The 71,799-nt window shown below is 49.4% G+C and overlaps 3 protein-coding genes and 1 long non-coding RNA gene across 6 annotated transcripts in view; 1 reads left to right on the top strand and 3 right to left on the bottom strand.

Annotated features, from left to right (window-relative positions):
* The window catches only part of LOC142915870 (uncharacterized), a 9,926-nt gene extending 3,973 nt beyond the window's left edge, over nt 1–5,953 (bottom strand). Inside the window, exon 1 of the mRNA XM_076061505.1 lies at nt 4,662–5,953. Coding sequence (XP_075917620.1) covers nt 4,662–5,732 — 1,071 coding nt within the window. The 5' untranslated portion in view covers nt 5,733–5,953. The remainder of the gene's footprint in view (nt 1–4,661) is intronic.
* A 2,988-nt stretch (nt 5,954–8,941) lies between these two features.
* Nucleotides 8,942–12,619, bottom strand: LOC142915843 (uncharacterized). Its single transcript, XM_076061481.1, has 2 exons — nt 12,481–12,619; nt 8,942–11,706 (listed from the first exon to the last, which is right to left on the bottom strand). The coding sequence occupies exons 1-2, from the start codon at nt 12,546–12,548 to the stop codon at nt 10,623–10,625; spliced, it is 1,152 nt and encodes a 383-aa protein (XP_075917596.1). The 5' UTR covers nt 12,549–12,619; the 3' UTR covers nt 8,942–10,622.
* Nucleotides 12,620–14,975: 2,356 nt separating this feature from the next.
* On the bottom strand, nt 14,976–20,523 carry LOC142915842 (uncharacterized). The gene is made up of 3 exons (XR_012936129.1): nt 20,444–20,523; nt 17,645–17,709; nt 14,976–15,997 (listed from the first exon to the last, which is right to left on the bottom strand). It is a non-coding gene; the product is annotated as an uncharacterized LOC142915842 (long non-coding RNA).
* A 19,636-nt stretch (nt 20,524–40,159) lies between these two features.
* On the top strand, nt 40,160–58,018 carry LOC142915869 (uncharacterized). 3 transcript variants are annotated; one of them, XM_076061502.1, is made up of 7 exons: nt 40,160–40,387; nt 41,230–41,254; nt 42,525–42,569; nt 48,307–48,489; nt 52,702–53,136; nt 53,555–53,619; nt 55,236–58,018. In XM_076061502.1, exons 3-7 carry the CDS (start codon nt 42,539–42,541, stop codon nt 55,842–55,844), a joined length of 1,323 nt encoding a protein of 440 aa, XP_075917617.1. In that variant the 5' UTR covers nt 40,160–40,387; nt 41,230–41,254; nt 42,525–42,538; the 3' UTR covers nt 55,845–58,018. The 3 variants fall into 3 exon arrangements, with proteins under 3 accessions (XP_075917617.1, XP_075917619.1, XP_075917618.1); XM_076061504.1 differs by lacking the exons at nt 40,160–40,387; nt 41,230–41,254; nt 42,525–42,569 and having other exon boundaries at nt 48,402–48,489; nt 52,697–53,136; XM_076061503.1 differs by lacking the exons at nt 40,160–40,387; nt 41,230–41,254; nt 42,525–42,569 and having other exon boundaries at nt 48,409–48,489; nt 52,646–53,136.
* Nucleotides 58,019–71,799: the final 13,781 nt, after the last annotated feature.

The raw sequence follows: 71,799 nt of genomic DNA, 5'->3' as shown, positions 1-71,799 counted from the left end.
ACACTGCTAGTGAGACACTGGGTAGTGAGACACTGGGTAGTGAGACACTGGGTAGTAAGACACTGGGGAGTGAGACACTGCTAGTGAGACACTGGGTGGTGAGACACTGGGTAGTGAGACACTGCTAGTGAGACACTGGGTGGTGAGACACTGGGTAGTGAGACACTGGGTAGTGAGACACTGGGGAGTGAGACACTGGGTAGGAGTCTAGGCCATAGAGAAGACTGCTTCTACTGCTGTATCTGGTGTAGGCCGACCAGTTCTCAAAGACAAAGCGTGTGCACTGAGCGACTTCCGAGACACGTCGAGTAGAAGGCTTCTTATTTATTAAGAGCACACGGGGCGATACACTTCGTAACACAGCTGCACATAGACGATCCTAACACACAGCCCATCTCCGGCATACGCTGCGCCAGCTGTCCGACTAGCGTAGCGGCGGCGGCAACGGAGAGGGTGTTGCAGAACAGCCACGTGGTCGGAGACGAAGGGATCACGACGAGCAGAGACGCAGCCAGGACCCAAGACCCGCTAACAGCCCCGAACCTCTGGTTTCGGTCTCCCTTATATATGCCGGGCGTGGCCAAGCTCCACCTCTGGCCACGCCCCTTTCCAAGCTCCACCACTGGCCACGCCCCTTTCCAGAACCTTCGGGCTGGTTCATCCCCCGCTCCTCCTGATGTCGAGGGGAAATGGGCGAGGACTGTGGCTCATGCAGCTGCAATTGGCTGCTTTGGGTACGCGGTCCAGACCTATCCCCATAGACCCTGGCTCACAAAGTAGGTGTTCAGGCTGGCTGAAAAAAAAGCGACAGGCTGACTCTCATCGTCTGCAGCATCCCACGTCAGAGAATGAGGCTTACCGCAGCCTTCGCTCGGAGGTTCGGAGAGCCGTGAGGCGCTGTAAGGACGGTCGGTTGTCGCGGGTTGCTAAGGAGATGGAGTCTGCCTCAATGGCCCATGATCACAAATCGCTCTTTAATTCCATAAAGAAGTAACCTGCAGCACCACACTTATTACTATGATTAGGGGAAAGAACGGTGATCCAATCTCCGACCCCCAGGAACGGGTTTGCAGATTTGCTGAGCATTTCTGTGAGGTCCTGGAGGAGGGGAAATCCCTCAGCCTGGAAAACATCGTGGCACAAAGTGGAGATGACCCTGCTGAGGCTGCGGTGCCTCAAAGGTGTCGAAGAAGTCACCCCCTGTGAGTGGCTGGCTGAGGTACCATCTGTTGAGGAAGTACTTAAGGCGATCCAGAGCCTAAGACCAGGAAAGGCAGCGGGCAGAGATGATCTCCCAAGCGAAATGCTGAGCGAGGGTGGCGTTTGTTGAAAAGTTTTGTCCACACAGTACACGTCTTTTGGCGTTGCTGAAACCGTTCGTTGCCCGTCCCGCGCTCATGTTGCTGCTGTGATAGGTTATTGTCTTTTATAAATTTGAATGGCGATCCTTTATTTATTTATATATGCATCTACGTAGTTGGTTTACGTCATGTTATTAGAAATGGCAGTACGGGGATTCAACCGCTAGGTGGCAACCGCAGCATTGCTTTGATGATCCGGAGTAAGAGAGAGACGCCTATTAGCATTGGACACGGAGTAGACGACAGAGGTAGCTCAAATGACAGAGGACAATTATTTACTTATTCAGTTTCTCAACGGGGATAGCTACCCCCCCCTCCAAACCATCAACAAAAGCAGTGGCCATTTATCCCCGCGGCTGAATCATTTTGGTGGCGCATGCCAGCTTTACCACGTTCGCCGCTTGTTGCAGAAATTCACCGTTCAAATCCGGCACTCACCCTGCTCACGGCTGCCGTTGCATTAACCGTAAACATACGCGCCTTCCACTTGACAGTCGGATGTTAAAGACCTCGCAACGTCTGTCGCAAGATCACGCCATTGTGTGCTGCTGTCACGGTCCCGATTTGCCAAATAAAAAAAAATGACCCGCAGATTGTAATAGACAGCACTCGTGGAAGACCCCTATGGCTGAAGTATGGCAGGGGCCTCCTGAAAGAGTCATGATACTCATTGAGGTTGTCCTTGATAAACAAGCGAACACCTGGAATTACACGCAATTTGGATGACTCTCAGCGGCGAATAATATCTGAACCGGTCCTAGGTCCACACTACTTCACAACCCACACTGATCAGCATGGTGAAGTATGGTCAAACAACCTAAATGACCCAACATGGTGTAATCAGACCATTATTCAGCAGTATTTTCACGAAAGGGCTGGTGGGAAAGCATGGTCCAACAATTCCCATGACCAATACTGTTGGGGAATCCTTCATCCAGCGGCGGATTGACAAAGTGCCGCATAAATCTTTACTGGCGTGCTGCATCAGCAACCGTGATAAGCAGTGCATATGAAGAAAGAAACACCTTGATTAAAAAAAAATCTTTAACTGAATTTTTTGCCCAGCTGTCCTTTGTTGACGACGTTTAATGGCGCTGATGCATGTATAATCCATTAACAAGCAAGCAGTGTTGGTGGATAACACAGGCATTGAGATGCCATGCTGTGCAGCCGCCCACCCACCTCCAAGGCAACTGAATGCTGTGTGAAGTGTAGCAGACAGTACAGTTCAGCAGTTTTCAAATAATAAAATCGAGGACATTTGTCAATCCACTGCTAGACAGATGGATGCGTCTGTGCCATTTTGGTCACGATGGTTGTATGACCATACTTCGAGGTGGCGAGATGTTAACTACCTCGCCTGGTATATAGGAGGTCGTGGGTTAGATCCCGACCCTTACACGTGTATATTTGGAGTTTGAATTTCTCTCTCATCGTGGTCGCATGGATTTTTCTCCGGGGCCTCCGGTTTTTCCCTCTCCACATTTAGAATCAACGTGCGTTTATAGAGTATTTGGCTGCTATAAATTTCCCCATGATGAGCCACTTCGTTGAGCTATCATTTGTGATAGCCAGATCGTTTATAAAAAAGAGCTATATAGCTCTGGGCCTTACCTGGTGAAATATATATTTTTAATTTAGTTTATATGGTGGAAGCCAGGGACTAGTTCAGATATAGCTCCTCACTGTGATGTTAGCCGTGGCTGGGAGTTGAACTCGGGTTCAATCGTATGGTGTGCTGACCACTATGTATTTTATAGCTTTATTTTGGTGATTTCTAAAACAGATGGTTAAGCCATGTTTCTTGCGGAAGTGCGGAGTTGGCCTGATAACTTGAATCTAACTTGTCTTCTGGTTGTTATTGTTTGTCTTGCATCACACTGGGATTTTTGCACACAGCGTTGTAATACGGTGTTTTTTTCTGTAAGATTTGCTGGTTTATCCAGGATGTTTCTGTTGCGCGTCGTTGTCGCTTTAAGATGTTTCTCTGTTCATACTTTGTTGCGGTTGCACCCGACTCAAGAGCCGCATGGCTCACAGGGCTACACCTAATGAATGAAACTTGAAAACTTGAAACTGCCCTACATGACATCATAACAACAGTCTGGACCACTGGACGGGTTCCGCAGGATTGGAAGGATGCCCTGGCGGTCCCCCTCTTTAAAAAGGGGGACCGCACAGACTGTAACAACTACAGGGGCATCTCACTCCTTAGTGTGCTGGTAAAGGTCCTGGCAAGGATTATTTAACATCGCCTTGCCAGGCATGCTGAGGAGAGGCTTACGGAGCCCCAATGCGGTTTCAGGAAAGAGCGGTCCTGCACAGATGCCATGTGATCTGTCCGTCTGCTACAGCAGAGGTGTAGGGAATTCCAACAAGACCTACACATCTCTGCTTTATTTACCTGGTCAAGGCCTATGATACCATCAGTAGGCCTGGGATCTGGGTTGTTCTTCGTGCTTTCGGAGTCCCTGACCTGCTGCTCACGATCATGAACGACCTTCATGATGGTGAGCAGGCCTGGGTAAAACTACGTGGCCGGGAGTCGCAGCCATTCCCTGTACACCTTGGGGTGCGACAGGAATGTCCTCTGGCTCCCACATTATTTAACATCTATTTTGACCACGTAGTTTGTGAAGCCTTTTCATCTGGTACAGATACAATGGGAGGCTGATTGATGCCCGGGTGCAGTCAAGGGATGGCTCCCTATTTCTCAAACATGTTATTGGTGGTGGTGTTGGCGGTGGTGGTGTTGGCGGTGGTGGTGTTGGCGGTGTTGGTGGTGGTGGCGACGTTAGTGGTGTTAGTGGTGGCGACGGTAGTGGTGTTGGTGGTGGCGGTGGCGACGGTAGTGGTGTTGGTGGTGTTAGTGGTGGCGACGGTAGTGGTGTTGGTGGTGGCAATGGCGACGGTAGTGGTGTTGGCGGTGGTGACGGTAGTGGTGTTAGTGGTGGCGACGGTAGTGGTGTTGGTGGTGGCGGTGGTGACGGTAGTGGTGTTAGTGGTTAGTGATGGCGATGGTAGTGGTGTTAGTGGTGGCGACGGTAGTGGTGTTAGTGGTGGCGACGGTAGTGGTGTTGGTGGTGTTAGTGGTGGCGACGGTAGTGGTGTTTGCGGTGGTGACGGTAGTGGTGTTATTGGTGGCGACGGTAGTGGTGTTGGTGGTGGCGACGGTAGAGGTGTTGGCGGTGTTAGTGGTGGCAACGGTAGTGGTATTGGTGGTGGCAACGGTAGTGGTGTTGGCGGTGTTAGTGGTGGCGACGGTAGTGGTGTTGGTGTTGGCGGTGTGTAACCCCTCACCCAGCCTCCCTGCTCCATGAGCCACGGCTTGCGTGTGATCAACAGCACAGCGGCCACCGCGTCTGTCAAGGGCCACGACTTCTCCAAGTCGCCCAGACGACCGGAGGCCCTCAAGCTCTTCACGAGCAGCGCGCAAAACACCACCATGGACAGGACGCCTTCCCAGTTCATGGGCCCGCCGGCGAGAACCTTCCAGGCCATGGTCACGACCAGCCGGAGCGGCTCCGCCTCCCTCGCCAGCTCCTCCGTGCGGCTCGCCAAGTCCGGGATGGAGGCTTCAAGCTGAGCGAGCAAGATGTCCCCTTGGGTGTCGAGCACCTCCTGCAGCTGCTCCACACGCTGCCGGACGAGCCGCTGGGAAGCCTGGAGCTCCGACTGCACCTCCTGCGCCTGCCGCCGCAGTTGCTGCACCTGCCGCCACAGTTCCTGCCAGTTCTTGAACTGCCGCAGCTGCTCAAACTGCTCGTGCTGCGTCAGCTGCAGCTGCTTGAACCGATGCATTAGCTGTAAGTCCTGGAGCCGATACTGCTCCTGCACCTCCTGGAGCTGCTGCTCCTGCACCCCCTGGCGCTGCTGCCGCTCCTGCTGGAGCCGCCGCACGAGCTTCTGTTGCTGCTGCACCTGCTCAAGCTGCTCCTGCACCTCCTGCACATGCTGGAGCTGCTGCTGCCGGAGATTCTCCGCCCGCTGCTGCTGTTGCTGCTGCGCCAGCTGGAGTTGTCGCTGCACCTTCAGGAGCTGCTCCTGCAACTGCTGAAGCTGCTGCTGGTGGTGCTGGTGCAGTCCCTGCTGCACAGGCTGCTGGTGCTGCTGCTGCAGTCCCTGCTGCACAGGCTGCTGGTGCTGTCCCTGCTGCACAGGCTGCTGGTGCTGCTGCTTGTGGAGCTGCCGCCGCTGCTCCGCCTGTTCTGTCAGGTGAGCCACGTAGCCGGAGATTAGATCGGAGGTTACGATGGTCAGCAGCTGCATCGCTTCATCCTCCTCCTCCTCCTCGCCGCCGCAGCAGCCGACCCTCGCCTGTATCCCACCCGCAGAATGCGACGCGGCATGGGCAGAGGCCGCAGGCTGCATGGCGGTGTAGGCCTCAGTGGCGGGCGTTGACGTCGTTGTTGCTGATTCCGCTGCTGCGGGGTCGTTGATGTCGCGAGGCAACTGAGGAGGTGGAGGAGGGGGACGAGGTGGAGGTAGAGGAGGTAGAGGAGGCAGAGGAGGTGGCGACTTCGCGCCTCGCTGGGAGCTGTTTGGCTTCTCCCTCCATTCAGATTTGGTTCTCGGTGATGGCGTAGGATCGATCCGTGGATCTATTCGGTATCGAGGGAAATCGATTCCTCCACGTTCGAATCGACTTCGATTGCAAGCCGTCGGTCGATTTTGACCTCGATTCACGATCCGCACGCGAGGGGGCGGGGCCACGTGGGTGGACGTACAATGCAAAATCAGTTCTGAGAAAGAGTTCATAGTTCATTTATTTGGTATAGCCCTGTGAGCCATTCGGCTCTTGAATCGGGTGCAACCGCAACAAACAAAAAACATGAACAAGAAAACATCTTAAAGTGATTTTGTGACTGTGCAAACAGAAAATACAGGAAAAAAATATCAAAATATTCAAGCAGCAATAGCACCGTACACCAACGCTGTGTGCAAAAATCTCAGTGGGATGCAAGTCAAACAACAACAACAACCACAAGACAACTAAGATTAAGGCCATCAGTCTAACTCCGTACTACAATAAACAAAAACATGGCCAAAACAAAAAAACTTTTCGAAATCACCAAAATAAAAGCCATAAATGCAATGTAACAGTGATCATAGGGACTGTGACCGAATTTTTAACAATAAACTACATAAATAAATTATAACACCAAAATCTAGGGCCATAATTTAGGCCACTGAATAGCAGTGGCAGCTAGAGTTGTACAACTCCTCTAGAGCAGTTTTGAGTGAAGATCTCATAGGTAGTGATTTAAGTTGCAGTTTATTGGCAATAGCATTCCAGACCCTGGGGGCATCAATAGCAAAAGCTCTTCCTCCAGTTTTTGTACGGCAATAGGGAATGTGAAGCTGGTAAATGAGCGAAGACCTGAGGTCAAATTTGTTCTTTGAAACAGAGGAGATCCAGTAGGTAGTCTGCGGAATTTTTTGTAAGTACATCGTGAATAAATAAGATCTGGTGCACAAGCCGTCGAACATTAAGAGATGTTAAGTTTGACCCAATGTAGAGATCACAGTGGTGAGTCCTATATGGGCAATTCAATGCAAATCTTAAGGCCGAGTGATAGATGGAATCAAGCTTCTTCAGTACAGTACTTGGGGCTGATTTATACACGATGTCACAGTAGTCAAGTAGAGGCAGTATGGTAGCTTTTATCAATTCCAAACGGAACATTGATAGAGACCCATAGACTGCTCATAGAGACCCATAGACTACTCATAGAGACCCTTAGAGTACTCATAGAGACCCATAGACTACTCATAGAGACCCATAGACTACTGATAGAGACCCATAGAGTCACCGCACAGAGACCCATAGACTACTGATAGAAACCCATAGAGTACTGATAGAGATCCATAGACTACTGATAGAGACCCATAGAGTACTGATAGAGACCCATAGAGTACTGATAGAGACCCATAGAGTCACTACACAGAGACCCATAGACTACTGATAGAGACCCATAGACTACTGATAGAATCAGAATCAGAAAGGGTTTTATTCGCCATGAAAGTTCACACCGACACGGAATTTACTTTGGCAGGATGGTGCATACATTCAACATATAGGAATCTAAAATCTTCAATAAGTTTTAAACAAGTCTTACTATAAGGGTTAAAAGTCTAACTAACACACAAGGGGCTGAAGTATATGCAATTGAATAAATATCGAATATAAAATAGCTTTAAGATATAATTTAAAAATAAAAAATACAAATAGGTTAACATAGTTAATATCGGCAAGGTGTCATTATGTAGATAAAATGTTAATATCAGTGTTAGCCCTTGGCCTTGTTTAACAGGCCAGCAGCAGATGGGAAGAAACTGTTTTTATGGCGTGAGGTTTTGGTCCTGATGGACCGAAGCCTTCTGCCGGAGGGGAGTAGCTGAAACAGAGTGTCCAGGGTGGGAGGAATCGGCCACAAATCTTCCTCGCTCGCCTCATGGTCCTTGTCGTGTGCAGGTCGTCGAGGGTTGGTAGATTGCAGGCAATTATCTTCTCAGCAGTGTGGATGATACGCTGCAGTCTGCTCTTGTTCTTGGCAGTGGCAGCAGCGTACCAGACGGTTATGGAGGATGTGAGGATGGATTCAATGATCGCTGTATAGAATTGCACCAGCATTGTCTTTGGCAGGTTGAATTTCTTCAGCTGCCGTAGAAAGTACATCCTCTGTGCAGTGTGCTTAACAGCGGATGTCAAACAAGCCACTGTGTCACTCACAACGCACATTGCATGTTGGTGTCACGGTCAAAATTGTGGCAATTCCAGTAACACTATCCAGAAACTCCACAGGGAGATGACGCGTCAATGATCGCCCCCTACCGACAGACTCATGTCTCGTGCAGGCTGGTGCAGGGCCACCTTGTGCCACACAGGGGCAGCTGCCACTAGGGGGCCCCCTTCCATTGTTTGAGATGAGGTTCGATACGAAACACCGAGTTGGTGAGGCAATTAGGCAAGCGACTTATGAGTGCAAATGTGTTGTTTATAACGTAGTGAATGCTTGGGAGCTTAATTGTCTCTCGCTCCTGCTCACAGATTTACCCAGCCCACAGCTCCACAGATACCAGCCGCTCTTCCTGGGCAGGTTCGGTTACGTACGGTGCGAAATAAGTTCCAGATACACACACAGAGACTCACACATACCCATAGATTATCATGGTTGGCTAGGTATGGTGCGAAATAAGTTATACACACACATAGACCCATATATTAACACGGTTGGCTAGGTATGGTGCGAAAGAAGTTATACACACACAGAGACCCATGGATTAACACGGTTGGCTACGTACGGTGCGAAAGTTACAGATAAACAAGTTTGAGTCGCGGGCCGTGGAAGTTGACCGGGCGCGTGTTGCTACTGACAGTCGTTGAATACGGTTGGATAGACGCTGATAGAGAGACACACACACAGACAAGAGAGGCGGACAGACACAGACAAGAGGAACACAGAAACGACAGAGAGACACAGGCAGAAAGAAACACAGAGGCAAACAGATGACACAGACGGACAGAGAGATGTTGAATCGAACACACTGAACTCGCTCCATTGAAAGAGATTCCTCGATCTTTGCAATGCCCGGAAGTCATTCTTATTTTTATTGATTTAATTGCGTGTGGTGTGTACGTGCAGGCAATGTGGGATATCGATGTACACAGATATGAACAAGATCAGCAGACAAGACGTCTTTAATTTAATCGGTCTCTCCACGAAACAAAGGAATGTTGAACACAAAATATAAATCCCACGGCCTTCGTGCGAGTCCATAATTACTGCAGCATTGCTTCAGTGCAAGCCAACTGTGGACCGGTTTTGGTGGACAATGTCTCAACAGCAGTGGGGCTTGCTTCAAGCCATGGTTGTGAACATCCAGATGTTAATCAGCAAGGAGCACTTCTAGTCCGAGCTCGACAAAATCTACGTCAACACGTAAGACAAAATTATAATTCGTGTTGTAAAGAATGTATCTCCTCTACGTGTAACTTTAAGGTGGTATGCCTTGTAACTGATGAATGATCCGAGTGTGCTTTCTATGTCAAAGACAATGAGTTGCTCCAGATGCTTCCTGAAACACAAAAATAGCCTTTGACCTGTATCACAAGAACAACGGGTCTCACCTGAGTTATCTATACAGGTTACTTCCAAACACACACACACACTTTGTCCTAACATCACTTATTCAATGTTTGACCCTTATAAAAAATAAAGTGATGCATGTACACACAATATCAGACAAGTGTTCATTCTAAATTATTGACAGGAATTTTAACAAAATGTAATTACTGCAGTGAAATATACTGCATCAGATAACATCTGATTAAGAAACTATTTTAAAAAAATATGCAGCGTCTGCTTAACAGTGGATGTAAAACATACTATTGTAGTGTCATTCAAAACGAGTAGGCCATTCATGCTGGCTAATTCTAAACATTAGCGACAAATTACAAAACTGAGATGAAACATCAATCATCGCCCCCTACTGACAGCCTCTTGTTCACATAATCTTTGGTTCTTTCAGTAAAGTCACGTAGGTAGAAAAAATAATAGATCACGACGTTTCGATCGTAACACAAGCGGTCGTCCTCAGGCGGAAAAAATAATAAATGCAGGCCGGTGCAGGGCCACTACCCTGTGCCACACAGGGGCAGCTGCTACTTGGGGATGCTCTTCGAGTGTTTCAGACGAGATCCGAAACTCCGAGTTGCCGAGGCGATTAAGCAAGCACCGAATGAATGCAATTATTATAACATAGTGAATGCTTGGGGGCTTCTTGGCTCTCGCTCCTGGTCAGAGATCTCCCCAACCCACGGGCCCACAAAGACTGGCCGCTCGCTCTTACTCTGCAGGTTGAACCTAGGAATTGAGTGTTCAACTTCACATTCTTTTCATTAAAGGCCTGTGACAAAGGTGCATCTATTGTAGCGACCGTCTCAAGCTTACACATCTACCGGGTCTCCATTTGACTTTGTATTGTCTAGGAGCAAGTCCACCCACGCCTCCACTTCCATGAATTGCTGGGAGTTGCCTCGCTCTGCCTCAGTCAGAATTCACCTCTGGCTTCACGTTGCCTCCATCAATGTGAAGGTCCGATTTTGGAGTTGAATCATCTTCACATTTCACCATCACCTCTTCCCTCTTCACCATCACCTCTTCATATTTCACCTTGATACCTTTAAAAGTGTCCAAGCTGGGATTTTCTTCCGGTTCGTGTTTCATGAGGGATGGGCTTATTGTAGCACTTTGACTTTCACAAGCTGATTTCAGACTCCACTCCTTGCAGATCTTCTGATGCTTCTGTGTTCTCTGGTGTACTTGAAGATTTTATGAATGTGCAAACGCCTTCCTGCAGAGTGCACCTGAAGGGTTTCTCTCCTGTGTGTATTCTCTGGTGTACTTTAAGATGTAGTGACTGTGAAAACGCCTTCCCGCACAGAGTGCACTTGAAGGGTTTCTCTCCCGTGTGTGTTCTCTCGTGTACTTGAAGATGTGGTGACCGTGCAAACATCCCGCACAAAATGCACCTGAAGGGTTTCTCTCCTGTGTGTGTTCTCTGGTGTTTTTTAAGAACAGTTGAATGTGAAAATGCCTTCCCACACACAGTGCACTTGAAGGGTTTCTCTCCCGTGTGTGTACTCTGGTGTCTTTGCAGACTTGATGAATGTGCAAACGCCTTCCCACACACAGTGCACCTGAAGGGTTTCTCTCCCGTGTGTGTTCTCTCGTGTACTTGAAGATTTGATGACCGTGCAAACATCATCCCGCACAAAATGCACCTGAAGGGTTTCTCTCCTGTGTGTGTTCTCTGGTATTTTTTAAGAACAGTTGACTGTGAAAATGCCTTCCCACACACAGTGCACTTGAATGGTTTCTCTCCTGTGTGTGTTCTCTGGTGTTTTTTAAGAACAGTTGACTGTGAAAATGCCTTCCCACACACAGTGCACTTGAAGGGTTTCTCTCCCGTGTGTGTTCTCTGGTGTCTTTGCAGACTTGATGAATGTGCAAACGCCTTCCCGCACATCGTGCACCTGAAGGGTTTCACTCCCGTGTGTGTTCTCTGGTGTTCTTTAAGATGTGGGGACTGTGCAAATGCCATCCCACACACACTGCACTTGAACGGTTTCTCTCCCGTGTGTGTTCTCTGGTGTGTTTGCAGATTTGATGACTGTGAAAATGCCTTCCCACACACAGTGCACTTGAAGGGTTTCTCTCCTGTGCGAGTTCTCTGGTGCTGTGTCAAATTTCCAGTCCGATCCGTGCTGTATGCACGCTGGTCGCATTGTTGACTTGTCATACCGAGCTGTGCTGACTGCATTTGCTCCATCAGACCAATTCTGCGGAGGAAGCGTCAGAAGAAGCGTCAGCTGCAGACAGAAAAAAATTAACATACACACAATCTACACGTCAGTATCGAGGCACAGAGGAATGCATATATAGTCACATGTGACTTACACGTCTATATTCATATATTCATGATGTAGTAAAAACGTTTCCCAAATTCATCACAGGGCTGTGATGGCACACAATGAGAGGGAAACTGGTTATAAACATGCCTGGAAGCCCTCGTATCTTCAAAATGAATGTTAACCCAAAACTCCGAGCACACAATTTCGGCTGTCTGGCTACAAAAGGAATATTTATGAGAGCTAAATTCAGCTGACATAGCAAAGGGTGTTGAAAACAATACTATTTGTGTTAGGCAGAAATGCATAAATCAACGTTCAATCGCAACTTAGAGGTGTGAATCCAGGCTCAGATGTCCTTGAATGCGGGGGATGAACAGTTCCGACTTCAGCTGAATGTGTGTGCTGTGTTAACTTCCTGTTTCCATTCATATAAAGAGTTCCAGAGGAAAACAAAACTAAACTATTGTTATAATATAACCTCCGTGTTCAACAAAGTTAATAGACGTTACTGCAAACACAAACTGTACACTGTCACTGGGTAAACAGGCGGTGGCGTGTCTAGAATCACGCCTGGCCACCTTCATCTGCTTGGCATGAATGCTTCCTCACTCCACCAAGTAATTAATCGAGGATTAACGAACACAGCCGAGGCTAACTGGAGTTTGCGTGTCTCTCTCCGTGGTGAGATGTTAACTACCTCACCTGGTATACAGGAAGTCGTGGGTTCGATCCCGACCCTGACGCCTGCTGTATATTTGGAGTTTGCGCATCTCTCCGCTGAGTATCTTTGACCGATAGACATTGACACACGTATTCTTGTTGATTTCGGTAAAGTTACGTAGATAGAAAATAACAATAACAGATAATGCAATTACATTAAATAAAGACCACTTGTGTTGCGATCAAAACGTGAGTTGTTTTGCTTTATTTACAATTTATTTTTCATTTATTTTCATTGTCATTTTTATATTACTTTCTATCTACGTGACTTTACGGAAAGAACCAAGAATATTAATTCCTGCAGTCACCAAAGTTTTAAGTCAAAACATTCACACACGTTGACAAAGCTTCACCTTGTGTTGTTGTGGGCAGGTCGCTTCTGATAACAAGAGCGGTATAGCAGCTCAAGCGGGCTTGGCCTGGTGAAAAAAATAAAAACTGCGTGAATATTTACAATAAAACAAAGTTACAAAGTGGCGAGCCGGGTGAAGACAAATTAAACTTAAGCGAGATAATTAAAGTGAACGCAATCAGGCGAGGGCAGGAGGCATGGCCCCGCATGGCTAGGCCCCGCGTTGTAAAGTTCCAACCTGGACATCGATTCCCATGCTCGCTGCTACTCAACTGACATCCCTACGAGAGAGCGAGGCTCTACCTTGGTAAACAACAACAACAACAACCACCACCACAACCACCACCACCACAATCGCAATGAGAATTTCTCACCTCGGATTTCAGTGCAGGAAGCGATAGCTTCCGGTTACCTCGTGACGTCACGCGGGTAAGCAGGTAACGTGACATCACATCCGGGGTACGAGACACGCTCCTCCCACAATGAGCTGCTCCGTAAATAAATAACTTATAGAATGCATAAATTATGCTACTGTTACCCGTCCCATATGTCGTGGGGTGCTGAACCCGTCGAAAAAAACTCGCGACGGCTTTGACGAATACATTATGTTAATGAGCCGCCAGTCCTGGGCGTAGCTTTGCCCAAATAAGGATTGGCACTGGAAGGAAATCGACAGTGACCCAAGCGGAGGTGACGTCATGTTCAATAGCGCGGTGGACGGGGGAGGGGTGAATACCTTGGTGACATGACGTCACTAGCGAGGGACATCTCCCCCTGGCGTTTCACGCCGATGAGGTGCTGCTGAGTAGTGACGTTACAGAGCGGGATTGGAAATTAAGTTGATTTAGATTCATTTTCCATTGCTCCCTCCCTTGAACTCAGCAACAACGTGGACATTGCATCCCACTGGGATTTTTAGCACACAGCGTTGGTGTACGGTGCTTTTTTCAGGAACATTTTGCTGTTTTTTTCATGGATTTTCTGTTTGCAGAGTCACACAAAGTAGTCACTTTAAGATGTGTTTCTTGTTCGTGTTTGTTGTGGTTGCACTTGATTCAAGAGCCGAATGGCTCACAGGGGTATACCAAAATATATAAACTGAAATTATTGTGTACACTCTGTGTGTGTGTACACTGTGTGTGTGTGCACTGTGTGTACACTGTGTGCGTGTACACTGTATACACTGTGTGTGTACACTGTATGTGTGTACACTGTGGGGGGCACAGTCATCTCAGTCGACCAATGGGCATCTTTTCATCAATTTATTATTTTCCAATTTTCTTGTTTTAGTTATTTTCTATTTACGTGACTTTACCGAAAGAACCAAGAATGTGGTAGCACATTCTCTATTTATTGCAGACGATCAAGGTTAAAATCCGACAGGCACACCTGGCTACCCCAGTAACATTCACCACAATATGCGCAGTCTGCTAAACGGCAGATGTAAAACATAACGTGTCATTCACAACGCACAGGTCATTGCATGCTGGTGTCACGGTCAAAATTGGGTTAATTCCAAACATTATCCAGAAACTCCACAACGGAGACACGCACCCCCTGTACCAACGACGGAGGCGCAGGGACAGACGCTCGATTACATTGGAATCGATCTGCAGACGGCCAGCAGCTCCGTGTCGCCTCATCTCGATCCCGCAATCCCAACCAGGTGAAAGTCCGCATCGAACCGAACCCCCGGCAAGGCCATCTAACTTAACGACGAGAGAACATTCACACGAAATGTCCTTCTCAACGAAGTCTTCCGGATGTAAAATGAAATAAGCTTTTAATGAAGAAATAACAATCATCTAATTCAAAACACAACACGATTCAAAGATGTTTCATTTTAAAACTTCAAAACGGAGCACGGGGCGCTTGCGTGAATGCGTCCTTCGTGTGCCGTAAATGTTGTGACTTTCCTGGCCGAAGGCCCTAAAATGCTTGGACCCTTATTGGTGCACAGCGTCTCAACTGCAACAGTGGGGCTTGCTTCAACCGATGGTTACGAACATCCAGACGTGAATCAGCAAGGTGCATTTCTAGTCCCAGTTAGACAAAATCTACGTCAACACGTAAGACAAAACTACAATTCGTGTTGTAGAGAATGTACCTCCTCCTATACGTGTAACTTTCAAATGGTATGCCTTGTAACTGATTAATGATCCGAGCGTGCTCCCTATTACGAAGACAATGAGTTGCTCCAGAGGCAGATGCTTCGTGAAACACAAAAGTACCCTTTGACCTGTATCACAAGAACAACGGGTCTCACCTGAGTTCTCTGTACAGGTTGCTTCCAAACACACACACACTTTGTCCTAACATCACTTATTCAATGTTTGACCCTCAGACAAAATGTTACATGCATACGCACAATCAGAAAAGTATTCATTCTAAATTATTGACAGGCATTTGAACAAAATTGAATTACTGCAGTGAAATAGACTGCATCAGGTTACATCGTATTAACAAGAAGCTGTTTTAAAAAAAAATATGCACCGTCTGCTGAACAGTGTATGTACAACGTACTATTGCCATTTGCACGCTGGCGTCTCGGTCAAAATTGATAACATTCTAAACATTACCTACAAAGTCACGTAGAAGGGAAATAATAAGATAATAAAATAATCAAATAAAATTCTCACGACGTTCGCAAGCAGCCGAAACGTCGTGAGAATTATATTATGTTTAATTTTTATTATCTTATTATTTCCCTTCTACGTGACTTTACCGAAAAAACCAAGAAGATGAATCCCTGCAGTCACGAAAGCTTTAAATCGAAAAATTACCTACAACCTATACAACTAAGATGCCACATCAACCAACGCCCCCTACTGACAGGCTCTTGTTCACATGCAGGCCGGTGCAGGGCCACCACCTTGTGCCACACAGGGGCAGCTGCTACTTGGGGATGCTCTTCGAGTGTCTGAAACGAGATACAAAACTCCGAGTTGCTGAGACAATCTAGAAGAAGATGAATCCCTGCAGTCACGAAAGCTTTAAATCGAAAAATTACCTACAACCTCCACAACTAAGATGCCACATCAACAAACGCCCCCTACTGACAGGCTCTTGTTCACATGCAGGCCGGTGCAGGGCCACCACCTTGTGCCACACAGGGGCAGCTGCTACTTGGGGATGCTCTTCGAGTGTCTGAAACGAGATACAAAACTCCGAGTTGCTGAGACAATCTAGATTTGAAGTTTGTGACTGCAGGGATCCATACTCCTTAGTTCTTTCGGTAAAGTCACGTAGGGGCGATTAAGCAGGCACCATATAAATGCAATTGATAAAATAGTGAATGCTTGGGAGCTTATTGGCTCTCGCTCCTGGTTAGAGATATCCCCAATCCACAGGTCCACAAAGACTGGCCGCTCTTACTCTGCAGGTTGAACCTAGGAATTGAGTGTTCAACTTCACATTCTTGTCATTAAAGGCCTGTGACAAAGGTGCATCTAGAGTAGCGACATCGTCTCTGGCTTACACATCTACCGGGTCTCCACTTGACTTTGTATTGTCTCGGAGGAAGTCCACCCACACCTCCACTTCCACAAACTGCTGGGAGTTTCCTCGCTCTGCCTCACAGTCAGAATTCTCCTCCTGCTTCACGTTGCCTCCATTAATGTGAAGGTCCCATTTTGGAGTTGAATCTTCATCTTCACATTTCACCTTCACTTATTCGCTCTTCACCATCACTTCTTCACATTTCACCTTCACTTCTTCACTCTTCACCATCACTTCTTCCCTCTTCACCATCACCTCTTCATATTTCAACACATTACATAAAATCCGTAATCTGGTTCCGTCTGTAAAAGATGTGATTCCAGACATACAATACCCTGGTGTCTACAAACTAAGTTGCCTCTGTGGTAGTAGTTACATTGGAGAAACCAAACGCCATATCTCGGACCGCATTCGTGAACATAAAGCAGACCTTAAACACGGTAGGACCAACACCTCGGCCGTAGCAGATCATTGTTATAATTCAGTAGGCTCACATGACATTGACTTCTCCAAGACGGAGGTTCTTTGTAAGCCATCTGGCTTCCATGAGAGATTCGTTCATGAGGCTATCCACATATACAAACACAGAGACAATTTCAACCGAGAAGATGGATTCTATCTTAGCAATCATTGGAAAGATTTGATAAATCATTTCAGTTCTTGATTGATTGTTCACGCTTACAGTGGCTTTCAGACAGCATACATAAAAACAAATTTCGTCTCCCCCCTCCTCTTTTCAAAAAATAGATGGACTAGTCCTGGGCAAACTGCCAATCGTTGCGCGTGACGCAAACGTTTTTTTTTAAAAATATATAAATAAATAAATATGCCGTTTTCAAAATACATTTATGCAAACCGACACACCTGATGATGACCGTTTGAGTTATGGTCGAAACGTCGTGAGAATTTTTTTATTGTTTTATATATATTTTGTTATTTTGTTGTTTCTCTTCAACGTGACTTTACCGAAAAAACTAAGAATATGAATTACTGCAGTCACGAAAGCTTTAAATCAAAATTTAAATCAAAACACGTATTCTTCTTTCTTTCGGTAAAGTTACGTAGATAGAAAATAACAATAACAGATAATACAATAACATTAAATAAAGTCCACTTGTATTGCTATCAAAACGTGAGTTTTTTGCTTTATTTACAATTTTTTAAATTATTTTTATTATCTGTTATTTTTATTTTATTTTCTATCTACGTGACTTTACCGAAAGAACCAAGAATATTAATTCCTGCAGTCACCAAAGTTTTAAGTCAAAACATTCACACACGTTGACAAAGCCTCACCTTGTGTTGTTGTGGGCAGGTCGCTTCTGATAACAAGAGCGGTATAGCAGCTCAAGCGGCTTGGCCTGGTGAAAAAAATAAAAACTGCGTGAATATTGACAATAAAACAAAGTTACAAAGTGGCGAGCCGGGTGAAGACAAATTAAACTTAATCAGAAAGGGTTTTATTCGCCATGTAAGTTCACACCGACACGGAATTTACTTTGGCAGGATGGTGCATACATTCAACATATAGGAATCTAAAATCTTAAATAAGTTTTAAACAAGTCTTACTATAATAAGGGTTAAAAGTCTAACACTAAGGGGCTGAAGTATATAAAATTAAATAAATCGAATATAAAATAGCTTTAAGATATAATTTAAAAATACAAATAGGGAAACATAGTTAATATCAGCAACGTGTCGTTATGTAGATCAAATGTTAAAAACAGTGTTAGCCCTTGGCCTTGTTTAACAGGCCAGCAGCAGATGGGAAGAAACTGTTTTTATGGCGTGAGGTTTTGGTCCTGATGGACCGAAGCCTTCTGCCGGAGGGGAGTAGCTGAAACAGAGAGTGTCCAGGGTGGGAGAAATCGGCCATAATCTTCCTCGCTCGCCTCATAGACCTTGTCGTGTGCAGGTCCTCGAGGGTCGGTAGATTGCAGGCAATTACCTTCTCAGCAGTGTGGATGATACGCTGCAGTCTGCTCTTGTCCTTGGCAGTGGCAGCAGCGTACCAGACGGTTATGGAGGAGGTGAGGATGGATTCAATGATCGCTGTATAGAATTGCACCATCATTGTCTTTGGCAGGTTGAATTTCTTCAGCTGCCGTAGAAAGTACATCCTCTGTTGAGCTTTCTTGGTGAGGGAGCTGATGTTCAATTCCCACTTGAGGTCCCGGGAGAGAATAGTGCCCAGGAAGCGGAAGGACTCTACAATTTTTACTGGGGAGTCTAACAGGGTGATGGGGGTGAGTGGTGCTGTATTCTTCCTGAAGTCCACAACCATCTCAACTGTCTTTAGAGCATTTAGCTCTAAGTTGTTCTGGCTACACCAGGTCACCAGATTGTCAGCTTCCCACCTATAGTCAGACTCATCCCCACCAGAGATCAGCCCAATGAGGGTGGTGTCATCCGCAAACTTCAATAGTTTGACGGACAGATGATTGGAGGTGCAGCTGTTGGTATACAGGGAGAAGAGCAGAGGGGAAAGGACGCAGCCCTGAGGAGTTCCGGTGCTGATGGACCTGGAGCCAGAGACTTGTGTTCCCAGCTTAACGCACTGCTTCCTGTCAGACAGGAAGTCTGTGATCCATTTACAGGTGGTGTATGGCACGTTCAGCTGGAAGAGCTTGTCCTGAAGCAGGGCAGGGATGATGGTGTTGAAGGCAGAGCTGAAGTCCACAAACAGGATCCTGGCGTAGGATGCTGGGGCGTCCAGATGCTGTAGGGTGAAGTGGAGGGCCATGTTAACTGCATCGTCCACAGACCTGTTGGCTCTGTAGGCAAACTGAAGGGGGTCCAGGAGAGGGTCTGTGATGGCTTTGAGGTGTGCCAGGACCAGGCGCTCAAAAGACTTCATTACCACAGATGTAAGGGCGACCGGTCTGTAATCATTTAGTCCTGTTGGCCTTAGCTTTTTGGGCACAGGGATGATGGTGGAGGACTTGAGACATGCTGGTACATGGCATGTCTCCAGGGAGGTGTTAAAGATGTTGGTGAACACCGGAGACAGCTGGTCAGCGCAGTGCCTGAGGGTGGCTGGAGAGACAGAGTCCGGCCCGGCTGCTTTGCGTGGATTCTGCCTCTTGAAAAGTCTATTAACTTCTCCCTCCTGAAAGGAGATAGTCGTCTCTGTAGTATTGGTGGGGGATGGGGCCTCTTGGGTTGGAAGGGGTGGTTCAGGACAGTCCAATTGTCTTTCAAATCTACAGTAGAACTCGTTCAGGTCGTTGGCTAGGCGGGAGTCGTTAGTGGTGTGGGGGGCTCTGGGTTTGTAGTTGGTGATCTGCCTGAGCCCTCTCCAGACAGAAGCAGCGTCGTTTGTAGAGAACTGGTGTTTTAGTCTCTCTGAGTACAGTCGTTTAGCCTCTCTCACCGCTTTGCTAAACCTGTTCTTCGACTCCTTGAATCTGTCTCTATCTCCACTCCTAAACGCTTCCTCCTTCTCCAACCTCAACCTTCTGAGCTTTGCTGAGAACCAGGGCTTATTGTTGTTAAAGTTCACCCTGGTACGTGTTGGGATACAGCAGTCCTCACAGAAGCTGATGTAGGACGTCACAGCCTCTGTGAGTTCATCCAGACTATTGGTAGCAGTCGTGAACATATCCCAGTCAGTACAGTCTAAGCACGCCCGCAAATCTTCCACAGCCTCACTGGTCCACTGTTTAGATGTCCTCACAGCAGGTTTACAGAGTTTTAGTTTCTGCCTGTATGCAGGAATCAGGTGGACCATGGCATGGTCAGAGTGTCCTAGTGCTGCTCGGGGGACGGCGTGGTAGGCTCTACTGACTGTAGTGTAACAGTGATCCAGAGTGTTCCCTTCTCTGGTTGGGCATTTAATGAATTGTATGTATTTGGGGAGTTCGTGGCTGAGATTACCTTTGTTAAAGTCACCAAGTACGATAACCAACGAAACGCAATCAGGCGAGGGCAGGAGGCAAGGCCCCGCGTGGCTAGGCCCCGCGTTGTAAAGTTCCAACCTGGACATCGATTCCCATGCTCGCTGCTACTCAACTGACATCCCTACGAGAGAGAGAGGCTCTACCTTGGTAAACAACAACAACCACCACCACCACCACAACGATGAGAATTTCTCACCTCGGATTTCAGTGCAAGCGCGCAAACGGCAACTTCCTGTTACCTCGCGACCGCAGGAAGTAGTATGACGTCACTGCCCTTCCACGAGCGGCTAACTGAATAAATTATGTTAATCAGGCCGGCCCATACGTCGCGGGATGGGGGCGTGGGCGCTGAACCCGTCGCAATAAACTCGCGACGGCTTTAACGGTCACATTATGTTAATGAGCCACCGGTCACTGGGCGTAGCTGTGCCCAAATAAGGATTGCCACTGGAACGATATCGGCGGTAACCCGAGCGGAGGTGAAGTCACGCTCAAGAGCGCGGTGGACGGGGGAGGGGTGAAAACCTTGGTGACATGACGTCACTAGCGAGGTACACCTTACCCTGGCGTTTCACGCCGATGAGGTAATTAAGAGTGGGGACGTAACAGAGTTGGAGTTTAAGTTGATTTAGATTCATTTTCCATTGCTCCCTCGGGTGTGTGAGCTCAGCAACAACGTGGACATTATTGTGTATACACTGTGTGTGTGTGTACACTGTGTGTGTGTGTACACTGTGTATGTATGTACACTATGTGTATACACTGTGTATACACTGTGTGTGTACACTGTGTGTGTACAATGTGTGTGTGCATTGTGTGTACACTGTGTATATACACTGTGTGTATACACTGTGTATGCTGTGTGTGTACACTGTGTTTACACAATGTGTGTGTATACTGTGTGTGTACACTGTGTGTGTACACTGTGCAGTGTGTACACTGTGTGTGTGTACATTGTGTGTGTACACTGTGTGTATACACTGTGTGTGTGCACTGTGTGTGTGCACTGTGTGTGTGTACATTGTGTGTGTACACTGTGTGTGTACACTGTGTGTGTGTACATTGTGTGTGTGTACACTGTTTGTGTCCGCATTGAACCGAACCCCCGGCAAGGCCATCTACTTAATGACAAGAGAAAATTCACACGAAATGTCCTTTTCAATGAAGTCTTCCAGATGTAAATTGATACAAGCTTTTAATGAGGAAATAAAATCATCTAATTCAAAACACAACACAATTCAAAGATGTTTCATTTTAAAACTTCAAAAACGGAGCATGGGGTAACTGCGTGAATGCGTCCTTCGTGTGCAAATGTTGTGACTTTCCTGGCCTGAAGGCCATCAATGTGTTGGACCCTTATTGGTGCACAGCGTCTCAACAACAGCAGTGGGGTTTGCTTCAACCGATGGTTACGAACATCCAGACGTGAATCAGCAAGGAGCATTTCTAGTCCTAGTTAGACAAAATCTACGTCAACACGTAAGACAAAACTACAATTCGTGTTGTAGAGAATGTACCTCCTCCTATACGTGTAACTTTTAAGTGGTATGCCTTGTAATTGATAAATGATCCGAGCATGCTCCCTATTTCAAAGACGATGAGTTTCTCCAGATGCTTCGTGGAACACAAAAGTACCCTTTGACCAGTATCACAAGAACAACGGGTCTCACCTGAGTTCTCTGTACAGGTTACTTTCAAACAAACACACACACACACTTTGTCCTAACATCACTTAATCAATGTTTGACCCTTATAGATCAAATGTTACAAGTATGCACAAAACCAGACAAGTATACATTCTAAATTATTGACAGGCATATTAACAAAATTGGATTACTGCAGTGAAATATACTGCATCACGTTACATCGTATTAACAAGAAGCTTTTTAAAAAAGTTGCACAGTCTGCTTCACCATGTATGTAAAACATACTATTGTGTCATTCAAAACGAGTAGGCCATTGCATGCTGGCGTCTGAGTGAAAATGTAGCAAATTCTAAACATTACCTACAAACTACACAACTGAGATGACACATCAATCATCGCCCCCTACTGACAGGCTCTTGTCCACATGCAGGCCCACCTTGTGCCACACAGGGGCAGCTGCTACTTGGGGATGCTCTTTGAGTGTTTCAGGCGAGGTACGACACAAAACTCCGAGTTGCCGAGGCGGTTGAGGAAGCACCGTGTAAAAGCAATTATTATGACATAGTGAATGCTTGGGAGCTTATTGGCTCTTGCTCCTGGTTAGAGATCTACCCAACCCACGGGCCCACAAAGTGTTCAAATTCACATTCTTGTCATTAAAGGCCTGTGACAAAGGTGCATCTATTGTAGCGACATCGTCTCTGGCTTACACATCTACCGGGTCTCCACTTGACTTTGGATTGTCTCGGAGGAAGTCCACCTACACCTCCACTTCCACAAACTGCTGGGAGTTGCCTCGCTCTGCCTCACAGTCAGAATTCTCCTCCTGCTTCACGTTGCCTCCATCGATGTGAAGGTCCCATTTTGGAGTTGAATCTTCATCTTCACATTTCACCTTCACTTCTTCCATCTTTACCATCACTTCTTCCCTCTTCACCATCACCTCTTCATATTTCACCTCGATACCTTTAAAAGTGTCCAAGCTGGGATTTTCGTCCGGTTCTTGTTTCATGAGGGATGGGCTTATTGTGGCACTTTGACTTTCACAAGCTGATTTCAGATTCCACTCCTTGCAGACCTTCTGATGCTTCTGTGTTCTCTGGTGTACTTGAAGATTTTATGAATGTGCAAACGCCTTCCCGCAGAGTGCACCTGAAGGGTTTCTCTCCCGTGTGTGTTCTCTGGTGTACTTTAAGATGTGATGACTGTGCAAACATCATCCCACACAGAGTGTACCTCAAGGGTTTCTCTCCTGTCTGTGTTCTCTGGTGTACTTGAAGATTTGATGAATGTGCAAATGCCTTCACACACACAGTGCACTTGAAGGGTTTCTCTCCCGTGTGTGTTCTCTGGTGTTTTTTAAGAGCAGATGACTGTGAAAATGTCTTCCCACAAACACTGCACTTGAAGGGTTTCTCTCCCGTGTGTGTTCTCTGGTGTTTTTTAAGAGTAGATGAATCTAAAAATGTCTTCCCACACACACTGCACCTGAAGGGTTTCTCTCCCGTGTGTGTTCTCTGGTGTTTTTTAAGAGCAGATGAATCAGAAAATGTCTTCCCACACACACTGCACAAGAAGGGTTTCTCTCCCGTGTGTGTTCTCTGGTGTTTTTTAAGAGCAGATGACCGTGAAAATGCCTTCACACACACACTGCACTTGAAGGGTTTCTCTCCTGTGTGTGTTCTCTGGTGTTTTTTAAGAGTAGATGAATCTGAAAATGTCCTCCCACACACACTGCACTTGAAGGGTTTCTCTCCCGTGTGTGTTCTCTGGTGTCTTTGAAGATGAGATGAATCTGAAAATGCCTTCCCACACACACTGCACTTGAAGGGTTTCTCTCCCGTGTGTGTTCTCTGGTGTGTTTTAAGAGCAAATGAATCTGAAAATGCCTTCCCCCACACACTGTACTTGAAGGGTTTCTCTCCCGTGTGTGTTCTCTGGTGAATTTTAAGAGCAGATGACTGTGAAAATGCCTTCCCACACACAGTGCACTTGAAGGGTTTCTCTCCTGTGTGTGTTCTCTGGTGTTTTTTAACAGTCGATGAATCTGAAAATGCCTTGTCACACACAGTGCACTTGAAGGGTTTCTCTCCTGTGCGAGTTCTCTGGTGCTGTGTCAAATTTCCAGTCCGATCCGTGCCGTATGCACGCTGGTCGCATTGTTGACTTGTCGTACCCAGCTGCTGTGCTGACTGCCTTTGCTCCATCAGACCAGCGTCAGCTGCAGACAGAAAATAAGAATATCCACACCATCGACACGTCAGTATCGAGCCATGGAGGAATTAATATATAGTCACACGTGACTTACACGTCTATATTCATTCATGTATTCATGACTAGCTGTACAACCCGGCTTCGCCCGGGACTTGGATCTACCACGTCCGGCCGCCTTTGTCTCCCCAGTGGCGATGTTCACACCACAACAGTTACTCGTTTGAGGCTGAGTCGACCTAGGGGAGGCCCAGAAGCGGTTCAAATAATCATCACCGGTGGTGGCCGTGAGCGGGAATCGAACTCGGGTCGCCGGGTTCGTTGCGCAGCGTAGCGCTAACCGCTACACTACAATGCGTTACGCTTACACACACACACACAGATACACACAGACACACACACACAGACACACACAGACACACACACACAGACACACACAACAACAACAACCGCCATTCGCCACTAAGTGGCGGTTACGTCACCACGACGCTTGTGCCAGGCTATGTGCACCCTGAGGCCACAGACACACACACACAGATACACACACACAGACACAAACACACACACAGACACACACACAGACACATACACACAGACACACACACACAGACACACAGACAACGCTAACCGCTACACTACAATGCGTTACTCTTCCACATGCGAGGGTCACGTGACAGATTTGACGTCACAGCTCACTTGCCGTCCAAAAAATCTATACATTATTGAGCTCCCCTCCCCCCCTAAAAAAACACAAAAGTGTATTTGTATAATGTTTGCACGGTGTACAGTCTGGAAAGTACCCACATGGCAAATTTCCAGTTTGTTGCATGTTGGGAAGTACGCTAAACATTTTGAACAGACACACAATCACAACTTTGCCTTTTTTATATATATTTGGAGATGCAGTGAAAAACTTTCCCAAATTCATCACGCGGTTTCAGTTTTTTGATTTTCAGTTTGATTTATTTTGGTTATAGTCCCGTGAGCCATTCGGCTCTTGAATCGGGTGCAACCACAACAAGCGACAAAACAAAAACACGACCAAGAAAAACATCTTACAGTGACTATGTGTGACTGTGCAAACAGCACCGTCATGGCACGCAATGAGAGGGCAAATGTCATAAATATTCCTGTAAGCCCTCGCATCTTCAACATTAATGTTGCCATAGAAACGTTGTGGAGTTTTTTGCTTCATTGTAAAAAAGAAAAATTATTATCTGTTATTTTTATTTTATTTTCTATCTACGTGACTTTACCGAAAGAACCAAGAATATTAATTCCTGCAGTCACCAAAGTTTTAAGTCAAAACATTCACACACGTTGACAAAGCCTCACCTTGTGTTGTTGTGGGCAGGTCGCTTCTGATAACAAGAGCGGTATAGCAGCTCAAGCGGGCTTGGCCTGGTGAAAAAAATAAAAACTGCGTGAATATTTACAATAAAACAAAGTTACAAAGTGGCGAGCCGGGTGAAGACAAATTAAACTTAAGCGAGATAATTAAAGTGAACGCAATCAGGCGAGGGCAGGAGGCAAGGCCCCGCGTGATAGGCCCCGCGTTGTAAAGTTCCAACCTGGACATCGATTCCCATGCTCGCTGCTACTCAACTGACATCCCTACGAGAGAGAGCGAGGCTCTACCTTGGTAAACAACAAGAACAACCACCACAACCACCACCACAACGACCACCATCACAACAACCACAATCGCAATGAGAAGTTCTCACCTCGGATTTCAGTGCAGTTACATCGTGACGTCACGCGGCAGCAGGTGACATGACGTCACATCCGGGGAACGATACATGCTCCTCCAACAATGAGCGGCTCCGTAACTAAATAGAGAATAAATAAATTATGTTAATGGTACTCGTCCCATGTGTCGTGGGCAATGAACTCGTCGGCTTTAACGAATAAATTATGTTAATGAGTTGCCGTCACTGGGCGTAGCTTTGCCCAAATAAGGATTGGCACTGGAACGCAATCGGCAGTGACACAAGCGGAGGTGACGTCACGCTCAAGAGCGCGGTGTATTACCTTGGTGACATGACGTCCCGAGCAAGGTACACCTCCCCCTGGCGTTTCACGCCGATGAAGTAATGCTGAGTGGTGACGTCACAGAGCGGGATTGGAGTTTAAGTTGATTTAGATTCATTTTCATTTCTCCCTCCCTTGGGTGCGTGGGCGCAGCTACAACAACAACGTGGACATTATTGTGTGTACACTGTGTGTGTGTACACTATGTGTGTGTACAATGTGTGTGTGTACACTGTGTGTGTGTGTGTACACTGTGTGTGTATACTGTGTGTATATACTGTGTGTGTGTACACTGTGTGAGCACAGTGTGCACACTGTGTGTGTACACTGTGGGTGTACACTGTGTGTGTGTACACAATGCGTGTGTGTACACTGTGTGTGTACACTCTGTGTGTGTACACTGTGTGTTTACACTGTGTGTTTACTCTGTGTGTTTACACTGTGTGTGTACACTCTGTGTTTACACTGTGTGTGTGTGTACACTCTGTCTGTGTTTATACTGTGTGTGTTTACACTGTGTGTGTGTACACTGTGTGTGTACACTCTTTACACTGTGTGTGTGTACACTGTCTGTGTACAGTGTGTGTGTGTGTGTACACTGTGTGTGTGTACACTGTGTGTGTACACTCTGTGTGTGTACAATCTGTGTGTGTGTACACTGTGTGTGTGTACACTGTGTCTGTGTACACTGTGTGTGTACACTGTGTGTGTGTACACTGTGTGTGTGTACACTGTGTGTATGTGTGTACATTGTGTGTATGTGTACACTGTGTGTGTACACTGTGTGTGTACAATCTGTGTGTGTGTTTACACTGTGTGTGTGTACAATGTGTGTGTGTACACTGTGTGTGTTTACACTGTGTCTGTGTGTACACACACAGACACAACCTCTACCGTCAGCAGTGGATGGGTGTAGCGAGGTGCAATGCCGCCCCCCCCCCCCCACTATCTCTGTGATTAAAACACACAAACACCACTAGCCTATAATAATAAAGTGACCAAAAAGGACAAAGAGTACGTTTGACCTGTCAACTGATATAAATTCCACATTTATATGGCGTAGCCCAGTCTCTCCATTGGATGACTCCTTTTAACCTCACACAGAGGAGTACTGAATTTATTGAGCTCTGATGCCCAAACTGTATTTTGAAATTGCAACCTTTAAAACTGCGAGACAAACGTTTTAGCGACATCACTTTCCAGCCAGAAATCTCTGCCCAAGGTGGAGCACTCTACCAATGAATCCAGTCATCTGAAATTAACGTGATTGTAACATGCATTCGGAATTCCTTTGGTCGCCCAAATCAGCCTCCGCACCTTGGCATGGATAGCGAGTCCTGCACTCACGTCAGAAGCAATAACGTCCAGCTATTTTATTTCAGCATGGCAGATTTTAAGCCATGTTGACTTGGAATAAACCTCCCCAGGTACTTGGTCCGATTGAAACTGTAAAAATAAAATTGTACCCTTAGGGGTTAGCCTGAATTGAACCCATGAGATCGGATCCAAGCATAATGCATCAAAGCAGCACTCCCATCTCACTGGGTTTGTACAAAATATCTGTGGTAGAGTGGATTATTTGTAAATTTTGATTGAAAATCCGAAGTGTCTTCAGTTATAAGACTCCGTCATTCTTCAAGCTGCATACCAATGTTGAACAAACATTTACATTGCTTAAGGACATTTGCAGATGATACATTATTAATGTTTGAGACAGAGGGACATGCCAATGCACGTGAATGTTTTTCAATAAAACATATCAAAACTATACAGTTGCAATGATATTAAAATTGAATCCAAGCAACATTACCATTTTCCCTGCTCCTTGAGTTTGTGCTCAATACTTTAACGTGTACAGGGCCATGGCGGTGTGGGGGCCGACGTCCACCCCACCGCCCTCGCTAGGCAGGTGGGGCGCGACGTCCGCCCCTGCCGCCGCCTCCTCCACCGCGTCGGTCGGCTCCCGCCGGGCCCCCGCCGACCGAGCGATCGGGGCCCCCCGCGCTAGCGCCCTCTCCGAGGGACAGACTCGTGCTGCTGGCTCACGGCCGCACGGAGTAAACCCACGCACCCCCGCGCACACCGCGGCTATCGCTAACGCAGCGGACAGCGGCACGCTAGCGCCTACACCGGCGAGCGATTACCTCCACGAGCATCCGCGCGCACCGCAGCCGTCGTTAACACGGGGCCCGAACGGTCTCGAACCTGCGGGCGATTATCTCAACGCGCGTCCGTGCACGCCGCGCGCCCACTACGGCTGACGCTGACGCAGCATGCGGCGGCCCACTCGCGTCCACGCCGACGGGCGATGATCTCAACGCGCGAGCTCCGGCCGCGGCTCCGCCCTCGCTCTCGCCGCGCATCCGCCCACGGAGCCGCTCCGCGCGGGAATCACACGCGCACCACACCGATGCTCTCTGCTGACTTTTATTCGTGGCGCAAACCCCGCACCGCCCGGAGGGAATATTCTACGAGCCGACCCTAGGCCTACTGCTACCCAAGTCCGCAAATGCTCGCACGCCCCATCACGCACCTCGCGGCCATGCTCACGGCGTCGCGCGGACGCCGTGAGAGTCAGAGGGACGAAGACGAAAGGGAACTTTGCCTATCGCCGCCTCGTAGCGGCGCTCGCCGGCGTCGCACAGATTCCGCGAGCGACTCGAGAAGGCGGGGAGCATCGCGTGCGACTCGTCGCCGCCGACCCGGCGAAACTTCGCGCGCCCAAACAATTTGAAGCCAACTCAGGGGCGCCGCAATGTGACTTGCTCTGCGAGGGTCGGCCATTCTCCTGGCGCCGGGAAACCGCGGGACTTTCATCCCAGAGACCCTTCGGATGAAAACCCGTCGTGCCGGGCAATCCCCCGCCAGGACGCTACGTGCGCGCGCTGCAGGTGCGTGCTCAGTGTGGGGGGGCACGGGGGAGTCGAGGCGATGGCAGAGTTGCTCCGAGACCGTGGCACCACAGCGGATCGGGAATTGCGTTGAAATCCGGCTCACGCAAAAGCACAAAAGGGGCGACCCAACGGGGCCCCGAAATCAAATCGATTCGTCGAGTCGACAAATGTGCACATCGCCCCGGGGATGGCAACTGACAGTCGAGTACGGAAAATCGTGATGTGCACCGATTCTGTTTATATGCGACACAACTTCACGCCACATGGTCCCACGGGGAAAGACGGTGGCATAAGTAAATACAAAAACGAACCAGTAAACCATTGGTGATTGATCAAAGCTATGAAGGCGATGATCCAGGAAAATTATATTATGATGCTGTGGTAAAAGGTAATAAGTTACTCTAAAGTGCATGGCCATGGAAACGTTGGTAATGATTAGGAAAAAGTCTGAAATATGTTGACGTGTAAATCAGCAAATCAAGTTAAATCCACAGAGGAGGGAAAGAAGGATCCCAAGCATGCGACACTCAGAACCAAAAGTGGCAGAGACTCGGCCGAGAGAGTGGAGAGAGAGAGAGGAAGAGACTTTTCAGGACTTTATTTCCACTACAAAAGTAACAAAAAAACATTACAGCAAAAAAACACCAAAATTGAAAATCAATAAAACATAAAACTCTTAACAGCGGTATGTGCATGAAATACAAATGGCACCGGGATAGAGGCTGTGGAAACGAGGTGGTGCACGGACATCTCCATGTGCAGCAAAGTTGTTCAGGGGTTTTTCAATTTTATAAAGAATCAAATGTTTTGACATCAGAATGCGATGTGAACAATATATATTTTTCTCCACTACATTTTCAAAACGAAATGGCGTTGACATGTCAAACACCTGAATTCGTTTTTTCAAGGATTCTGTTGTCGTAGCTACGTATGCAGTCTGCAAGTTTTTTTATGTGGGCACGTGCAAATATTGTCTGGGTACATGAAAATATTCCTTTGAAAATGTGTCCTAGACTATATATATTTGTAAGTTAATAAAAGTAGAATTGAAACATTAGCACAATGTAGATTTGTATATTGTAGGGTAGAAATATATTTATCATAGCGATGATCTAACTTTGGTTTAATACAATTTATATTTTTACTTAGAATACTTTAGCCATGCAATAGACTAAATATAATGCTCGTGTTTTTAAAGAAAATAATATATTTACCAGGATTAAAGTTGTGCGAAATATGTTATAAAATCTGAGGCTTGGAGAATTGCATGCTGGGAATTAAATTGAGACAGAAAGGGGTTAATGCATGCCTTGTAGAGCAGGCGCACGTTACAGAGATTATTGACAAAACAGAATGCCATGTGAACAATATATATTTTTCTCCGCTACATTTTCAAAACGAAATGGCGTCGACATGTCAAACACCTGAATTAGTTTTTTTTCTTCAAGGATTCTGTTGTCGGTTTTCATTAAAGTGCAATGACAGGGTGACACCTGCTGACATCACAGGGTGACACCTGCTGACATCACAGGGTGACACCTGCTGACATCACAGGGTGACACCTGCTGACATGACAGGGTGACACCTGCTGACATCACAGGGTGACACCTGCTGACATGACAGGGTGACACCTGCTGACATGACAGGGTAACACCTGCTGACATCACAGGGTAACACCTGCTGACATGACAGGGTGACACCTGCTGACATGACAGGGTGACACCTGCTGACATCACAGGGTGACACCTGCTAACATCACAGGGTGACACCTGCTGACAGGGTGACACCTGCTGACATGACAGGGTAACACCTGCTGACATGACAGGGTGACACCTGCTGACATGACAGGGTGACACCTGCTGACATGACAGGGTGACACCTGCTGACATCACAGGGTGACACCTGCTAACATCACAGGGTGACACCTGCTGACAGGGTGACACCTGCTGACATGACAGGGTGACACCTGCTGACATGACAGGGTGACACCTGCTGACATGACAGGGTGACACCTGCTGACATGACAGGGTAACACCCGCTGGCCTGGCAAGGGCTTCACGGGTACGGCCACAGAGGTAACAACCAATCAGGGAAGGAGGCGCATCTGGGGCAAAGGCAACAGGTGGGGCTAGCCGAGTTACTCCGGTCACCTGCTCGAAAGGTTCCACGAGAGGGCGTGGCCGTAGGCGGGGCCTAGCCACGCCTCCGTCCACGCCCTCTCGTGTAACCTGCTCCAAGGTTCCACGAGAGGGCGTGGCCGGAGGCGGGGCCTAGCCACGCCTGGGGGGATATAAGGGGGAGCGGACCCGGAGCTCGGGGCTCGTGCGTGGGGTCCCGGGTCCTGGCGTGTCGCCGTTCGCCGGCTTCTCTCTCCGTCGTCGTCACGCCGCCAGCCGGAATCGTGGCCAAGAAGGGCCGGCATAGTCACGAGACGTTAACGTGGAAAGTCATTTGGTGAGACGTGCGTAGCGAGCGAGGTAGCGGCGCGTGGTCCGGTGAGAAGGAGCGACGAGTCAAATGAGAGAGGCGCAACGTGAAGTCAGGGGTGGTCCCCCCCCCCCCACCGAGGGAAAAAGGAAAGGGGGCGGATGGCTGAGTGGAGAGCGTGCGGGAACGTGAACGTGGAGAGCGAGTGGCCGGGCAATTTGCAGTTTGACGGCAAACGCCGCAATGGACGTGAGGTTCAGAGTGAACGCTAAGTGAGGGCTCGTGGGTAGAACATCGTCAGTGGTGTGACGAACGCCGCTGCAATAGACACATGCGCTACGGGTACATGTCGCTTTTGGTGCAGGTACAGCACGTGGCGACCACCTGCCGGGTCACGGAGAAGGAGCCGGGTTACATCGAGAGGCCCTGGAAGAGGCAGCTGGGAGGCGGTGTCGCGGCAGGGGCTGGGCACATTCTCAGAGGATTCGCCTTGGTGAGGATGTTGTAGGCGTGCTGACACGCCACCTCCCGTGCTCCCTCCTCGCTGGAGCTCAGAAATGCGGGGAAGATGCTGGCGCCTTCTCCCATCCCGGGAATCGACACCTTATAGAGGAGGCCCGCGGGCATCCCGGGCCACGAGTGAGCGTGCAGCTCGAAGATCGGGTAGCTGATGCCGGTGGTCCGGCACAGCATCCGCAGCCGCCCCGCCCACGACAGCATGGCCACCTCCGGCAGCGCCTCGAGAGCCACGGGCATGGGCCGCAGGTGGCGAGGTACCCACCACAGGCACGTGCGTGCCCCCCAGCCCTCAAACAGGCTGTGTGCGGCTTTGCCGGTGGCCGTGCACTCCGGCTCCGGCAGGTCTGGCACCGCTGCCTCCATCTCCTCCTCGTCTTCCGTTTCCGCGGCCGCAGCCGCAGCCACTGTGTGCCACTCCGGGATGGCCCAGTCCACCTTGATGGTCCGGCCCCATAGCTGGAAGTTGATTCGAAGGAGCTTCTTCCGGGCCATGGCGGCCGCGTGATGGCTCCCGTACTCGATGAACGCGTAGCCTCGGTTGAGGGTTTTGTCCCAGCGACAGACGCTCATCTTGACGTCCACCACGCCCTCCGTGGCACCGCTCATCGCCATCATCACCTCCGCTCGCTTCTTGTCTTTTGGCAGCCCCCCAATGAAGAGGCGGCGATTGTCCACGCTGATGCAGACTCCAATGCGGCGTCCGGGACGGATCTCTAATTTGTTGAGTTTCTTGACGGCATCCGTGGCTTGGGCGAGCGTCGCGTAGGTAGCGAACGCATAGCCGCGGGTCTCCCCGCCATGCTCCATCATGAGGCGAAGCTGGTAGAGCTTCCCCACCGTCTCCAGCACGGGCACCAGCTCATCCTCGTAGAGGTCGCGCGGGATCCTCCCCAGAAACACCTCGCAGCCACGGGCGGGAGGGGGCCCCTGCCAATCAGGCGGCGGTCCGAACTTCCTCTGTCTGCTCTCCTGGACGATGTTGTACCCCGTGCGCAACATGCGGTCCAGCAGGACCTTCATACAGGCCATGCCGAGCACCTGTGGTTTGGCTGCTACGGTGATGCTGGGGCGGCGGCTTGGGGCCCGGTGGAGCCCTTGACGCTCCGCGCGGTCGCCTCGTGCCGGCAAAGCCACAGGGGGAATCAACTCCTGAAGAGCCAAATCCCTGGCAGGAACTCGCTCGGCCCACACCTACAGGGGATAGGAAGAGAGAGGGAGAGAGGGAGAGAGTGGAGAGAGAGATGGATGGAGAGAGAGAGAGAGACGCGTTTAAGCAGAGCTACCTATATAAACTCATAATAAAGGTTTTTGGGTTAGATCGCGTTATTTATAAATGTGTCGTAACCCCTCCACGACCCGACACGGCCAATCAGCAAAAAAAAGTGTCACGTTGACAAAAGACAAATAATTCACATTAAAACCATATTTTTGGTTTAGATATGTGGATGACACTTTGGTTGTCTGGCCACATGGTAAAGATACACTTAATGATTTTCTAAATCATCTCAATGCACAAAACCCGGCCATCCAGTTCACCATGGAAATGGAGGTGAATAACACATTCCCATTCCTAGATATTTTGCTTGGAAAAGGCCTAAACGGTAAAATAACACACAGCGTTTACAGAAAGCAAACGCACACTGATGCCTATCTGAATGCAGATTCGCATCATCATCCAGCTCAGAAATCCTCTCTTATCAAGACGCTCATACATCGGACTAAAACAGTGTCAGATGGTGAAAGTCTAGTGAGAGAGATCAAACACGTTAAAGACGCACTAAGACAGAATGGCTACAATAATGCTCAAATCAACAGAGCACTGAATGTCAAATCACGATTGCAAAGCAATACTGCTGAAAGCGATCAGATTGTCAGTAACTGACAAATTAACCCATGTTTTGCAAAAGCAAAACATTACAGTAAGATTTGGTACAGTACACAAAATTCAAAAACTAGTATCTTGCACTAAAGACGCATTACCTAAATTATCAACAGAAGGTGTATATCGGATTAATTGTTTATGTGGCAGATGCTATATTGGACAGATGGGACGTAACATCAGCGTAAGACTAAAATAACATCAGAGAAATATTAAATTATCTCAAACACAACTGTCAGCAGTGGCAGAACATGCTTGTCAACAAGGACACTCAATTGATTTTGATAACGTTGAAGTGTTGTGTAAAACTAATTATTACTGGCAAAGACTAATTAGAGAATCCATTGAAATTGAGAGGAATAAAAATAACTTTAATCGCTCTGACAGCTACAGGCTTAGTGCGTCCTGGAAGCGTATTATTAAATAATACACATTACAATTCCTTATAGGGGAAACACATACTAATAAACGGATTACTAACATAGCATGTAATCACTAACACACATTACAACTAATTACTAATCTACAACTCATTACTAATCATAACCATTGACTCATTACTAATCGATTACATAATTACAATACCCATCCGCCTCTAATCACTGCACCTGATATGAGTTAAATGATGACGTCACCCTGCTGCTGCTCTATTTAAGACCCGGAGCAAGTGTAGAGGGCTTTACCATTCTGGCGAATTGCCCGATGATGCCGGATGTATTTACCAGTGAAACGTCACAGTACTACTCAAACTGTAAATGTTGTGGATTCACTCTTCAACACACCGGTGGGCTAAAGTAGTGAACTATTTGTCTTTTGTCAACGTGACACTTTTTTTGCTGATTGGCCGTGTCGGGTGGTAGAGGGTTACGACACATTTATAAATAACGCGATCTAACCCAAAAACTTTTATTATGAATAATATTGGTCGCGAAAGCCTACGTGTTAAACTATATAAACTCGAAAAATCACAATGAACTTAAAAAGAAACCCAAGAAACTGTCCTGACTTTTGTACCGCCCTGTATAATAATCATTACCCCTCACCCCCTGTACACCCCCCCACCCTCCGCAGTACCCCTCCTCACTCATCCACTCACTCACCGAGTCGCTCACACATTCACCCACCCATTTACTCGCCCACTCACTCAGCCACTCACCCACACACTCACCCAACCACTCATACACTCACTCGTCCAGTCGCTCACATACTCATCTACACACTCACCCACCCACACACTCACCCAGTCGCTCCCTCACTCACACATTCACCCATTCGCTCACACACTCACACATCCACCCACTCACTCACCCAGTTGCTCACCCAGTTGCTCACTCACTCACACAGTCACCCACCCACTCATCCACCCACACACTCACCTAGTCGCTCACCTAGTCGCTCACACACTCACCTCACACACTCACTCACTCACTCACCCACACACTCACTCACCCAGTCGCTCACACACTCACCACCCACTCACCCACCCACTCACCCACACACTCACTCACCCAGTCGCTCACACACTCACCACCCACTCACCCACCCACTCACCCAGTCGCCCACACACTCACCTCACACACTCACTCACCCAGTTGCTCACCCAGTTGCTCACTCACTCACACAGTCACCCAGCTACTCATCCACCTACACACTCACCTAGTCGCTCACCCAGTCGCTCACACACTCACCTCACACACTCGCTCACTCACCCACTCACCTACACACTCACTCACCCAGTCGCTCACACACTCACCACCCACTCACCCACCCACTCACCCAGTCGCCCACACACTCACCTCACACACTCACTCACTCACCCACTCACTCACTCACCCACCCACACACTCACTCATCCAGTCGCTCACACACTCACCACCCACTCACCCACCCACTCACCCAGTTGCCCACACGCGCACCCACTCACTCACCTGCTCGCTCACCCAGCCACTCACTCACAACAATCGCCACTAATTGGCGGTGACGTCACCACGACGCTTGTGCCAGGGTCACGTGGTTAGCGGTAATCAATTGAAGGTGGAGGGGTTAATTAATTGAAGGTGGAGAGGGGCTTAATTAATTAATTAATTACTGCTAACCACGTGAGCCTGGCACATGCGTCGTGGTGACGTCACCGCCAATTAGTGGCGATTGTTGTGAGTGGGTGGATGTGTGTGGGCGGGTGAGTGAGTGGATGGTGAGTGTCTGGGTGAGTGTCTGGGTGAGTGGGTGGATGTGTGAGTGGGTGGGTGAGTGGGTAACCCCTCCACCTTCAATTAAGTGAATTAAGGTGGAGGGGTTACCAGCCCCTCCACCTTCAATTAATTAGCCGCTATGGTGGTCGCAAATGCCCTGAGAGAAGAGGCCGATTGGAATTGACCCTCCACCCCACAGCACTGTCCGGCACCACGGGGAGGTAGGGAGTTGTTTTTGTCAACAACAACAACCGCCATTCGCCACTAATTGGCGGTGACGTCACCACGACGCTTGTGCCAGGCTATGTGCACCCTGAGGCCACGTGAAGTGTCAAACGTCCCGCTGGCAGGTCACGGGGCAGACCCAGGTGCCACGGGTCGACTGACTGAGATGACTGGCTGATGCACCACCTGTGCCTCCTACTCCGCCAAACTCACCCACTCACCCAGACACTCATACACTCACTCGTCTAGTCGCTCACATACTCATCTACACACTCACCCACCCACACACTCACCCAGTCGCTCACTCACTCACACACTCACCTATTCGCTCACACACTCACACACCCACTCACTCACCCAGTCGCACGCACACTCACACACCCACTCACTTACCCAGTTGCTCACCCAGTTGCTCACTCACACAGTCACCCACCCACTCATCCACCCACTCATCCACCCACACACTCACCTAGTCGCTCACCCAGTAGCTCACACACTCACCACCCACTCACCCACCCACTCACCCAGTCGCCCACATGCTCACCCACCCACTCACCCACTCTCTCAGCCACTCACCCACTCACTCACCTGCTCGCTCACCCAGCCGCTCATCCAGCCACTCATTCACAACAACCGCCACTAATTGGCGGTGACGTCACCACGACGCTTGTGCCAGGGTCACGTGGTAAGCGGTAATTAATTGAAGGTGGAGATGGTTTAATTAATTAATGCTAACCACGTGAGCCTGGCACAAGCGTCGTGGTGACGTCACCGCCAATTAGTGGCGGTTGTTGTGAGTGGCTGGGTGAGTGGGCAGGTGGGTGAGTGGGTGGGCGAGTGGGTGGGTGGCTGGGTGTGTGGGCGGGTGAGTGGGTGGGCGAGCGAGTGGGTGAGCGAGCGTGTGGGCATGTGGTTGGGTGGGTGTGTGAGTGGGCGACTGGGTGAGTGGGTGGGTGAGTGGGTGGGCGACTGGATGAGTGGGTGGATGTGTGTCTGGGTGAGTAGGTGGGTGAGTGGGTGGGCGACTGGGTGAGTGGGTGTGTGTGTGGGCGGGTGGTTGGGTGGGTGAGTGGACGACTGGGTGAGTGGGTGGGTGAGTGAGTGGGTGGTGAGTGTCTGGGTGAGTGGGTGGGTGAGTGAGTGGGCAACTGGGTGAGTGGGTGGATGTGTGAGTGTCTGGGTGAGTGTCTGGGTGAGTGGGTTGGCGACTGGGTGAGTGGGTGGATGTGTGAGTGTCTGGGTGAGTGGGTGGGTGAGTGGGTAACCCCTCCACCTTCAATTAAGTAAATGAAGGTGGAGGGGTTACCAGCCCCTCCACCTTCAATTAATTAGCCGCTATGGTGGTCGCAAATGCCCTGAGAGTAGAGGCCGATTGGAATTGGCCCTCCACCCCACAGCACTGTCCACGACAACGTTGCCCGTCCGGCACCACGTGGAGGTAGGGAGTTGTTTTTGCCAACAACAACAACAACCGCCATTCGCCACTAAGTGGCGGTGACGCCACCACGACGCTTGTGCCAGGCTAGGTGCACCTTGAGGCCACGTGAAGTGTCGAACGCCCGCTGGCAGGAAGTCACAGGGCAGGCCCAGCAGGTGCCACGGGTCGACTGACTGAGACGGCTGAGATGACTGGCTGATGCACCACCTGTGCCTCCTACTGCACCAAACTCACCCACTCACCCAGTCGCTCACTCACTCACTCACCGACACACTCACCCACACACTCACCCAGACACTCATACACTCACTCGTCCAGTCGCTCACATACTCATCTACACACTCACCCACCCACACACTCACCCAGTCGCTCACTCACTCACACACTCACCTATTCGCTCACACACTCACACACCCACTCAGTCACCCAGTCGCACACACAATCACTCACTCACTCAGTTGCTCACCCGCTCACTCACTCACACAGTCACCCACCCACTCACTCTCCCATTCACACATACACACTCACACACCCACTCACTCACCCAGTTGCTCACTCACTCACACAGTCATCCACCCACTCATCCACCCACACACTCACCCAGTCGCTCACCCAGTCGCTCACACACTCACCTCACACACTCACTCACCCACTCACCTACACACTCACTCACCCAGTCGCTCACACACTCACCACCCACTCACCCACCCACTCACCCAGTCGCCCACTCACTCACCCACCCACACACTCACTCACCCAGTCGCTCACACACTCACCACCCACACACAGTGTACACACACACACAGTGTACACACACAGTGTATACACACACAGTATACACACAGTGTACACACACAGTGTACACACACACACAGTGCACACACACACACAGTGTACACACAGTGTAAACACACACAGTGTACACACACACAGTGTACACACACACATTGTGTACACACACAGTATATACACAGAGTGTGTATGTACATACATAGTGTATATACGTACACACAGTGTACACACACATTGTGTACACACACACACATTGTGTACACACACACAGTGTACACACACAGTGTACACACACATTGTACACACACACACAGTGTACACACACACAGTGTACACACACAGTGTACACACATACCCACAGTGTACACACACAGTGTACATACACACAGTGTATACACACAGTGTACACACACACAGTGTACACACACAGTGTACACACAGTGTATACACACAGTGTACACACACACACAGTGTACACACAGTCCACACACACAGTGTACACACACACTCAGTGTACAAACACACATTGTGTATACACACAGTGTACACACACACAGTGTACACACACAGTGTACACACACACATAGTGTACAAACACACAGTGTACACACAGTGTATATACACAGTGTAAACACACACAGTGTAAACACACAGTGTACACACACACACACAGTGTACACACACACAGTGTATACACACAGTGTAAACACACACAGTGTACACACACAGTATATACAGTGTGTATGTACATACATGGTGTATATACGTAAACACAGTGTACACACACACATTGTGTACACACACACAGTGTACACACAGTGTACACACACAGTGTACACACACACACAGTGTACACACACTGTGTATACACAATGTACACACACACACAGTGTACACACAGTGTACACACAGTGACACACACAGTGTATACACACACAGTGTACACACACACTGTATACAGTGTACACACACAGTGACACACACACAGTGTATACACACAGTGTACACACACACAGTGTATACACACACAGTGTACACAAACAGTGTACACACACACAGTGTACACATAGACACCTGGGAGCCAGAAATCTTTCTGATGGGTCAAATACTCATTTCACTCATTAAAAAGCAAATCAATTTATAACATTTTTGACATGCGTTTCTCTGGATTTTTGTTGTTATTCTGTCTCTCACTGTTCAAATAAATCTACCATTATTTTATTTTATTGTTTCCATTCTACGTGGTGACTTTACCGAAATAACCAAGAAGATGAATCCCTGCAGTCACGAAAGCTTTAAATAGAAATTTGAATTGCAAGTGCTTTGAGTGTGTGCACGTGCCGTGTGGAAAAAAATGTACGATACGCTTATGTTGGATATGATTAGGTAATATCGTAGTGTCGCCATATCGCGATAACTTTCGGAGTTAAATGTTGTACAATTCTGCAAGAGCGTTCCGAACTTTGATCGCGTTGTGTGAACGTCATCATTTGGAACGAACCAACTTACCGCTTTAAATAGGGGGGGGGGTCGCAGACGCGATAATATTTTTTAAAATATATAATTATATACATCTCCAACAGCAATACAATGACGGAGCGACCGTGACTATGATAGTAGATCATTCAGCATATATTGTTTGAGTAAATACGATTCAATTTATGCGATGGAAGTGAAAGTATAAGATTGATAGTTTGAGCGTCAACCCTTGGCTGGGAGTGGTAGCTCCCAAGTGCCAATGGCTGACGCCTCAAGCCGGCTCCCAGGACGCTTCTAAACTGTTCGGAACATAACGACTCCCCACCCCCCACCCTAAACTCTAAACTTGCACGAACAATTCCTCTCGCCCCTTAAAACTCTGAGCAGGATTGAACTCACGCGAACCGGTAAGTGGGTGTTTTGGTTTTAAAATTTTGACGAAAAAAAAAATCCGGTGTTGTGTGACCCCCGTTGCGGCGGTGACACCACAGGCTGTGGTTGCTCCTCGCCGGGGAAGGCGTCTCCTTCTCGGTAGGCAATCCAGGCCATTCAGGCCCTCCCTGGCGTCTCGGGCCTAGTCTGTCCCAAAGAAAATAAACATTTATACATGCTTTGTGGAACTGTTTTCACAGTAAGATACACAGGCAGCAGTCGTAAGAAGAAAGGCTTAAATACAATCGTCGGTAACAGAGGCGTTATGAAAAAGGGCCATTGCCCGATTATGCACTACAGTATTTACTTTTAAGGGCAGTGTTATTGGTAAATATGTAGGGGGTTTTTCTCTCGTGATATACCCGTCTTTGTGTTTGTCCTCATGCTGTGGGTTTCGGGCTGTTCCATGCGAGTTTGAAGCCATTGGTTAAACGAGGTAACACAACCACGGGTCAAGTTATCTCTTGATGCATCACAGCTGTCATCATAACGCGTACGGTTTACCCCGTATTCTTGTACAGAGACATTGAGTTTTCACGCCCATACGGGGTACAGCCATTTCAATACGGGCAAAAGAACATGCTTTGGTAACATAATATTGTCTGTTTGTGTTTCTACATTGTGATGGGACTTCGTAGGACGAACGTTGATATTTATAAAGACACTTGGTGGCCGATACGGTCTGAATTGATCTGTAATAAGGTAGGGGCACTGATAGAGGTTGACAGCTACGTGGTGGTGAGTGTACTCGAAGTGAATCTCTATTTGTGTGTTTCTCCCTTGTGATGGGACTTTGTTGTTGTTGTTGTTGTTTCAGGCGGCTGCGGGACTGTGCAACGTTGGTGAGTGGCATAGGAGCTGTGGGGGCAACATCCATTGTAGAGTACAATGTCACTACGCTCCCACGTCTGCGCTACCCTCCTCCACCAAGCCGCCACACGGACGAGCGTGGTGAAGTATGGTCAAATCACGACCCGGGGCGGCGTGGGGAGACCCTCGTCCGGCAATGGATTAACAAATTGGCTCTTACTGTTTATCTCCATATATATAAAAATATGTAAAGTTGTGATTGTGTGTGTTGTCTGTTCAAAATGTTTAGCCTACTTCCCGACATGCAACAAACTGGAAATTTGCCATGTGGGTACTTTCCAGACTGTACACCGTGCAAACATTATACAAATACACTTTTGTGTTTTTGGGGGGGGAAGCTCAATAATGTATAGATTTTTTGCACGGCAAGTGAGCTGTGACGTCAAATCTGTCACGTGACCCTCGCACGTGGAAGCGTAACGCGTTGTAGTGTAGTGGTTAGTGTTGTCTGTGTGTGTCTGTGTGTGTGTGTCTGTGTGTGTGTGTGTGTCTGTCTGTGTGTGTCTGTGTGTGTGTGTGTCTGTGTGTTTTTTTTGTGTGTTGTGGGGAGCGATAGTGTGGCGGTTAGCGCGCTGCGCTATGAACCCGGCGACACGGGTTCGATTCCCGCTCATGGCCAACACCAGTGACGATTATCTGAACCGGTCCCGGGCCTCCCCTAGGTCGACTCAGCCTCAATGCGGTGTGTAAACATCACCACTAGGGAGACAAAAGCGGTCGGGCGTGGTGCTAGCCACCCACCCCCTCGTGTACCGTTCCGGCCTTCATAGGTGCTCGCTAACAGCACTTGCCCCTACAGTCTGTTAAGGCTACATGGGGGATCTTTGTTTTATCTTTTGTGTGTCTGTGTGTGTGTCTGTGTGTGTGTCTGTGTGTGTGTGTGTAAGCGTAACGCATTATAGTGTAGTGGTTAGCGCTACGCCGCGCTACGAACCCGGTGACCCGAGTTCGATTCCCGCTCACGGCCACCACCGGCGACAATTATTTGAACTGCTTCTGGGCCTCCCCTAGGTAGACTCAGCCTAAAACGAGTAACTGTCGTAGTGTGAACATCGCCACTGGGGAGACAAAGGCGGCCGGACGTGGTGGATCCAAGTCCCGGTCGAAGCCGGGTAGTACACCTAGTCATGAATACATGAATGAATATAGACGTGTAAGTCACGTGTGACTGTATATATTCATTCTTCCATGGCTCGATACTGACGTGTAGATGGTGTGGATATTCTTATTTTCTGTCTGCAGCTGACGCTGGTCTGATGGAGCAAAGGCAGTCAGCACAGCAGCTCGGTACGACAAGTCAACAATGCGACCAGCGTGCATACAGCACGGATCGGACTGGAAATTTGACACGGCACCAGAGAACTCGCACAGGAGAGAAACCCTTCAAATGCACTGTGTGTGGGAAGACATTTTCAGATTTATCGACTCTTAAAAAACACCAGAGAACACACACGGGAGAGAAACCCTTCAAGTGCAGTGTGTGTGGGAAGGCATTTTCACGGTCATCTGCTCTTAAAACACACCAGAGAATACACACGGGAGAGAAACCCTTCAAGTGTACTCTGTGCGGCAAGGCATTTGCAAATTCATCAAATCTTCAAGTACACCAGAGAACACACACGGGAGAGAAACCCTTCAGGTGCACTCCGTGCGGGAAGGCGTTTTCAGATTCATCTACTCTTAATACACACCAGAGAACACACACAGGAGAGAAACCCTTCAAGTGCAGTGTGTGTGGAAAGGCATTTTCAGATTCAACTCATCTTAAAAGACACCAGAGAACACACAGGAGAGAAACCCTTCAAATGCACTGTGTGTGAGAAGACATTTTCAGATTCATTTGCTCTTAAAACACACCAGAGAACACACACGGGAGAGAAACCCTTCAAGTGCAGTGTGTGTGGGGAGGCATTTTCAGATTCATCTATTCTTAAAAATCACCAGAGAACACACACAGGAGAGAAACCCTTCAAGTGCAGTGTGTGTGGGAAGGCATTTCCAGATTCATATCATATTAAAAAACACCAGAGAACACACATGGGAGAGAAACCCTTCAAGTGCAGTGTTTGTGGGAAGACATTTTCAGATTCATCTACTCTTAAGTCACACCAGAGAACACACATGGGAGAGAAACCCTTCAGGTGCAGTGTTTGTGGGAAGACATTTTCAGATTCATCTACTCTTAAAACACACCAGAGAACACACACAGGAGAGAAACCCTTCAAGTGCAGTGTGTGTGGAAAGGCATTTTCAGATTATTTTCATCAATTTCCATAACACCTATATATACAACATCTCCCCCATCTCTCCCCCATCTCTCCCTCCCCAATCTCTCCCCCATCTCTCCCTCCCTCCCCCATCTCTCCCCATCCCTCCCTCTCTCTCTCCCTGTCCATCTCCCTCCCCTCCCTCTCTCTCCCCCATCTCTCCCTCCCTCCCCCATCTCTCCCCATCCCTCCCTCTCTCTCTCCCTGTCCATCTCCCTCCCCTCCCTCTCCCTCCCCAATCTCTCCCCAATCTCTCCCCCATCTCTCCCCAATCTCTCCCCCATCTCTCCCTCCCTCCCCCATCTCTCCCCCATCTCTCCCCCATCTCTCCCTCCCTCCCCCATCTCTCCCCAATCTCTCCCCATCTCTCCCTCCCCAATCTCTCCCCAATCTCTCCCCCATCTCTCCCCCATCTCTCCCCCATCTCTCCCTCCCCAATCTCTCCCCACTCTCTCCCCCATCTCTCCCCCATCTCTCCCCCATCTCTCCCCCATCTCTCCCTCCCCAATCTCTCCCCACTTCTCTCCCCCATCTCTCCCCCATCTCTCCCTCCCTCCCCCATCTCTCCCCATCCCTCCCTCTCTCTCTCCCTGTCCATCTCCCTCCCCTCCCTCTCTCTCCCCAATCTCTCCCCCATCTCTCCCCCAGCTCTCCCCCATCTCTCCCTCCCCAATTTCTCCCCAATCTCTCCCCCATCTCTCCCCAATCCCTCCCCAATCTCTCCCCCATCTCTCCCTCCCTCCCCCATCTCTCCCCCATCTCTCCCCCATCTCTCCCCCATCTCTCCCTCCCCCATCTCTCCCCATCCCTCCCTCTCTCTCTTCCCTGTCCATCTCCCTCCCCTCCCTCTCCCTCCCCAATCTCTCCCCCATCTCTCCCCCATCTCTCCCTCCCCAATCTCTCCCCACTCTCTCCCCCATCTCTCCCCCATCTCTCCCTCCCCCATCTCTCCCCATCCCTCCCTCTCTCTCTCCCTGTCCATCTCCCTCCCCTCCCTCTCTCTCCCCAATCTCTCCCCCATCTCTCCCCCATCTCTCCCTCCCCAATCTCTCCCCAATCTCTCCCCCATCTCTCCCCAATCCCTCCCCAATCTCTCCCCCATCTCTCCCTCCCTCCCCCATCTCTCCCCCATCTCTCCCCCATCTCTCCCTCCCCCATCTCTCCCCATCCCTCCCTCTCTCTCTCCCTGTCCATCTCCCTCCCCTCCCTCTCCCTCCCCAATCTCTCCCCAATCTCTCCCCCATCTCTCCCCCATCTCTCCCCCATCTCTCCCCCATCTCTCCCTCCCCAATCTCTCCCCAATCTCTCCCCCATCTCTCCCCCATCTCTCCCTCCCTCCCCCATCTCTCCCCATCCCTCCCTCTCTCTCTCTCCCTGTCCATCTCCCTCCCCTCCCTCTCCCTCCCCAATCTCTCCCCAATCTCTCCCCATCTCTCCCCCATCTCTCCCCCATCTCTCCCCAATCTCTCCCCCATCTCTCCCTCCCTCCCCCATCTCTCCCCCATCTCTCCCCATCTCTCCCTCCCTCCCCCCATCTCTCCCCAATCTCTCCCCATCTCTCCCTCCCCAATCTCTCCCCAATCTCTCCCCCATCTCTCCCTCTCTACCCCATCTCTCCCTCCCCAATCTCTCCCCAATCTCTCCCCCATCTCTCCCCCATCTCTCCCTCCCTCCCCCATCTCTCCCCATCCCTCCCTCTCTCTCTCCCTGTCCATCTCCCTCCCCTCCCTCTCTCTCCCCCATCTCTCCCCCATCTCTCCCCCATCTCTCCCCCATCTCTCCCCCATCTCTCCCTCCCCAATCTCTCCCCAATCTCTCCCCCATCTCTCCCCCATCTCTCCCTCATCTCTCCCCCATCTCTCCCTCCCCAATCTCTCCCCAATCTCTCCCCCATCTCTCCCCCATCTCTCCCTCCCCCATCTCTCCCCATCTCTCCCTCTCTCTCTCCCTGTCCATCTCCCTCCCCTCCCTCTCCCTCCCCAATCTCTCCCCAATCTCTCAACCATCTCTCCCCAATCTCTCCCCCATCTCTCCCTCCCTCCCCCATCTCTCCCCCATCTCTCCCCATCTCTCCCTCCCTCCCCCATCTCTCCCCAATCTCTCCCCATCTCTCCCTCCCCAATCTCTCCCCAATCTCTCCCCCATCTCTCCCCCATCTCTCCCCCATCTCTCCCTCCCCAATCTCTCCCCACTCTCTCCCCCATCTCTCCCCCATCTCTCCCCCATCTCTCCCTCCCCAATCTCTCCCCACTCTCTCCCCCATCTCTCCCCCATCTCTCCCTCCCTCCCCCATCTCTCCCCATCCCTCCCTCTCTCTCTCCCTGTCCATCTCCCTCCCCTCCCTCTCTCTCCCCAATCTCTCCCCCATCTCTCCCCCATCTCTCCCCCATCTCTCCCTCCCCCAATTTCTCCCAATCTCTCCCCCATCTCTCCCCAATCCCTCCCCAATCTCTCCCCCATCTCTCCCTCCCTCCCCCATCTCTCCCCCATCTCTCCCCCATCTCTCCCCCATCTCTCCCTCCCCCATCTCTCCCCATCCCTCCCTCTCTCTCTCCCTGTCCATCTCCCTCCCCTCCCTCTCCCTCCCCAATCTCTCCCCAATCTCTCCCCCATCTCTCCCCCATCTCTCCCTCCCCAATCTCTCCCCCATCTCTCCCCCATCTCTCCCTCCCTCCCTCTCTCTCTCCCTGTCCATCTCCCTCCCCTCCCTCTCCCTCCCCAATCTCTCCCCAATCTCTCCCCCATCTCTCCCCTATCTCTCCCCAATCCCTCCCCAATCTCTCCCTCCCTCCCCCATCTCTCCCCCATCTCTCCCTATCTCTCCCTCCCTCCCCCATCTCTCCCCAATCTCTCCCCATCTCTCCCTCCCCAATCTCTCGCCAATCTCTCCCCCATCTCTCCCCCATCTCTCCCCCATGTCTCCCTCCCCAATCTCTCCCAATCTCTCCCCCATCTCTCCCCCATCTCTCCCTCCCTCCCCCATCTCTCCCCATCCCTCCCTCTCTCTCTCCCTGTCCATCTCCCTCCCCTCCCTCTCTCTCCCCCATCTCTCCCCCATCTCTCCCCCATCTCTCCCTCCCCAATCTCTCCCCACTCTCTCCCCCATCTCTCCCCCATCTCTCCCTCCCTCCCCCATCTCTCCCCATCCCTCCCTCTCTCCCTGTCCATCTCCCTCCCCTCCCTCTCTCTCCCCAATCTCTCCCCCATCTCTCCCCCATCTCTCCCCCATCTCTCCCTCCCCAATTTCTCCCCAATCTCTCCCCCATCTCTCCCCAATCCCTCCCCAATCTCTCCCCCATCTCTCCCTCCCTCCCCCATCTCTCCCCCATCTCTCCCTCCCCCATCTCTCCCCATCCCTCCCTCTCTCTCTCCCTGTCCATCTCCCTCCCCTCCCTCTCCCTCCCCAATCTCTCCCCAATCTCTCCCCCATCTCTCCCCCATCTCTCCCTCCCCAATCTCGCCCCAATCTCTCCCCCATCTCTCCCCCATCTCTCCCTCCCTCCCCCATCTCTCCCCATCCCTCCCTCTCTCTCTCCCTGTCCATCTCCCTCCCCTCCCTCTCCCTCCCCAATCTCTCCCCAATCTCTCCCCCATCTCTCCCCCATCTCTCCCCCATCTCTCCCCAATCCCTCCCCAATCTCTCCCCCATCTCTCCCTCCCCCATCTCTCCCCCATCTCTCCCTATCTCTCCCTCCCTCCCCCATCTCTCCCCAATCTCTCCCCAGCTCTCCCTCCCCAATCTCTCCCCAATCTCTCCCTCTCTCCCCCATCTCTCCCCCATCTCTCCCTCCCCAATCTCTCCCCAATCTCTCCCCCATCTCTCCCTCCCCCATCTCTCCCCATCCCTCCCTCTCTCTCTCCCTGTCCATCTCCCTCCCTCCCTCTCTCTCCCCCATCTCTCCCCCATCTCTCCTCCATCTCTCCCTCCCCAATCTCTCCCCACTCTCTCCCCCATCTCTCCCCCATCTCTCCCTCCCTCCCCCATCTCTCCCCATCCCTCCCTCTCTCTCTCCCTGTCCATCTCCCTCCCCTCCCTCTCTCTCCCCAATCTCTCCCCCATCTCTCCCCCATCTCTCCCCCATCTCTCCCTCCCCAATCTCTCCCCGATCTCTCCCCAATCCCTCCCCAATCTCTCCCCCATCTCTCCCTCCCTCCCCCATCGCTCCCCCATCTCTCCCCATCTCTCCCTCCCCCATCTCTCCCCAATCTCTCCCCATCTCTCCCCCATCTCTCCCCCATCTCTCCCTCCCCAATCTCTCCCCCATCTCTCCCCCATCTCTCCCTCTCTCCCCATCTCTCCCCCATCTCTCCCTCCCCAATCTCTCCCCCATCTCTCCCTCCCTCCCCCATCTCTCCCCATCCCTCCCTCTCTCTCTCCCTGTCCATCTCCCTCCCCTCCCCCATCTCTCCCCCATCTCTCCCTCCCCAATCTCTCCCCAATCTCTCCCCCATCTCTCTCTCTCGTTTGCCTTCACCCCCCACCAGCGCCCTCTCTGACTGACAGCTGGCGGCTGGCAGACACCGCCTAGGGGTTAATTTGGCGCGCGCCTTCCACCCCCCCCCCACTCAGTGGCTAAGCCCCGCCTCCGGCCACGCCCTCTCGTGGAACCTTCGAGCAGGTTCCCGGAGCATCTCGGCTAGCCCCTCCTGTTGCCTTTGCCTCAGATACGCCTCCTTCCCTGATTGGCTGTTACCTCTGTGGCTGTACCCGTGATGTCACTTTGTCACTTCACATGCCCACGGGTGGGGTGGGGCAGTCACGTGCCCACGGGTGGGGGAGTTTGGTGGTGGTGGTGAGGAGCAGAGAAGCAGCAAGTTGAGGTGCGGAGTGAGGAGAGAAGAGGTGAGGAGAGAAGAGGTGAGGCGAGGTGAGCAGAGAAGAGGTGAGGAGAGAAGAGGTGGGGAGAGAAGAGGTGAGGAAGAGGAAGACGACACGCCAGGTGAGGAGTGAGGGAGTTGCTGAGGGAGTTAATATTGTTATTTTGTTATTGTTGTTTTGTTATTGTTATTTTTGTTGTGGTTGATGTTTTATTGTTATTGTTGTTGCTATTGTTGTTGCTGTTATTGTTGTTGTGTTATTGTTGTTATTTTTGTGGTTGATGTTGTTTTGTTGTTATTGTGTTGTTGTTGTGTTGCTGTTATTGTTGTTATTGTTGTGTTGTTATTGTTGTTGTGTTGTTATTGTTGTATTGTTATTGTTGTGTTGTTATTGTTGTTATTGCTGTTGTTGTTTCCCCCCCGCCGCGTGTGACTGAGCGACGTCTTCACGTTGAGGTGAAGCCGCTCCACGCCGCCACGGCCGCAGTGACGCAGAGAGGAGGCGGCGGCGACCTCCTCCTCCTGCTCCTCATCCTCCTCCTTCTGCTCCTCCTCCTGCTCCTCCTCCTGCTCCTCCTGCTCCTCCTGCTCCTCATCCTCCTGCTCCTCCTCCTCCACCATGCTTCTGCCGGCAAACACCACGGCGACATCGTTTGACGATCACGACGACGACGATGACACCATCAGCCATGATCAACCCTCTGCTGGATGAAAGTCTCCCCCCACCCCACCCCAACCCCACCCCAAGCAGCCGCCACCTCGCACCACCACAGCAGCAGCAGCAGCCACGGTTAACATCGCTTGCGTCGCCTAGGTAAAATAATTAACGAATGAATGAAAACTTAAAATTAAATAACGACATATTCTTAGCTCTTTCAGTAAAGTCACGTTGAAGGGAAACAATAAAATAATATAAAATATATAAAACAATTAAATATTTTATTGTTTCCCTTCAACGTGGTGACTTTACCCAAGAGCTAAGAATATGAATTACTGCAGTCACGAAAGCTTTAAATCAAAATTTTTTATGGTTTGTTTATAGCTTCCATGAATTTATGTAGAAATATGGTAAGGCCTCTACTTTGGGGATATGTCCCTGAAAAACGCGACGTTAGGCGAAACAATGTCAATCTAAACCTAATTTACTATTGACTTAATGATATGAATGTAGCGTACGTTCCTGGGGGTAAATTTTTTTCATCAATTTGCAGAAAACATAACAGAAAAAAAATCCGAGTAACAAGATAACCCGCGCAATAGGTTATAACGACGTTACGGGCGCGACCCCAAGCGTCCTCCTTCAGGTGGTGGCGGGTGGGGGGGAGGGAGGGACACAACCACAGCAAGAGGCAGCCTACCGCCCACTTGAGCGACTGTTTCCTGCTGCGGTTTGACCCCCTACCTGATGGCGATTGGCCGCTTGTTTGCGTGCGCGCCCGGAACTTCGTGGACTTATCTTCTGCCTCCCAGGGAGTTTCTCGCCGCCGCCGACGACGACGAAGATTTGCGCAGAGCGGCGTGGGGAGCGCTCGGATTTAGAGACGAGGGGGGAGGGAATCATGGAGCACGCGCAAGTTCAGGGCCATCGTATTGATCGATAAGCAATAGACAAGTATTTTTTTATTTAAAGCTTTCGTGACTGCAGTAATTCATATTCTTAGCTCTTTCAGTAAAGTCACGTTGAAGGGAAGCTATAAAAGAATAAAATATATATAAAACAATAAAAATTGTTTTATTATAAAAAAAATAAAAAAAAATTTATATAATAATATATTTATAAAACAATAAGAATTGTTTTATATATATTTTCTTATTTTATTTTTTCCCCTCAACGTGACTTTACCGAAAGAGCTAAGAATATAAAAATAGAAAAGTAATTGATATGATTATAGATTTGAAAGACTTTGTGTCGGCAGGGATTCACACTCTTTATTTTTTTCTTCCGGTGAAGTCACATAGGACGCTCGGATTTAGAGACGAGGGGGGATCGGGGAGCACGCGCAAGTTCAGGGGCATCGTATTGATCGATAAGCAATAGACAAGTAATCGATATGATTGTAGATTTGAAAGATTTTGTGTCGGCAGGGATTCGCACTCTTTATTTTTTTCTTCCGGTGAAGTCACATAGGACGCTCGGATTTAGAGACGAGGGGGGATCGGGGAGCACGCGCAAGTTCAGGGGCATCGTATTGATCGATAAGCAATAGACAAGTAATCGATATGATTGTAGATTTGAAAGATTTTGTGTCGGCAGGGATTTGCACTCTTTAGTTTGTTTTTTTCCGGTGAAGTCACGTAGGTAACAAAAATAAATAAAATAAATGAAAACTAAAATTTCATCACGACGTTTCGCGCGCAACCCAAAGCGACCTTCAGGTTGGGGGGGGGGGGAGACAACGTGAAGGACCCTTGTTGTGGTTGCGTCCTGAAACGTCGTGATAGAATTTAGTTTTAATTTACTCTTTGGTTCTATTGGGTAAAGTCACCACGTAGGTGAAAATAAAATAACAAAAAATCACGACGTTTCGGCCACAACACAAGCGGCCTTCATCAGGTGAAGGGACGAGACTGTCTGGAGGACAGCGCTGGAGTGAAAAAGCCACGCTTAGATCACGACCTTTAAGCTGTGTGAGAGAAACAAAGCGCCTTGACAAAGGAATTAGCATACAATTTAGCATTGAAATGGCTCATTGAAATAGCTAAGTTAAAGTATACACATCCGCAGATGCTAAATTATATGTTAATTCCTTTGTCAAGGCGCTTTGTTTTCTAATAGAACCAAAGAGTATGGATCCTTGCAGTCACGAAAGCTTTAAATCTAGAATTTAGTTTTAATTTATTTAATTTATTTTATTTTTAACCTACTACCTGACTTTAGCGGAAAAAAAAACCACAGCCTGCGAATCCCTGCAGTCACGTTGGCTTCAGATCTAGAACGAAGTGATTTTATAACCGACGTGACCTGAACCTTTGGGGGGCCAAGTGCCGTCGGCAAGCTGCTGCTGCTGCTGCTGTGAAGGTCGCCCCGGGACACGCGAGAGGCCGGCGGTGGGTGGCCAGCACCACGCTCAGCTGCTACATCTCTCTCTCCTCTCTCCTCTCTCTCTCGCCCCGTGTCGATGTCTACACACCGCACCAGGTACTCGTTTTAAGGCTGAGTCGACCTAGGGGAGGCGCTCGTATTCGTCGCGAGCCGGGAATTTGGAACTCGTGGGGGGCCAGGTGCGATAACCACTCGCGACAGCAGTTGACGCCCAACAATTGTTTAAATGTTATACGGTGGGGCCGGTGGTGGTGGTTGGTGGTGGTGGTGGTCTTTACGACAACGATATATTCCGTGGAGCATTAACGGACTGTCGGGGCAAGTTCTGTTAGCGAGCACCTGTGAAGGCCGGCACGGAAACACGAGGGGGGCGGGTGTCAATGTTTACGCATTGCAACAGGTAACTCATTTGAGGCTGAGTCGATCTAGGGGGAGGCCAAGGATCAGTTCAGATAATCGTCACTGATGTTGGCCAGGAGCGGGAGTCGAACTAGGGTCGACAGGTTGTTGGTAGCGCAGCGCAGCTAGGGGGTCATCCGTTGAGTACGTACGCAAAAACCTGTCAAATAAGTATTATAAAAAACGCGCTTTAATGAAATGCACCGCACTAATGTGGCCGCAGAAGCTCGCCACAACGTAAGGGGACCGTGGTCATTCACAGCCAACGTCAGTTGAGCGTGGACAATTAGAGCCGAGCCGAAACATAACACGTAAAAAAGAATGTTTAAAAAAAATACGTTTTTATTTGATTTTTAATGATAGAATATGGTATTGTCATCAGTATGACATAAGTTTACCAAGTTTGATACCACATTGGGAAGTGGGTTAAAATTGAGTTGTCTTGCTTCTGGCTTCAATTGGCTTCATTTTGCTGTACTCTTACGTTATTCTTTTTGTCATTGCCACGACCCCCAGGTCACTCTTGCAAATCAGTTATCCTGGTCTCTTGAGGTCTCACCCCGGTCACACAAAATCAACTTGACACTTGAACTCTGCACACCCGTTTGCACCCACACGCTGCCACCCAAAACGCCCCATCAACCCCTACACCCCGTTATGCCCCAGCGCACACCCCAACATCCCTACAGACAGACGTTTGAGCGTCTACTTACCCACCTGTGTTTCCACGCCGGCTTCGACTTCGCGACCCTTCCCCCGCGGCGGCCAAGGAGGGGCTGCGGTCTCCTCAATGATCCTCCCTCACGTTCACCGTTCTCCCACGGGGCCCAGCGCAGGTCACTTCATGGTGATCCTCCTCACATTCACCGTTCTCCCACGGGGCCCAGCGCAGGTCGCCTCATGGAGCGTTCCGACTTCGCCCCCAACGAGGCCCTGGGCCCTGGGCCGCTCGCGCGCCGTCGGGACTCGGACCGCGGGCCCAAGACTCTGAGGCCCTCACAGCCGGACGCCACTGAGCACAGCCTCCTTGACGATCGTGGGCACTCAACCCCCAGGCCCCGGTTCGGGGTTGAAGACCCGTGGCAGCAGCAGCAGTTGGGATTAAGTCCCATGCAGTGGGGGCCTGGCGGGCCTCCACACGGGCCCCCCCAGGAGTATGGCCCAGCGGACACGGAGCCGGCCCCGGGCTTCGCCTCGCGACATCGGAGCCCCAGGAGCGGCCCCGGCTCGGCGCTTGACGGCAAAACGGCGCCGTCCGCTCGCGGCATCGGTGATTCGCCCTGCTTTCGGACGAGCATGGTCCCCGCGCCTGTGGAGCGAGAAGGAGGTGATTACTGGGAAATGGCGGGCGGCGCATTTTAATTGCGGCTCGATCGGCGCCACCGTAACGAGGCAGCACTGTCAGCCACGTCTCGCGTCCATGGCGGTGTCCGCGTGGCTCTCCCAGCGCGTGTGCGTCTGCGCGCGTGTCTGTGTGTGCGAGCTCGCGTCTGTGTGCGTGTGTGAATTTGTGTTGGCGCATCTGCGTGCGTGTAAATGTGTCTGCGTGTGTGTGTGTGCGTCTCTGCATTTTCGTGCGCGTGTCTACGCGCGCGAATTTGTGCCTGTGCGAATTTCTGTCGGTGTTTCGCTTTAATGTCTGCGCGTGAATTTGTGTCGTGTCTGCGTGTGTGAACTCCACGCAATTCTTCGTGATGGGGGGACCTTTGTCTCGTGTGCATCATCTCTGTGTCTGCGCTGTACAGGGACGGTGCCTGGGTGCAGTTCGCCCTCCACGGAGTCCGGGAGCGGCCGAGCCTCGTCGGGAACGGTGAGACGCGACGATTCATATTCGCCGTCTCCCGCCGGCCTCTGCGTCTCTTCGCACTTGGGGACACGGGGACATCGCGAGACGCAGGGCAGTGGCCTCACCCGGGATTAACCCCCCCCACGCAGCGTACACGCAAAGCGCCAGGAGGTCACGGGGTCGATCCTGACCTGGACGCCCACATATTTGGAGTTTGCGTGTTCTCTCTCTCTCCCTGTGGGCATGGAGGTTCTTCTACGGGTTCTCCGGTTTTTTTCCCCTCCGCATTTATGAACACGCGTTCAGAGTATTTGGCCACTGTACATTTCCACTTGAAAAGCCACTTCACCGGGCTATCGTTTGTGGCCAGGTCGCGTCTGAAATGAGAGCCGTATGGCTCGGTGGCCCTTACCTGGTAAAATAATAAATAGCACAAAGTAAATCACAGCAGCCCACACACACTCACACACAGTGCACGGCAAGTGAGCGGCGATGTCGCATCCGTGATGTCACCGGCATGCGGCAGCGTCACGCAGAGTGCCTGCTGACCTCACGCATCCCCCCCCAACCCTCCGCGTAGGCCGTGCATCCCGAACAAAAGCTGTCTCGATGTTCTAAGTTGACGCGACTATTTTCAGCTCACGCTTAAATATGAAGCGGAAGATCCATCCGTTTGCGTGAAGCGGCAAAACCTCTCCAACGCTGACTCTCTGACGTCGTGAAATTTGCACAGCTTACGCCCGATTTTCAGCTCGCCACGTCACGGTCCCTTCCCGGGTCGCCTGGTTAAGGTTGAACTTCCTCGATTGAAAGACGTCCGATTTATCTTGTTGGTTCTTTCGGTAAAGTCACCACGTAGAATGGAAATAAAGTAATAAAAATAAAACGAAATAAAATTCTCACGACGTTTCGGCCACAACACAAGTAGCCTTCTTCTACTTGCGTTGTGGCCGAAACGTCGTGAGAATTATATTTTATTATGTTTTCTTTTTATTATTTTATTTCCATTCCAGGTGGTGACTTTACCGAAAGAACCAATAAAGATGAATCCCTGCAGTTATAAAGCTTTAAATCGATTTTTTTATCCGATTTAGTTAAATTGATTTGTCTCGGCTTTTTTATTTCTTGCGAGCATCAATTTTTTCGTCAGGTTTTGTCAGTCAAATAAAAGGGAATATTAAATTAATCCCAAGGCAAGACTCCACAACTCCCGGGCGAAGCCGGTTAGTAGTAAAGCTCGTGCCATTATAAAATACTCCGTGTGTGGCCTACATTGGGTGGCCCATAAGTCTGGAATCGTAGGGAAAACTAATTCATATTTTGATTTAAAGCTTTCGTGACTGCAGTAATTCATATTCTTAGCTCTTTCGGTAAAGTCACCACGTTGAAGGGAAACAACAAAATAATAAAATATATATAAAACAATAAAAAAAAATCTCACGACGTACCTGATGACGACCGTTTGTGTTTTGGTCGAAACGTCGTGAGAATTTTTATTGTTTTATATATTTTATTATTTTATTGTTTCCCTTCAACGTGGTGACTTTACCGAAAGAACTAAGAATATAATTCATATTTGTTTGTTGCTGCTGCTGTTGCTGCTGTTGCTGCTGTTGCTGCTGCTGCTGCTTGTATAATAGGCGGACACAGACGGGGACCCTGAAACCTCCGCACCGTCGGAGGTGTCAGCCGATCGGCCGAGCGGCCAGCTGGTCCCCACTGGCGCGTCAGGTGGTCCCCGCGTCCAGCGCACGAGACCCCGGGATGAAAAAAAAGAGCAGCGGGTGGAAGAAGAAGAAGAGCAGGGAGATGAACATGAGATGGAGGAGGAGCATGAGGAGGAGGAGCGCAAAGCAGAGGAAGATGCGGAAGCGGCGGCCGATCCTTCCGCGTCATTCGAGGGCCTCGCGAGCGACCAGACGCCCGAGTCGCAGGCCACGGTGTACCGGCGGCTCCTGCAGGTCGCGTACCGGCTCCAGAAACTCCAGCAGGAGCAACAGCAGCAGCAGGAGCAGCAGCAGGAGCAGCAGCAGCAGGAGCAGCAGCAGGAGCAGGAGCAGCAGCAGGAGCAGCAGCAGCAGCAGCTGGAGCAGCAGCAGGAGCAGCAGCAGCAGCAGGAGCAGCAGGAGCAGCAGCAGCAGCAGGAGGGGTTAGCAGAGGCAGAGCCGTTGTTCGGCGCAGGGCTCGTTGGCGTGGCGGATCGATCCCGGGTGGCCTGCGATGGATCCCGGGTGGCAAGCGATGGATGATGAGGATGAGGCCCGGGGCTACCCAAGCGCGGCCACCTCAGGCGCGGCTCCTAGAGGGCCGGGCGCCCTGAGTCACCGCCTCTCGGCTTCCCTCCCTCCGCTCCCCCCGGCCCTGCTCTAACTGCCCCCCTCCCCCCCCACCACCACCACCCCTCCTAACTTTACTCACCGCGACTTCCTGAAGACTTAAAACTTCCCGCGGCCGCGGGAAGTTCTGTGTTGTTTGGTTCTTTCGGTTAAACTCACGCGGATAGAGAAATAACAAATGGAGCGAATAAAAAAATAATGAGAGCAAGAACGGCGACGTTCCGAAGGCAACGCGGGCGGTCGACGTCACCCCCCCACCCCCTTCCTGATGACGACTGCTCGCGTCGCGATGGGGACATCGCGGTTTTTATTCTCGTTATATTTGTATTCACTTTATTATTATTATTATTTCTCTGTCTACGTTACTTTACCGATGGAACCAAAGAATGTGAACTTCCTGAAGCTTCTGTGGGGGGCCCCTCGCCCCCCGCCCCCCCACCCACCGCTCGGGACGTCTCTCTCACGAGATCTCAGCTGGCTGCGTCAGAACTGCCGCACGATGGGAAACGCCGCAAGCGGCTCGAGGGAAACGAAACGCAAGGCGTGGTCGGAGCGATTTGCTTCTCGAGCGAGCGTCGAGGCGTGTGCTGTTCGTAGCCCTGCAGAGCCACGGAGCGTGGGAATTCCACGTTGCAGCTACGAGGACGAGTCCGTCCACAGGGCAAAAGCACTGTCGATCTTCCCCGCAGAGTGGCGCTCATTTTGTCAACCCCCCGGAGGGATATCGGGCTCGGTCGACCGCCGCCGAAACGAGGATTCGAACTTACGACCTTTGCCACCTTCGCCGGATTCCGGCACGCAAACGTCCGGTAAACGTGTCGCGTCGCCCGAGGGGGGGGGGGGGGAGGCTCGCGGCCCACGAAGAGGGGGGATCGGACAGAGCCGAGAGGATCGGGTTTCCTTCGCCAGTCGCGTTTTCGTTTCCTGCCCTTTGAGCGGAGAGCCGCGCGGCCGCCCACGATGCGTGGGCGGCCGCTTGATGCGCGACGATCGTCTCCGCTTGGTGGTCCTCGTGCCGCCTTCGAGGCGGAGCGGACACGCGGCGGCCATCGTTTGACACGTGACTCTCAAGACGCCGAGTTAATTCGTCGGAAGTCGCGCGAATCCGTCGAGAAGGTTTTCCACCTCGCCGCCCGATCGCCGCCACGCGTCTCTGCCCTGTCCGGGGGGCCCGGGAACCCCAATCCCCATTGCCCCCCCACTCGGTCCCGGTGCCGCTTTTGTTAAGAGTTGCTTGTGTAAACGTCGCCGCCGTGATGTAAACAAACACTCGGGGTGTAGGCAACTTGGCGGTGCAAATAAATATACCCCGGGTGGGGGGGGGGGTGTGTACATCGCCATCGCGCGTGGCACGGGGCGAGAAAGGATTCGGTGGGCGCGGTGAACATTGAGCTGAGCTGAAGGGGGTCGCTCTCTCACCTCTTCCACCTCTTCCACCTCCTCAACCCAAGGTACTCATTCCCCCCCCCCCCGTAAATAGAGGTAATGATGATGTGGACTTGTTACTCAACGCCTCCGCTCAGCGTCCGCGCGCTCTCTCGTCGGGGAAGAGAGGCAAGGAGAGAGGAGGGAGCTCAACGATACCGACAATTGCCCAAGCTCTGCAGGCCTCTATACATTGAGGTGTTATCGGGCAGCCAACGCGTGTTTGCAGGTGGGAGGAACCCGGAGCACCCGGTAGAAGTCTCCTCCAATCATATGGAACAAGTTTTCAAGTTTCATTTATTTAGGTATAGCCCTGTGAGCCATGCGGCTCTTAAGTCGGGGCTGACTGCCCCCACCCCCGCCACCGCCGCGACTACCCGCCGGGGGCTCGGCCAGGCAGGAGCACGGTTGTCGCTTCGCCCTCAAGTCAACCCCCACACCTCCGACCGCCTGCTTGGCCGACTCCCACTTCCGTCTCTCCCACCCGTCCCATCGGTGTGGGCTGGGCCCGCCGACCCGCCCGCTCCCTGAGCCGCTCGGGGTGGTGGTGGGGGGGTTGACGGTCAACGTGTGTCGGTGCGTAGCCTCGCCGCACGGCCTCGTGATGGTCACTGGATCCATTCCTTGTTGTTGTGTCCCCCCCCCACCACCCACCACCGCATCCGTCCACTGGATCCATTCCTTGTTGTTGTGTCCCCCCCCCACCACCCACCACCGCATCCGTCTTTGTCTTTCCCTTGGACTTCTGCCTCGGGACTCATTCGAGAAGGTGGCGCGGGAGTGGGGCGTCCTGTGAACCTCGCAACGCGCCGTCCACCCTCTCAATCTCTAAAACCTCGCCGAATTAAACGAAGGCGGCGTTGGAATCGTAATTCCAACGCTGTCCTCGTGACAGCACGGTCCCTTCACCCGACGAAGGCCACTTGTGTTGTGGCCGAAACGTCGTGATTTTTTTTAGATTTTTTTACCTCTGTGACTTACCGAACGGAACCAAAGAGTACAATTTATAACATTTTTGACATGCGTTTTTCTGGATTCTGTCTCTCACTGTTCAAATAAACCTACCATTAAAATTATAGACTGATCATTTCTTTGTCAGTGGGCAAACGTACAAAATCAGCAGGGGATCAAATACTTTTTTCCCTCGCTGTTTACGTAGAGTTGTGGCCCAGTGGTTAACGCACTTCGATATGAACCCAGCAGCAACCTGAATTCAGTTCCAAGCCGTGCCCAACATGAGCGGTGAGTGATGTATCAAATCAAGAGTGAGATATCTTTAACTGCCCCGTCCACCCCTTCCCCCGCCTAACCAACCGTGCACTGGCTGGCGTGGTGAAGTATGCTCATGTAACCCTCACCGTGTGGGGAGGCCCTCATCCAGCAGTGGATTGACAAGATGGCCTGTACAATATGCGATCTGGTAACTACCTTGCCAGGTATACAGGAGGTCGTGGGTTCGACCCTGACCCTGACGTCTGCTGCTGCTGCTGTATATTTGGAGTCTGTGTCTCTCTCATCATCATCACGGTGGCTAGGAGATGTTAACTACCTCGCCAGGTACACAGGAGGTCGTGGGTTCGACCCCGACCCTGACACCTGCTGCTGCTGCTGTATATTTGAAGTCTGCGTGTCTCTCTCTCATCATCATCATCATCACAGTGTCTAGGAGATGTTAACTACCTCGCCAGGTATGCAGGATGTCGTGGGTGCGACCCTGACCCTCTGACACACGTGTATTTGGAGTTTGCGTGATCTCCCCGTGGTCGCGTGGATTATCGTCCGGGCCCTCCCGTTTTGAACCCTCGATATCCGAACGCTCGGACACTCAGGAAGTCCAATTAGCTGATCGAATGGACGAGTGCAGAATTATTCCCGACAGTGTCCATGTGTGTTTCGCCTGTTGTGGAATTGTTTCAGTCACCCCCCGCCACCCACCACACACGCACACAACACTGGTACTTGGCTGCCGACCGGTAGGGCAAATCTCATTGCCTTGTAATCCACCACCCGCCAGCGAACAGGTCCACAGAGTTACTGACCGAGCGCAATGCTCAATCCACACGCTCGTCCCACCCGCCCCGCCTGGCTTACACCCAACACACACGAGCACACACACACACGCACGCACACACACACGCACACACACACACACATGCACACGCACACACACACGCACACACACGTACACACACACACGCACACGCGCGCACGCACACGCACACACATGCACACACACACGCACACACACGTACACACACACACGCACACACACACACGCACACGCGCGCACGCACACGCACACACACATGCACACACACACGCACACACACGCACACACACATACACACATACACACACATACACACACACACACACGCACACACACACATACACACACATACACACACATACACACACATACATACACACATACACACATACACACACTCACACACACACATACACACACTCACACACACATACACACACACACATACACACTCACACACACATACACACACTCACACACACATACACACACACACTTACACACACTCACACACATACACACACACTCACACACAGACATACACACACTCACACACATACACACACTCACACACTTACACACACACATACACACACTCACACACACATACACACACTCACACACTCACACACATACACACACACACAACTTGGTATCTGAAATCAATATTTGGACGGCAGAACATGTATTTACATTCGTATTCATGCGTGTCATGTATGAAGTGTATTTGTTGGGGTGTGTGTGTGCGCACCTTCTACCAACAGTCTGTTCATAAGGGTGCGCGAGGCGCGTGCTAGTGCTTCGTGTGCTGGGCTCCTCTCCGATTCGTGCGCCACGGAGCACGTGACGTGCCGTGCCGTCAGCCAAATAGCCGCGTTCTTGCGGTGCTCAAGATTCCCGAAGAATGACCTCGTACGAGAAGATTGCACAGAAAGACACTGACATGGCGAGTGGAGCGAGTGTCGCTGTGTGTGTAGATTCCCGTGTGGGGAGTCGGCAGGGCTGTTGCGTCGCTAGAGGATGAACGCGAATTTATATTCCAGTTGTTGAGTTCTTTTTTTTTAAGTCATGGGCCTCCTCTACATCCACTCAGACTCGAAACGATGACAGCATCTGATTTAACGCGTTAAAACATTACCAATGTGGAGACCTCCCCTTGAAGGCATCAGCATAGGGGAGACAAAGGTGGCCAGGCGTGGTGTGCCGTGCTGGTCTTCAGCACGGCTCCGGCCCAAGGCTACCAGGGGGGCATCTTCGTCTCTGCAGCTGTACGTGAGGAGCGTGCTTAGCGGCACGCTTCACAATTTTTTTTTCCTCCGCCCCCGGTTCCCTCCCTTTTGACTCCGGATTCTGAGAAGCCTGCGAGGTCCTCATCCACAGCCGCTTGGGCCGAAGTGGTCGCGGTCTACGAGGCGAACCAAGGGTACTGAACATCTGTGAGAACGAGCTTTATAGTTCATCGTATTCCTCCAGTGTGAATATTGATTGAGATTCTGATTCTGACCAAAGGCAAGGACAGAAACCCCCCCTGTGTAGCCATAACAGACTTGGGGCAGGTGCTCATCGCGAGTAACCAATCAACACCCACCACTCACTTGCTTCAGTGGGAAACAACTTGGACGTGCCCGCCCTTGCTCGACACTAAACAATGATTTAATAGCGACGACGAGTACATTCATACGTAGAGTGACGCACCTTGAATGACGACATTCAAGGTGCGTCACTCTTCGGCCTGTGGCCGTATCTCCCAGCAATTTGCCTCTTTGGTTTCTCCTCTTAAACACCTGGCGAGTTGCTATCTCTTAAACAAGTAATTTGGCAAGGATAGTCTCGGTAACAATAAGTAAATCAATGGTAAACGAGCGCTAATTTAACAAGTGTAGAGGATTCTCACGACGTTTCGACTGCAACACAAGCAGTCATCATCAGGTGTGAAAATCAACGGCAAGAAACATTTGAGAGAAGTGGCGGTTTGTATTTATTTTCTTGAAATGAAAGATGTCGAGCATCCTGAGCTAGCTAACACTGAGTGGCTCCTGAAGTTGTACTATCTTGTGGACATGACTGGACATCTGAACCAGCTCAATGTGAAAATGCAAGGCATTGGAAAGTCTTATCCCTTCAACAAGCAGTGTTTGCATTTGAAAACAAGCTGGAACTCTTCATCGTGGATATTGAAAAAGGTCGTTTACTGCACTATGAAAAACTGAGAGAATTTAAAGATGCGTGCACAGCAAGTGACCCCGTTTAACATTTTGATCTCCAGCAGCTAGCTGGCTTCACATCTGATCTCCAGCAGTCATTCAAAGCACGCTTTGGAGAATTTCCTGAGCACACTCGTCTTTTCAAGTTCATCACTCATCCACACGAGTGTTCAGTGGACAAAGCCGACCTGAGTTACATCCCTGGTGTCTCCATCAGAGATTTTGAGCTGGAAGTTGCTGACCTGAAGGCTTCAGACATGTGGGTGAATAAGTTCAAGTCACTGAATGAAGCTTTGGAAAGACTTGAACAACAGCAAGCAGAGCTGGCGAGCAAACACAAGTGGACAGAAATGAAAAAACTTCAACCTGCAGACCAGCTGATTGTCAAAACATGGAACGCGCTTCCTGTCACATACCACACACTGCAGCGTGTGAGTATTGCTTTATTGACCATGTTTGGTTCTACGTATTCATGTGAGCAGTCGTTCTCACATCTAAAAAACATCAAGATCAACCTACGATCCCGTTTAACGGATTAAAGCCTCAACGCCTGCATGAAGCTTAACCTCACCACGTAACAACCAGACTACAAAGCCATCAGCAAAACAATGCAGCACCAGAAGTCGCATGAATGGTAAGAAGTATTTTATTTATTATTAGTTGTTGGTATAACGTTATTAAAAAGGATACATTCAGAGACTTATTATATTCTAAAATTGGTCTTAGTTAAAAATACACGCATTTAGTTGTATTCAGTGTTAAAAAAGTATATGACTCTCACGGACATTTATTTTAAAATGTGGCTTTCATGGCTCTCTCAGCCAAAAAGGTTCCCGACCCCTGGTGTAGTGTATAATAGTGTAGTGTATAATAGTGTATTGTATAGTAGTGTATATTGTAGTGTATAAGTGTATAGTGTAGTGTATAATAGTGTATATTGTAGTGTATAGTAGTGTATATTGTAGTGTATAAGTGTATAGTGTAGTGTATAATAGTGTAGTGTATAATAGTGTATTGTATAGTAGTGTATAGTTGTGTATATTGTAGTGTATAAGTGTATAGTGTAGTGTATAGTAGTGTATTGTATAGTGTATAATAGTGTTTAGTGTAGTGTTTAGTGTAGTGTATAGTGTAGTGTATAGTGTAGTGTATAGTAGCGTAGTGTATAGTAGTGTAGTGTATAGTGTAATGTATAGTAGTGTAGTGTATAGTGTAGTGTATAGTTTAGTATAGTGTAGTGTATAGTAGTGTAGTACGCACACTGTTGCACATGGTTCGCTCGTGTGGGTGTGTAGTGGAACGCACTGCTCATGAAAACTTTGCCTCGTTACGCGGTAAATGCTGCGGCACAACAGGAGGGAACTGCAGGGATGAGGCTCTCCGCTCTTTGTGCTGAGAATTAAAACAGCGCCAGGGTGGAGAGTCTCGTCCCTACAGCTCGTAGCTGTGATGGAGCGAGAGTGATCAGCGGACAGCCACCATGGTTGCCAGGTAAGGGGAGACTTCACCCGGAACTCTCCTCCACACGTGTTCCCTATGAACATTGTCGCAATAAACGTACGATCAGGAATCTTTAAAATATCAGACCTTTGTTGTTCCGCAAGAATATTAACGCTCAAACTCGTATCGAACTCTTCATTAATTCACTTGGTCAAACAGTTCAGGTACTCGGCAAAGCATTTCACCACCCGGTATGCAACAGTTAAACAATCTACTCCAAATCAACACCGAAATGTCAAATCATCATCCACCATTGACTTCCACATCGATGGAAGCCGTTTGCCACGACGTCCAAGCCATTAAACACCGGAACAATGAACGTGCCATTCAAGTACATCTTGAAACCCATTATCTGAAGTAGTTGGTATTAAATAACAATAACTAAATAATAGAAACACGTTTACAATATTGAGCGAAGTTATAGTCACGGACTCTTTCCAACTTGATCTCAACAGGACCACAAAAGCTCAGATATGTGTTGCATAATAATGAATCAATCTGATTGAAATCATCAAACACTTTCCGATTTCAACATCACCTTATAAAAGAATAACATTTTAAATATAAGCGCACAACTTTATCTATCTGTGATGAGCGCTGCACTTTCCGTTGTTTTCATGCAGGGGGCGCTGCAAACCGACGCACCCCCTGCATGGACGACGGAGGCGCAGGGACAGACGTTCGATTACATTGGAATCGATCTGCAGACGGCGGTCTTCTCGCACGGCCAGCTCCGTGTCGCCTTACCTCGATCCCGCAATCCCAAACAGGTAAAGGGCCGCATCGAACCGAACCCCCGGCAAGACCGTCTACTTAACGACGAGAGAAAATTCACACGAAATGTCCTTTTCAATGAAGTCTTCCAGATGTAAATTGAGACAAGCTTTTAATGAAGAAATAAAATTATCTAATTCAAAACACAACACAATTCAAACATGCTTCATTTTAAAACTTAAAAACGGAGCATGGGGTACTTGCGTGAATGCGTCCTTCGTGTGCCGTAAATGTTGTGACTTTCCTGGCCTGAAGGCCGTCAACGTGTTGGACCATTATTGGTGCACAGCGTTTCAACAATAGCAGTGGGGTTTGCTTCAAACGATAGGTACGAACATCCAGACGTGAATCAGCAAGGTGCATTTCTAGTCCTAGTTAGACAAAATCTACGTCAACACGTAAGACAAAACTACAATTCGTGTTGTAGAGAATGTACCTCCTATACGTGTAACTTTTAAGTGGTATTCCTTGTAACTGATGAATGATCCGAGCGTGCTACCTATTTCAAAGACAATGAGTTGCGCCAGATGCTTCGTGGAACACAAAAGTACCCTTTGACCTGTATCACAAGAACAACGGGTCTCACCTGAGTAATCTGTACAGGTTACTTTCAAACACACACACACTTTGTCCTAACATCACTTAATCAATGTTTGACCCTTATAGATCAAATGTTACAAGTATGCACAAAACCAGACAAGTATACATTCTAAATTATTGACAGGCATATTAACAAAATTGGATTACTGCAGTGAAATATACTGCATCACGTTACATCATATTAACAAGAAGCTTTTTAAAAAAGTTGCACAGTCTGCTTCACCGTGTATGTAAAACATACTATTGTCATTCAAAACGAGGCCATTGCATGCTGGCGTCTGAGTGAAAATGTAGCAAATTCTAAACATTACCTACAAACCACACAACTGAGATGACACATCAATCATCGCCCCCTACTGACAGGCTCTTGTCCACATGCAGGCCGGTGCAGGGCCACCACCTTGTGCCACACAGGGGCAGCTGCTACTTGGGGATGCTCTTTGAGTGTTTCAGGCGAGGTACGACACAAAACTCCGAGTTGCTGAGGCGATTAAGCAAGCACCGTGTAAAAGCAATTATTATAACATAGTGAATGCTTGGGAGCTTATTGGCTCTTGCTCCTGGTTAGAGATCTACCCAACCCACGGGCCCACAAAGTGTTCAACTTCACATTGTCATTAAAGGCTTGTGACAAAGGTGCATCTATTGTAGCGACATCGTCTCTGGCTTACACATCTACCGGGTCTCCACTTGACTTTGGATTGTCTCGGAGGAAGTCCACCCACACCTCCACTTCCACAAAATGCTGGGAGTTGCCTCGCTCTGCCTCACAGTCAGAATTCTCCTCCTGCTTTACGTTGCCTCCATCGATGTGAAGGTCCCATTTTGGAGTTGAATCTTCATCTTCACATTTCACCTTCACTTCTTCCCTCTTCACCATCACTTCTTCCCTCTTCACCATCACCTCTTCATATTTCACCTCGATACCTTTAAAAGTGTCCAAGCTGCGATTTTCGTCCGGTTCTTGTTTCATGAGGGATGGGCTTATTGTGGCACTTTGACTTTCACAAGCTGATTTCAGATTCCACTCCTTGCAGATCTTCTGATGCTTCCGTGTTTTCTGGTGTACTTGAAGATTTTATGAATGTGCAAACGCCTTCCCGCAGAGTGCACCTGTGTTCTCCGGTGTACTATAAGATTTGATGACTGTTCAAACATCCCACGTAGAGTGTACCTCTACGGTTTCTCTCCTGTCTGTGTTCTCTGGTGTACTAGAAGATTTGATGAATGTGCAAATGCCTTTCCGCACACACTGCACTTGAAGGGTTTCTCTCCCGTGTGTACTCTGGTGTTTTTTAAGAGTAGATGACTGTGAAAATGCCTTCCCACACACACTGCACTTGAAGGGTTTCTCTCCCGTGTGTGTTCTCTGGTGTGATTTAAGACCAGATGACTGTGAAAATGCCTTCCCACACACAGTGCACTAGAAGGGTTTCTCTCCCGTGTGTGTTTTCTGGTGTGATTTAAGACCAGATGACTGTGAAAATGCCTTCCCACACACACTGCACTTGAAGGGTTTCTCTCCCGTGTGTTTTCTGGTGTGTTTTAAGAGCAGATGACTGTGAAAATGCCTTCACACACACAGTGCACTTGAAGGGTTTCTCTCCCGTGTGTGTTCTCTGGTGTTTTTTAAGAGCAGATGACCATGAAAATGTCTTCCCACAAACACTGCACTTGAAGGGTTTCTCTCCCGTGTGTGTTCTCTGGTGTGTTTTAAGAGTAGATGACCGTGAAAATGCCTTCCCACACACAGTGCACTTGAAGGGTTTCTCTCCCGTGTGTGTTTTCTGGTGTGATTTAAGACTAGATGACTGTGAAAATGCCTTCCCACACACACTGCACTTGAAGGGTTTCTCTCCCGTGTGTGTTCTCTGGTGTGTTTTAATAGTAGATGAATCTGAAAATGTCCTCCCACACACACTGCACTTGAAGGGTTTCTCTCCCGTGTGTGTTCTCTGGTGTGTTTTAAGAGTAGATGAATCTGAAAAAGTCTTCCCACACACACTGCACTTGAAGGGTTTCTCTCCCGTGTGTGTTCTCTGGTGTCTTTGAAGATGAGATGAATCTGAAAATGCCTTCCCACACACACTGCACTTGAAGGGTTTCTCTCCCGTGTGTGTTCTCTGGTGTGTTTTAAGAGTAGATGAATCTGAAAATGTCCTCCCACACACACTGCACTTGAAGGGTTTCTCTCCCGTGTGTGTTCTCTGGTGTGTTTTAAGAGCAAATGAATCTGAAAATGCCTTCCCCCACACACTGTACTCGAAGGGTTTCTCTCCCGTGTGTGTTCTCTGGTGTTTTTTAAGAGTAGTAGAATCTGAAAATGCCTTCCCACACACATTGCACTTGAAGGGTTTCTCTCCCGTGTGTGTTCTCTGGTGTGTTTTAAGAGCAGATGAATCTGAAAATGCCTTCCCACACACAGTGCACTTGAAGGGTTTCTCTCCTGTGTGTGTTCTCTGGTCTTTTTTAAGAGTAGATGAACCTGAAAATGCCTTGTCACACACAGTGCACTTGAAGGGTTTCTCTCCTGTGTGTGTTCTCTGGTGCTGTGTCAAATTTCCAGTCCGATCCGTGCTGTATGCACGCCGGTCGCATTGTTGACTTGTCGTCCCGGCTTGCTGTGCTGAGGGCCTTTGCTCCATCAGACCAGCGTCAGCTGCAGACAGAAAATAAGAATATCCACACCATCTACACGTCAGTATCGAGCCATGGAGGAATGAATATATACAGTCACACGTGACTTAGACGTCTATATTCATTCATGTATTCACGACTAGCTGTACTACCCAGCTTCGCCCGGGACTTGGATCCACCACGTCCGGCCGCCTTTGTCTCCCCAGTGGCGATGTTCACACGACAGCAGTTACTCGTTTGAGGCTGAGTCGACCTAGGGGAGGCCCAGAAGCGGTTCAAATAATCGTCACTGGTGGTGGCCGTGAGCGCGAATCGAACTCGGGTCGCAGGGTTCGTAGCGCGGCGTAGCGCTAACCGCTACACTACAATGCGTTACGCTTCCACACAAACACAGACACACACAGACACAAACAGACACACACAGACACACACACAGACACACACACAGACAGCGCTAACCGCTACACTACAATGCGTGACGCTTCCACATGCGAGGGTCACGTGACAGATTTGACGTCACAGCTCACTTGCCGTCCAAAAAATCTATACATTATTGAGCTCCCCCCCCAAAAAACAACACAAAAGTGTATTTGTATAATGTTTGCACGGTGTACAGTCTGGAAAGTACCCACATGGCAAATTTCCAGTTTTGTTGCATGTCGGGAAGTACGCTAAACATTTTGAACAGACAACACACACAATCACAACCTTGCATATTTTTATATATATGGAGGTATACAGTAAGAGCCAATTTGTTAATCCATTGCCAGACGAGGGTCTCCCCACGCCGCCCCGGGTCGTGATTTGACCATACTTCACCACGCTCGTCCGTGTGGCGGCTTGGTGGAGGAGGGTAGCGTAGACGTGGGAGCGTAGTGACATTGTACTCTACAATGGATGTTGCCCCCACCGCTCCTATGCCGCTCACCAACGTTGCACAGTCCCGCAGCCGCCTAAAACAACAACAAAGTGCCATCACAAGGGAGAAACACAAATAGACATTCACTTCGAGTACACTCACCACCACGTAGCTGTCAACCCCCTATCAATCAGTGCCCCTACCTTATTACAGATCAATTCAGACCGTATCGGCCACCACGTGTCTTTATAAATATCAACGTTCGTCCTACGGAGTCCCATCACAATGTAGAAACACAAACAGACAATATTATGTTACCAAATCATGTTTTTTTTGCCCGTATTGAAACGGCTGTACCCCGTATGGGCGTGAAAACTCAATGTCTCTGTACAAGAATACGGGGTAAACCGTACGGGTTATGACAGCTGTGATGCATCAAGAGATAACTTGACCCGTCGTTGTGTTACCTCGTTTAACCAAAGGCTTCAAACTCGCGTGGAACAGCCCGAAACCCAAAGCATGAGGACAAACACAAAGACGGGTATATCACGAGAGAAAAACCCCTACAAATTTACCAATAACACTGCCCTTAAAAGTAAATACTGTAGTGCATAATCGTGCAATGGCCCTTTTTCATAACGCCTCTGTTACTGACGATTGTATTTCAGCCTTTCTTCTTACGACTGCTGCCTGTGTATCTTACTGTGAAAACAGTTCCACAAAGCATGTATAAATGTTTATTTTCTTTGTGACAGACTAGGCCCGAGACGCCAGGGAGGGCCTGAATGGCCTGGATTGCCTACCGAGAAGGAGACGCCTTCCCCGGCGGGGAGCAACCACAGCCTACGGTGTCACCGCCGCAACGGGGGTCACACAACACCGGATTTTTTTTTTCGTAAAAATTTTAAAACCAAAACACCCACTTACCGGTTCGCGTGAGTTCAATCCTGCTCAGAGTTTTAAGGGGCGAGAGGAATTGTTCGTGCAAGTTTAGGGTGGGGTGGGTGGGGGTGGGGAGTCGTTATGTTCCGAACAGTTTCGAAGCGTCCTGGGAGCCGCGCTTGAGGCGTCAGCCATTGGCACTTGGAAGCTACCACTCCCAGCGAAGGGTTGATGCTCAAACTATCAATCTTATACTTTCACTTCCATCACATAATTTGAATTGTATAAACTCAAACAATATATGCTGAATGATCTGTAATAGTCACGGTCGCTCCGTCATTGTATTGCTGTTGTAGATGTATATATTTATATATTTTAAAAAATATTACCGTGTCTGCGACCCCCCCTATTTAAAGCGGTAAGTTGGTTCGTTCCAAATGATGACGTTCACACAACGCGATCAAAGTTCGGAACGCTCTTGCAGAATTGTACAACATTTAACTCCGACAGTTATCGCGATATGGCGATACTACGATATTACCTAATCATATCCACCATAAGCGTATCGTACATTTTTTTCCACACGCACACGGCACGTGCACACACTCAAAGCACTTGCAATTTAGATTTAAAGCTTTCGTGACTGCAGGGATTCATCTTCTTGGTTATTTGGGTAAAGTCACCACGTAGAATGGAAACAATAAAATAAAAAATATATTTTGATCCCCTGCTGATTTTGTACGTTTGCCCACTGACAAAGAAATGATCAGTCTATAATTTTAATGGTAGATTTATTTGAACAGTGAGACAGAATAACAACAAAAATCCAGAGAAACGCATGTCAAAAATGTTATAAATTTATTTGCATTTAATGAGTGAAATGAGTATTTGGCCCATCAGAAAGATTTCTGGCTCCCAGGTGTCTATGTGTACACTGTATGTGTGTACACTGTTTGTATACACTGTGTGTGTACACTGTGTGTGTACACCGTATACAGTGCGTGTACACTGTGTGTATACACTGTGTGTGTACACTGTGTGTGTATACACTGTGTGTGTGTGTGTGTCACTGTGTGTACACTGTGTGTCACTGTGTCACTGTGTGTGTGTACACTGTGTGTGTGTACACTGTGTGTATGTAAACTGTGTATACCCTGTGTGTACACTGTGTGTGTGTACACTGTGTGTGTACACTGTGTGTGTATACACTGTGTGTGTACCCTATGTGTGTACGCTGTGTGTGTGTACACTATGTGTATACACTGTGTGTGTACACTGCATATGTGTACACTGTGTGTATAAATTGTGTGTGTACACTGTGTGTGTGTACACTGTGTGTGTACACTGTGTGTGTGTACACTGTGTGTGTACATTGTGTATATTGTGTATACACTGTGTGTGTACACTATGTGTATACACTGTGTGTGTACACTGCGTGTGTACGCTGTGTGTGTACACTATGTGTATACACTGTGTGTGTACACTGCGTGTGTACGCTGTGTGTGTGTACACTGTGTGTGTACACTGCGTATGTGTACACTGTGTGTATAAATTGTGTGTGTACACTGTGTGTGTGTACACTGTGTGTGTGTGTACACTGTGTGTACATTGTGTACATTGTGTGTGTACACTATGTGTGTGTGTACATTGTGTGTGTACACTGCGTATGTGTACACTGTGTGTGTACAGTGTGTGTACACTGTGTGTACATTGTGTGTGTACACTGTGTGTGTGTACACTGTATACACTGTGTGTGTGTATACACTGTGTATACCGTGTGTCACTGTGTGTACACTGTGTGTGTGTATATATACACTATCTGTACCCTGTGTGTGTACACTGGGTGTATACACTGCATGTACACCGTGTGTACACTGTGTGTGTACACTGTGTATACCCTGTGTGTGTGTACACTGTGTGTTTACACTGTGTATACACTGTGTATGTGTACACTGTGTGTGTGTACATTGTGTGTGTACACTGTGTGTGTACACTGTGTGTATACACTGTGTGCACACTGTGTATATACACTGTGTGTGTGTACACTGTGTGTACACTGTTTGTATACACTGTGTGTGTACACTGTGTGTGTGTACACTGTGTATACAGTGTGTGTCACTGTGTGTCGCTGTGTGTGTCACTGTGTCACTGTGTGTCACTGTGCTTGGCACAAGCGTCGTGGTGACGTCACCGCCACTTAGTAGCAAATGGCGGTTGTTGTTGTGTCACTGTGTCACTGTGTGTGTGTCACTGTGTGTGTACACTGTCACTGTGTGTGCGTCACTGTGTCACTGTGTGTGTACACTGTGTGTGCACACACAGTGTACACACACAGTGTACACACAGTGTACACTGTGTGTGTCACTGTGTCACTGTGTGCGTGTACACTGTGTGTGTACACTGTGTGTGTGTACACTGTGTGTGTGTACACTGTTTGTGTTCGCATTGAACCGAACCCCCGGCAAGGCCGTCTACTTAATGACGAGAGAAAATTCACACGAAATGTCCTTTTCAATGAAGTCTTCCAGATGTAAATTGATACAAGCTTTTAATGAAGAAATAAAAATCATCTAATTCAAAACACAAGACAATTCAAAGATGTTTCATTTTAAAACTTCAAAACGGAGCACCGGGTGTTTGCGTGAATGCGTCCTTCGTGTGCAAATGTTGTGACTTTCCTGGCCTGAAGGCCGTCAATGTGTTGGACCCTTATTGGTGCACAGCGTCTCAACAACAGCAGTGGGGTTTGCTTCAACCGACAGGTACGAACATCCAGACGTTAATCAGCAAGGTGCATTTCTAGTCCTAGTTAGACAAAATCTACGTCAACACGTAAGACAAAACTACAATTCGTGTTGTAGAGAATGTACCTCCTCCGCTACATGTAACTTTTAAGTGGTATGCCTTGTAACTGATGAATGATCCGAGCGTGCTACC

The sequence above is a fragment of the Petromyzon marinus genome, unplaced genomic scaffold (assembly GCF_048934315.1).
Source record: "Petromyzon marinus isolate PM22_M1 ecotype Great Lakes invasive population unplaced genomic scaffold, UKy_Petmar_22M1.pri1.0 PM_G_Scaffold_36, whole genome shotgun sequence".
Lineage (NCBI taxonomy): Eukaryota > Metazoa > Chordata > Hyperoartia > Petromyzontiformes > Petromyzontidae > Petromyzon > Petromyzon marinus.
This window is presented reverse-complemented; position numbering and strand designations above follow the sequence as displayed.

What these genes read in the sequence shown, in the direction of transcription:
- LOC142915843 (XM_076061481.1), bottom strand. Translation starts at nt 12,548, where the DNA reads ATGCGCAAACTCCAAATATACAGCAGGCGTCAGGGTCGGGATCGAACC. An exon ending in CACGACTTCCTGTATACCAG is followed by an intron (nt 11,707 to 12,480) that starts GTGAGGTAGTTA and finishes CTTCCTCCGCAG; the next exon opens with AATTGGTCTGATGGAGCAAA.
- LOC142915869 (XM_076061502.1), top strand. Translation starts at nt 42,539, where the DNA reads ATGGAGCAAAGGCAGTCAGCACAGCAGCTCG. An exon ending in GCAGTCAGCACAGCAGCTCG is followed by an intron (nt 42,570 to 48,306) that starts GTACGACAAGTC and finishes GGGGTGGGGCAG; the next exon opens with TCACGTGCCCACGGGTGGGG. An exon ending in GCCTGTGGAGCGAGAAGGAG is followed by an intron (nt 53,137 to 53,554) that starts GTGATTACTGGG and finishes TGCGCTGTACAG; the next exon opens with GGACGGTGCCTGGGTGCAGT.